We start from the raw sequence: 72,089 nt of genomic DNA, 5'->3' as shown, positions 1-72,089 counted from the left end.
TTGTCTGTAGGCAATTCGATAGAGACTTCCGGCTCCTGGGGCTGGTGCGAATATTGCAATGACCCTATGTGACAAACCGTTGGTTTGTGACACACCCTTACGCGTCCCTCGCTCCCTGTGCTCGCCCGATAACTATAGCCTAACCTAAAACCAATCCCTCTTGCTTTCGCTATCCGATAAGGAGGAGACTAACATCAAATTTGCGAACGTGTCGGATCGGTTGTGAGGTTGCACTAGATTCTTACGAGCGAGGGGAGCGAGCGATCAACGATTACAATTTCCAAGCTATACATATATCTTATATTGTCCTGCATATATTTCCTATTATTACCTCAATTTGTCAGCGATTTCGGACCTCACGTTGCATTGTACTGTGTGAAAATATTACTATTTATGTACAAATATTGATATACTGTAAACTTTTGTCAGTACGCAATTCGATAAAGACTTCCGGCTCCTGGGGCTGGTGCGAATATTTCAAGGACCCTATGTGACAAACCGTTGGTTTGTGACACACCCTTACGCGTCCCTCGCTCCCTGTGCTCGCCCGATAACTATAGCCTAACCTAAAACCAATCCCTCTTGCTTTCGTTATCCGATAAGGAGGCGACTAATTTCAAATTTGCGAACGTGTCGGATCGGTGGTGAGGTTGGGCTAGATTCCTACGAGCGAGCGGAGCGAGCGAGCAACGATTACAATTTCCAAGCTATACATATACCTTATATTGCCTTGCATATATTTCCTGTTATTACCTCAATTTGTCAGCGATTTCGGACCTTACGTTGCACCGTACTATGTGGAAAAATTACTATTTATGTAAAACTATTGATAAACTGTAACCTTTTGTCAGTAGGCAACGCGATAAAGACTTCGGGCTCCTGGGGCTGGTGCGAATATTTCAATGACCCTATGTGACAAACCGTTGGTTTGTGACACACCTTTATGCGTCCCTCGCTCGCTGCGCCCGATCGATAACTATAGCCTAACCTAAAACCAATCCCTCTTGTGTTCGTTATCCGATAAGGAGGCGACTAATTTCAAATTTGCGAACGTGTCGGGTCGGTTGTGAGGTTGGACTATATTCTTACGATCGAGCGGAGCGAGCGAGCAACGATTACAATTTCCAAGCTATACATATACCTTATGGTGCCATGCATATATTTCCTGTTATTACCTTAATTTGTCAGCGATTTCAGACCTCACGTTGCAACTGTACTATGTGGAAATATTAGTATTTATGTAAAACTATTGATAAACTGTAAACTTTTGTCAGTAGGCAACTCGATAAAGACTTCCTACTCCTCGGGCAGGTGCGAATATTTCAATGTCCCTTTGTGCCAATCCGATGATTTGTGACACACCTTTATGCGTCCCTCGCTCGCTGCGCCCGATCGATAACTATAGCCTAACCTAAAACCAATCCCTCTTTTGTTCGTTATCCGATAAGGAGGCGACTAATTTCAAATTTGCGAACGTGTCGGATCGGTTGTGAGGTTGCACTAGATTCTTACGAGCGAGCGGAGCGAGCGAGCAACGATTACAATTTCCAAGCTATACATATACCTTATATTGCCTTGCATATATTTCCTGTTATTACCTCAATTTGTCAGCGATTTCGGACCTTACGTTGCACCGTACTATGTGGAAATATTACTATTTATGTAAAACTATTGATAAACTGTAAACTTTTGTCAGTAGGCAACGCGATAAAGGCTTCCGACTCCTCGGGCTGGTGCGAATATTTCAATGTCCCTAAGTGCCAAACCGTTGGTTTGTGACACACCTTTACGCGACCCTCGCTCGCTGCGCTCGCTTGAAAACTATAGCCTAACCTAAAACCAATACCTCATACGTTCGCCATTCGATAAGGAGGGGACTAATTTCAAATTTGCGAACGTGTCGGATCGGTTGTGAGGTTGGACTAGATTCTTACGAGCGAGCGGAGCGAGCGAGCAACGATTACAATTTCCAAGCTATACATATACCTTATATTGCCTTGCATATATTTCCTGTCATTACCTCAATTTGTCAGCGATTTCGGACCTCACGTTGCACTGTACTGTGTGAAATTATTACTATTTATGTACAAATATTGATATACTGTAAACTTTTGTCTGTAGGCAATTCGATAGAGACTTCCGGCTCCTGGGGCTGGTGCGAATATTGCAATGACCCTATGTGACAAACCGTTGGTTTGTGACACACCCTTACGCGTCCCTCGCTCCCTGTGCTCGTCCTATAACTATAGCCTAACCTAAAACCAATCCCTCTTGCTTTCGTTATCCGATAAGGAGGCGACTAATTTCAAATTTGCGAACGTGTCGGATCGGTGGTGAGGTTGGGCTAGATTCTTACGAGCGAGCGGAGCGAGCGAGCAACGATTACAATTTCCAAGCTATACATATACCTTATATTGCCTTGCATATATTTCCTGTTATTACCTCAATTTGTCAGCGATTTCGGACCTTACGTTGCACCGTACTATGTGGAAAAATTACTATTTATGTAAAACTATTGATAAACTGTAACCTTTTGTCAGTAGGCAACGCGATAAAGACTTCGGGCTCCTGGGGCTGGTGCGAATATTTCAATGACCCTATGTGACAAACCGTTGGTTTGTGACACACCTTTATGCGTCCCTCGCTCGCTGCGCCCGATCGATAACTATAGCCTAACCTAAAACCAATACCTCTTGTGTTCGTTATCCGATAAGGAGGCGACTAATTTCAAATTTGCGAACGTGTCGGGTCGGTTGTGAGGTTGGACTATATTCTTACGATCGAGCGGAGCGAGCGAGCAACGATTACAATTTCCAAGCTATACATATACCTTATGGTGCCGTGAATATATTTCCTGTTATTACCTTAATTTGTCAGCGATTTCGGACCTCACGTTGCAACTGTACTATGTGGAAATATTACTATGTATGTAAAACTATTGATAAACTGTAAACTTTTGTCAGTAGGCAACTCGATAAAGACTTCCTACTCCTCGGGCAGGTGCGAATATTTCAATGTCCCTTTGTGCCAATCCGATGATTTGTGACACACCTTTATGCGTCCCTCGCTCGCTGCGCCCGAGCGATAACTATAGCCTAACCTAAAACCAATCCCTCTTGTGTTCGTTATCCGATAAGGAGGCGACTAATTTCAAATTTGCGAACGTGTCGGATCGGTTGTGAGGTTGCACTAGATTCTTACGAGCGAGGGGAGCGAGCGATCAACGATTACAATTTCCAAGCTATACATATACCTTATATTGCCTTGCATATATTTCCTGTTATTACCTCAATTTGTCAGCGATTTCGGACCTTACGTTGCACCGTACTATGTGGAAATATTACTATTTATGTAAAACTATTGATAAACTGTAAACTTTTGTCAGTAGGCAACGCGATAAAGGCTTCCGACTCCTCGGGCTGGTGCGAATATTTCAATGTCCCTAAGTGCCAAACCGTTGGTTTGTGACACACCTTTACGCGACCCTCGCTCGCTGCGCTCCCTTGAAAACTATAGCCTAACCTAAAACCAATACCTCATACGTTCGGCATTCGATAAGGAGGGGACTAATTTCAAATTTGCGAACGTGTCGGATCGGTTGTGAGGTTGGACTAGATTCTTACGAGCGAGCGGAGCGAGCGAGCAACGATTACAATTTCCAAGCTATACATATACCTTATATTGCCTTGCATATATTTCCTGTCATTACCTCAATTTGTCAGCGATTTCGGACCTCACGTTGCACTGTACTGTGTGAAATTATTACTATTTATGTACAAATATTGATATACTGTAAACTTTTGTCTGTAGGCAATTCGATAGAGACTTCCGGCTCCTGGGGCTGGTGCGAATATTGCAATGACCCTATGTGACAAACCGTTGGTTTGTGACACACCCTTACGCGTCCCTCGCTCCCTGTGCTCGCCCGATAACTATAGCCTAACCTAAAACCAATCCCTCTTGCTTTCGTTATCCGATAAGGAGGGGACTAACTTCAAATTTGCGAACGTGTCGGATCGGTTGTGAGGTTGGACTAGATTCTTACGAACGAGCGGAGCGAGCGAGCAACGATTACAATTTCCAAGCTATACATATACCTTATATTGCCTTGCATATATTTCCTGTTATTACCTCAATTTGACAGCGATTTCGGACCTTACGTTGCACCGTACTATGTGGAAATATTACTATTTATGTAAAACTATTGATAAACTGTAAACTTTTGTCAGTAGGCAACGCGATAAAGACTTCCGACTCCTCGGGCTGGTGCGAATATTTCAATGTCCCTATGTGACAAACCGTTGGTTCGTGACACACCTTTATGCGTCCCTCGCTCGCTCCGCTCGCTCGATAACTATAGCCTAACTTAAAACCAATCCCTCTTGCGTTCGATATCCGATAAGGAGGCGACTAATTTCAAATTTGCGAACGTGTCGGATCGGTTGTGAGGTTGGACTAGATTCTTACGAGCGAGCGGAGCGAGCGAGCAACGATAACAATTTCCAAGCTATACATATACCTTATGGTGCCGTGCATATATTTCCTGTTATTACCTTAATTGGTCAGCGATTTCGGACCTCACGTTGCAACTGTACTATGTGGAAATATTACTATTTATGTACAAATATTGATATACTGTAAACTTTTGTCAGTACGCAATTCGATAAAGACTTCCGGCTCCTGGGGCTGGTGCGAATATTTCAATGACCGTATGTGACAAACCGTTGGTTTGTGACACACCCTTACGCGTCCCTCGCTCCCTGTGCTCGCCCGATAACTATAGCCTAACCTAAAACCAATCCCTCTTGCTTTCGTTATCCGATAAGGAGGAGACTAACTTCAAATTTGCGAACGTGTCGGATCGGTTGTGAGGTTGCACTAGATTCTTACGAGCGAGGGGAGCGAGCGATCAACGATTACAATTTCCAAGCTATACATATATCTTATATTGTCCTGCATATATTTCCTATTATTACCTCAATTTGTCAGCGATTTCGGACCTCACGTTGCATTGTACTGTGTGAAAATATTACTATTTATGTACAAATATTGATATACTGTAAACTTTTGTCAGTACGCAATTCGATAAAGACTTCCGGCTCCTGGGGCTGGTGCGAATATTTCAAGGACCCTATGTGACAAACCGTTGGTTTGTGACACACCCTTACGCGTCCCTCGCTCCCTGTGCTCGCCCGATAACTATAGCCTAACCTAAAACCAATCCCTCTTGCTTTCGTTATCCGATAAGGAGGCGACTGATTTCAAATTTGCGAACGTGTCGGATCGGTGGTGAGGTTGGGCTAGATTCTTACGAGCGAGCGGAGCGAGCGAGCAACGATTACAATTTCCAAGCTATACATATACCTTATATTGCCTTGCATATATTTCCTGTTATTACCTCAATTTGTCAGCGATTTCGGACCTTACGTTGCACCGTACTATGTGGAAAAATTACTATTTATGTAAAACTATTGATAAACTGTAACCTTTTGTCAGTAGGCAACGCGATAAAGACTTCGGGCTCCTGGGGCTGGTGCGAATATTTCAATGACCCTATGTGACAAACCGTTGGTTTGTGACACACCTTTATGCGTCCCTCGCTCGCTGCGCCCGATCGATAACTATAGCCTAACCTAAAACCAATCCCTCTTGTGTTCGTTATCCGATAAGGAGGCGACTAATTTCAAATTTGCGAACGTGTCGGGTCGGTTGTGAGGTTGGACTATATTCTTACGATCGAGCGGAGCGAGCGAGCAACGATTACAATTTCCAAGCTATACATATACCTTATGGTGCCGTGCATATATTTCCTGTTATTACCTTAATTTGTCAGCGATTTCGGACCTCACGTTGCAACTGTACTATGTGGAAATATTACTATTTATGTAAAACTATTGATAAACTGTAAACTTTTGTCAGTAGGCAACTCGATAAAGACTTCCTACTCCTCGGGCAGGTGCGAATATTTCAATGTCCCTTTGTGCCAATCCGATGATTTGTGACACACCTTTATGCGTCCCTCGCTCGCTGCGCCCGATCGATAACTATAGCCTAACCTAAAACCAATCCCTCTTGTGTTCGTTATCCGATAAGGAGGCGACTAATTTCAAATTTGCGAACGTGTCGGATCGGTTGTGAGGTTGCACTAGATTCTTACGAGCGAGGGGAGCGAGCGATCAACGATTACAATTTCCAAGCTATACATATACCTTATATTGCCTTGCATATATTTCCTGTTATTACCTCAATTTGTCAGCGATTTCGGACCTTACGTTGCACCGTACTATGTGGAAATATTACTATTTATGTAAAACTATTGATAAACTGTAAACTTTTGTCAGTAGGCAACGCGATAAAGGCTTCCGACTCCTCGGGCTGGTGCGAATATTTCAATGTCCCTAAGTGCCAAACCGTTGGTTTGTGACACACCTTTACGCGACCCTCGCTCGCTGCGCTCCCTTGAAAACTATAGCCTAACCTAAAACCAATCCCTCATACGTTCGGCATTCGATAAGGAGGGGACTAATTTCAAATTTGCGAACGTGTCGGATCGGTTGTGAGGTTGGACTAGATTCTTACGAGCGAGCGGAGCGAGCGAGCAACGATTACAATTTCCAAGCTATACATATACCTTATATTGCCTTGCATATATTTCCTGTCATTACCTCAATTTGTCAGCGATTTCGGACCTCACGTTGCACTGTACTGTGTGAAATTATTACTATTTATGTACAAATATTGATATACTGTAAACTTTTGTCTGTAGGCAATTCGATAGAGACTTCCGGCTCCTGGGGCTGGTGCGAATATTGCAATGACCCTATGTGACAAACCGTTGGTTTGTGACACACCCTTACGCGTCCCTCGCTCCCTGTGCTCGCCCGATAACTATAGCCTAACCTAAAACCAATCCCTCTTGCTTTCGCTATCCGATAAGGAGGAGACTAACATCAAATTTGCGAACGTGTCGGATCGGTTGTGAGGTTGCACTAGATTCTTACGAGCGAGGGGAGCGAGCGATCAACGATTACAATTTCCAAGCTATACATATATCTTATATTGTCCTGCATATATTTCCTATTATTACCTCAATTTGTCAGCGATTTCGGACCTCACGTTGCATTGTACTGTGTGAAAATATTACTATTTATGTACAAATATTGATATACTGTAAACTTTTGTCAGTACGCAATTCGATAAAGACTTCCGGCTCCTGGGGCTGGTGCGAATATTTCAAGGACCCTATGTGACAAACCGTTGGTTTGTGACACACCCTTACGCGTCCCTCGCTCCCTGTGCTCGCCCGATAACTATAGCCTAACCTAAAACCAATCCCTCTTGCTTTCGTTATCCGATAAGGAGGCGACTAATTTCAAATTTGCGAACGTGTCGGATCGGTGGTGAGGTTGGGCTAGATTCCTACGAGCGAGCGGAGCGAGCGAGCAACGATTACAATTTCCAAGCTATACATATAACTTATATTGCCTTGCATATATTTCCTGTTATTACCTCAATTTGTCAGCGATTTCGGACCTTACGTTGCACCGTACTATGTGGAAAAATTACTATTTATGTAAAACTATTGTTAAACTGTAACCTTTTGTCAGTAGGCAACGCGATAAAGACTTCGGGCTCCTGGGGCTGGTGCGAATATTTCAATGACCCTATGTGACAAACCGTTGGTTTGTGACACACCTTTATGCGTCCCTCGCTCGCTGCGCCCGATCGATAACTATAGCCTAACCTAAAACCAATCCCTCTTGTGTTCGTTATCCGATAAGGAGGCGACTAATTTCAAATTTGCGAACGTGTCGGGTCGGTTGTGAGGTTGGACTATATTCTTACGATCGAGCGGAGCGAGCGAGCAACGATTACAATTTCCAAGCTATACATATACCTTATGGTGCCGTGCATATATTTCCTGTTATTACCTTAATTTGTCAGCGATTTCAGACCTCACGTTGCAACTGTACTATGTGGAAATATTACTATTTATGTAAAACTATTGATAAACTGTAAACTTTTGTCAGTAGGCAACTCGATAAAGACTTCCTACTCCTCGGGCAGGTGCGAATATTTCAATGTCCCTTTGTGCCAATCCGATGATTTGTGACACACCTTTATGCGTCCCTCGCTCGCTGCGCCCGATCGATAACTATAGCCTAACCTAAAACCAATCCCTCTTTTGTTCGTTATCCGATAAGGAGGCGACTAATTTCAAATTTGCGAACGTGTCGGATCGGTTGTGAGGTTGCACTAGATTCTTACGAGCGAGCGGAGCGAGCGAGCAACGATTACAATTTCCAAGCTATACATATACCTTATATTGCCTTGCATATATTTCCTGTTATTACCTCAATTTGTCAGCGATTTCGGACCTTACGTTGCACCGTACTATGTGGAAATATTACTATTTATGTAAAACTATTGATAAACTGTAAACTTTTGTCAGTAGGCAACGCGATAAAGGCTTCCGACTCCTCGGGCTGGTGCGAATATTTCAATGTCCCTAAGTGCCAAACCGTTGGTTTGAGACACACCTTTACGCGACCCTCGCTCGCTGCGCTCGCTTGAAAACTATAGCCTAACCTAAAACCAATACCTCATACGTTCGCCATTCGATAAGGAGGGGACTAATTTCAAATTTGCGAACGTGTCGGATCGGTTGTGAGGTTGGACTAGATTCTTACGAGCGAGCGGAGCGAGCGAGCAACGATTACAATTTCCAAGCTATACATATACCTTATATTGCCTTGCATATATTTCCTGTCATTACCTCAATTTGTCAGCGATTTCGGACCTCACGTTGCACTGTACTGTGTGAAATTATTACTATTTATGTACAAATATTGATATACTGTAAACTTTTGTCTGTAGGCAATTCGATAGAGACTTCCGGCTCCTGGGGCTGGTGCGAATATTGCAATGACCCTATGTGACAAACCGTTGGTTTGTGACACACCCTTACGCGTCCCTCGCTCCCTGTGCTCGTCCTATAACTATAGCCTAACCTAAAACCAATCCCTCTTGCTTTCGTTATCCGATAAGGAGGCGACTAATTTCAAATTTGCGAACGTGTCGGATCGGTGGTGAGGTTGGGCTAGATTCTTACGAGCGAGCGGAGCGAGCGAGCAACGATTACAATTTCCAAGCTATACATATACCTTATATTGCCTTGCATATATTTCCTGTTATTACCTCAATTTGTCAGCGATTTCGGACCTTACGTTGCACCGTACTATGTGGAAAAATTACTATTTATGTAAAACTATTGATAAACTGTAACCTTTTGTCAGTAGGCAACGCGATAAAGACTTCGGGCTCCTGGGGCTGGTGCGAATATTTCAATGACCCTATGTGACAAACCGTTGGTTTGTGACACACCTTTATGCGTCCCTCGCTCGCTGCGCCCGATCGATAACTATAGCCTAACCTAAAACCAATACCTCTTGTGTTCGTTATCCGATAAGGAGGCGACTAATTTCAAATTTGCGAACGTGTCGGGTCGGTTGTGAGGTTGGACTATATTCTTACGATCGAGCGGAGCGAGCGAGCAACGATTACAATTTCCAAGCTATACATATACCTTATGGTGCCGTGAATATATTTCCTGTTATTACCTTAATTTGTCAGCGATTTCGGACCTCACGTTGCAACTGTACTATGTGGAAATATTACTATTTATGTAAAACTATTGATAAACTGTAAACTTTTGTCAGTAGGCAACTCGATAAAGACTTCCTACTCCTCGGGCAGGTGCGAATATTTCAATGTCCCTTTGTGCCAATCCGATGATTTGTGACACACCTTTATGCGTCCCTCGCTCGCTGCGCCCGATCGATAACTATAGCCTAACCTAAAACCAATCCCTCTTGTGTTCGTTATCCGATAAGGAGGCGACTAATTTCAAATTTGCGAACGTGTCGGATCGGTTGTGAGGTTGCACTAGATTCTTACGAGCGAGGGGAGCGAGCGATCAACGATTACAATTTCCAAGCTATACATATACCTTATATTGCCTTGCATATATTTCCTGTTATTACCTCAATTTGTCAGCGATTTCGGACCTTACGTTGCACCGTACTATGTGGAAATATTACTATTTATGTAAAACTATTGATAAACTGTAAACTTTTGTCAGTAGGCAACGCGATAAAGGCTTCCGACTCCTCGGGCTGGTGCGAATATTTCAATGTCCCTAAGTGCCAAACCGTTGGTTTGTGACACACCTTTACGCGACCCTCGCTCGCTGCGCTCCCTTGAAAACTATAGCCTAACCTAAAACCAATACCTCATACGTTCGGCATTCGATAAGGAGGGGACTAATTTCAAATTTGCGAACGTGTCGGATCGGTTGTGAGGTTGGACTAGATTCTTACGAGCGAGCGGAGCGAGCGAGCAACGATTACAATTTCCAAGCTATACATATACCTTATATTGCCTTGCATATATTTCCTGTCATTACCTCAATTTGTCAGCGATTTCGGACCTCACGTTGCACTGTACTGTGTGAAATTATTACTATTTATGTACAAATATTGATATACTGTAAACTTTTGTCTGTAGGCAATTCGATAGAGACTTCCGGCTCCTGGGGCTGGTGCGAATATTGCAATGACCCTATGTGACAAACCGTTGGTTTGTGACACACCCTTACGCGTCCCTCGCTCCCTGTGCTCGCCCGATAACTATAGCCTAACCTAAAACCAATCCCTCTTGCTTTCGTTATCCGATAAGGAGGCGACTAATTTCAAATTTGCGAACGTGTCGGATCGGTGGTGAGGTTGGGCTAGATTCTTACGAGCGAGCGGAGCGAGCGAGCAACGATTACAATTTCCAAGCTATACATATACCTTATATTGCCTTGCATATATTTCCTGTTATTACCTCAATTTGTCAGCGATTTCGGACCTTACGTTGCACCGTACTATGTGGAAAAATTACTATTTATGTAAAACTATTGATAAACTGTAACCTTTTGTCAGTAGGCAACGCGATAAAGACTTCGGGCTCCTGGGGCTGGTGCGAATATTTCAATGACCCTATGTGACAAACCGTTGGTTTGTGACACACCTTTATGCGTCCCTCGCTCGCTGCGCCCGATCGATAACTATAGCCTAACCTAAAACCAATCCCTCTTGTGTTCGTTATCCGATAAGGAGGCGACTAATTTCAAATTTGCGAACGTGTCGGATCGGTTGTGAGGTTGCACTAGATTCTTACGAGCGAGGGGAGCGAGCGATCAACGATTACAATTTCCAAGCTATACATATACCTTATATTGCCTTGCATATATTTCCTGTTATTACCTCAATTTGTCAGCGATTTCGGACCTTACGTTGCACCGTACTATGTGGAAATATTACTATTTATGTAAAACTATTGATAAACTGTAAACTTTTGTCAGTAGGCAACGCGATAAAGGCTTCCGACTCCTCGGGCTGGTGCGAATATTTCAATGTCCCTAAGTGCCAAACCGTTGGTTTGTGACACACCTTTACGCGACCCTCGCTCGCTGCGCTCCCTTGAAAACTATAGCCTAACCTAAAACCAATACCTCATACGTTCGGCATTCGATAAGGAGGGGACTAATTTCAAATTTGCGAACGTGTCGGATCGGTTGTGAGGTTGGACTAGATTCTTACGAGCGAGCGGAGCGAGCGAGCAACGATTACAATTTCCAAGCTATACATATACCTTATATTGCCTTGCATATATTTCCTGTCATTACCTCAATTTGTCAGCGATTTCGGACCTCACGTTGCACTGTACTGTGTGAAATTATTACTATTTATGTACAAATATTGATATACTGTAAACTTTTGTCTGTAGGCAATTCGATAGAGACTTCCGGCTCCTGGGGCTGGTGCGAATATTGCAATGACCCTATGTGACAAACCGTTGGTTTGTGACACACCCTTACGCGTCCCTCGCTCCCTGTGCTCGTCCTATAACTATAGCCTAACCTAAAACCAATCCCTCTTGCTTTCGTTATCCGATAAGGAGGCGACTAATTTCAAATTTGCGAACGTGTCGGATCGGTGGTGAGGTTGGGCTAGATTCTTACGAGCGAGCGGAGCGAGCGAGCAACGATTACAATTTCCAAGCTATACATATACCTTATATTGCCTTGCATATATTTCCTGTTATTACCTCAATTTGTCAGCGATTTCGGACCTTACGTTGCACCGTACTATGTGGAAAAATTACTATTTATGTAAAACTATTGATAAACTGTAACCTTTTGTCAGTAGGCAACGCGATAAAGACTTCGGGCTCCTGGGGCTGGTGCGAATATTTCAATGACCCTATGTGACAAACCGTTGGTTTGTGACACACCTTTATGCGTCCCTCGCTCGCTGCGCCCGATCGATAACTATAGCCTAACCTAAAACCAATACCTCTTGTGTTCGTTATCCGATAAGGAGGCGACTAATTTCAAATTTGCGAACGTGTCGGGTCGGTTGTGAGGTTGGACTATATTCTTACGATCGAGCGGAGCGAGCGAGCAACGATTACAATTTCCAAGCTATACATATACCTTATGGTGCCGTGAATATATTTCCTGTTATTACCTTAATTTGTCAGCGATTTCGGACCTCACGTTGCAACTGTACTATGTGGAAATATTACTATTTATGTAAAACTATTGATAAACTGTAAACTTTTGTCAGTAGGCAACTCGATAAAGACTTCCTACTCCTCGGGCAGGTGCGAATATTTCAATGTCCCTTTGTGCCAATCCGATGATTTGTGACACACCTTTATGCGTCCCTCGCTCGCTGCGCCCGATCGATAACTATAGCCTAACCTAAAACCAATCCCTCTTGTGTTCGTTATCCGATAAGGAGGCGACTAATTTCAAATTTGCGAACGTGTCGGATCGGTTGTGAGGTTGCACTAGATTCTTACGAGCGAGGGGAGCGAGCGATCAACGATTACAATTTCCAAGCTATACATATACCTTATATTGCCTTGCATATATTTCCTGTTATTACCTCAATTTGTCAGCGATTTCGGACCTTACGTTGCACCGTACTATGTGGAAATATTACTATTTATGTAAAACTATTGATAAACTGTAAACTTTTGTCAGTAGGCAACGCGATAAAGGCTTCCGACTCCTCGGGCTGGTGCGAATATTTCAATGTCCCTAAGTGCCAAACCGTTGGTTTGTGACACACCTTTACGCGACCCTCGCTCGCTGCGCTCCCTTGAAAACTATAGCCTAACCTAAAACCAATACCTCATACGTTCGGCATTCGATAAGGAGGGGACTAATTTCAAATTTGCGAACGTGTCGGATCGGTTGTGAGGTTGGACTAGATTCTTACGAGCGAGCGGAGCGAGCGAGCAACGATTACAATTTCCAAGCTATACATATACCTTATATTGCCTTGCATATATTTCCTGTCATTACCTCAATTTGTCAGCGATTTCGGACCTCACGTTGCACTGTACTGTGTGAAATTATTACTATTTATGTACAAATATTGATATACTGTAAACTTTTGTCTGTAGGCAATTCGATAGAGACTTCCGGCTCCTGGGGCTGGTGCGAATATTGCAATGACCCTATGTGACAAACCGTTGGTTTGTGACACACCCTTACGCGTCCCTCGCTCCCTGTGCTCGCCCGATAACTATAGCCTAACCTAAAACCAATCCCTCTTGCTTTCGTTATCCGATAAGGAGGAGACTAACTTCAAATTTGCGAACGTGTCGGATCGGTTGTGAGGTTGCACTAGATTCTTACGAGCGAGGGGAGCGAGCGATCAACGATTACAATTTCCAAGCTATACATATATCTTATATTGTCCTGCATATATTTCCTATTATTACCTCAATTTGTCAGCGATTTCGGACCTCACGTTGCATTGTACTGTGTGAAAATATTACTATTTATGTACAAATATTGATATACTGTAAACTTTTGTCAGTACGCAATTCGATAAAGACTTCCGGCTCCTGGGGCTGGTGCGAATATTTCAAGGACCCTATGTGACAAACCGTTGGTTTGTGACACACCCTTACGCGTCCCTCGCTCCCTGTGCTCGCCCGATAACTATAGCCTAACCTAAAACCAATCCCTCTTGCTTTCGTTATCCGATAAGGAGGCGACTAATTTCAAATTTGCGAACGTGTCGGATCGGTGGTGAGGTTGGGCTAGATTCTTACGAGCGAGCGGAGCGAGCGAGCAACGATTACAATTTCCAAGCTATACATATACCTTATATTGCCTTGCATATATTTCCTGTTATTACCTCAATTTGTCAGCGATTGCGGACCTTACGTTGCACCGTACTATGTGGAAAAATTACTATTTATGTAAAACTATTGATAAACTGTAACCTTTTGTCAGTAGGCAACGCGATAAAGACTTCGGGCTCCTGGGGCTGGTGCGAATATTTCAATGACCCTATGTGACAAACCGTTGGTTTGTGACACACCTTTATGCGTCCCTCGCTCGCTGCGCCCGATCGATAACTATAGCCTAACCTAAAACCAATCCCTCTTGTGTTCGTTATCCGATAAGGAGGCGACTAATTTCAAATTTGCGAACGTGTCGGATCGGTTGTGAGGTTGCACTAGATTCTTACGAGCGAGGGGAGCGAGCGATCAACGATTACAATTTCCAAGCTATACATATACCTTATATTGCCTTGCATATATTTCCTGTTATTACCTCAATTTGTCAGCGATTTCGGACCTTACGTTGCACCGTACTATGTGGAAATATTACTATTTATGTAAAACTATTGATAAACTGTAAACTTTTGTCAGTAGGCAACGCGATAAAGGCTTCCGACTCCTCGGGCTGGTGCGAATATTTCAATGTCCCTAAGTGCCAAACCGTTGGTTTGTGACACACCTTTACGCGACCCTCGCTCGCTGCGCTCCCTTGAAAACTATAGCCTAACCTAAAACCAATACCTCATACGTTCGGCATTCGATAAGGAGGGGACTAATTTCAAATTTGCGAACGTGTCGGATCGGTTGTGAGGTTGGACTAGATTCTTACGAGCGAGCGGAGCGAGCGAGCAACGATTACAATTTCCAAGCTATACATATACCTTATATTGCCTTGCATATATTTCCTGTCATTACCTCAATTTGTCAGCGATTTCGGACCTCACGTTGCACTGTACTGTGTGAAATTATTACTATTTATGTAAAACTATTGATAAACTGTAACCTTTTGTCAGTAGGCAACGCGATAAAGACTTCGGGCTCCTGGGGCTGGTGCGAATATTTCAATGACCCTATGTGACAAACCGTTGGTTTGTGACACACCTTTATGCGTCCCTCGCTCGCTGCGCCCGATCGATAACTATAGCCTAACCTAAAACCAATCCCTCTTGTGTTCGTTATCCGATAAGGAGGCGACTAATTTCAAATTTGCGAACGTGTCGGGTCGGTTGTGAGGTTGGACTATATTCTTACGATCGAGCGGAGCGAGCGAGCAACGATTACAATTTCCAAGCTATACATATACCTTATGGTGCCGTGCATATATTTCCTGTTATTACCTTAATTTGTCAGCGATTTCGGACCTCACGTTGCAACTGTACTATGTGGAAATATTACTATTTATGTAAAACTATTGATAAACTGTAAACTTTTGTCAGTAGGCAACTCGATAAAGACTTCCTACTCCTCGGGCAGGTGCGAATATTTCAATGTCCCTTTGTGCCAATCCGATGATTTGTGACACACCTTTATGCGTCCCTCGCTCGCTGCGCCCGATCGATAACTATAGCCTAACCTAAAACCAATCCCTCTTGTGTTCGTTATCCGATAAGGAGGCGACTAATTTCAAATTTGCGAACGTGTCGGATCGGTTGTGAGGTTGCACTAGATTCTTACGAGCGAGGGGAGCGAGCGATCAACGATTACAATTTCCAAGCTATACATATACCTTATATTGTCCTGCATATATTTCCTGTTATTACCTCAATTTGTCAGCGATTTCGGACCTTACGTTGCACCGTACTATGTGGAAATATTACTATTTATGTAAAACTATTGATAAACTGTAAACTTTTGTCAGTAGGCAACGCGATAAAGGCTTCCGACTCCTCGGGCTGGTGCGAATATTTCAATGTCCCTAAGTGCCAAACCGTTGGTTTGTGACACACCTTTACGCGACCCTCGCTCGCTGCGCTCCCTTGAAAACTATAGCCTAACCTAAAACCAATACCTCATACGTTCGGCATTCGATAAGGAGGGGACTAATTTCAAATTTGCGAACGTGTCGGATCGGTTGTGAGGTTGGACTAGATTCTTACGAGCGAGCGGAGCGAGCGAGCAACGATTACAATTTCCAAGCTATACATATACCTTATATTGCCTTGCATATATTTCCTGTCATTACCTCAATTTGTCAGCGATTTCGGACCTCACGTTGCACTGTACTGTGTGAAATTATTACTATTTATGTACAAATATTGATATACTGTAAACTCTTGTCTGTAGGCAATTCGATAGAGACTTCCGGCTCCTGGGGCTGGTGCGAATATTGCAATGACCCTATGTGACAAACCGTTGGTTTGTGACACACCCTTACGCGACCCTCGCTCCCTGTGCTCGCCCGATAACTATAGCCTAACCTAAAACCAATCCCTCTTGCGTTCGTTATCCGATAAGGAGGCGATTAATTTCCAATTTGCGAACGTGTCGGATCGGTTGTGAGGTTGGACTAGATTCTTACGAGCGAGGGGAGCGAGCGATCAACGATTACAATTTCCAAGCTATACATATACCTTATATTGCCTTGCATATATTTCCTGTTATTACCTCAATTTGTCAGCGATTTCGGACCTTACGTTGCAACTGTATTATGTGGAAATATTACTATTTATGTAAAACTATTGATAAACTGTAAACTTTTGTCAGTAGGCAACTCGATAAAGACTTCCTACTCCTCGGGCAGGTGCGAATATTTCAATGCCCCTGTGTGCCAAACCGATGATTTGTGACTCACCTTTATGCGTACCTCGCTCGCTGCGCTCGATCGATAACTATAGCCTAACCTAAAACCAATCCCTCTTGCTTTCGTTATCCGATAAGGAGGGGACTATCTTCAAACTTGCGAACGTGTCGGATCGGTTGTGAGGTTGGGCTAGATTCTTACGAGCGAGCGGAGCGAGCGAGCAACGATTACAATTTCCAAGCTATACATATATCTTATATTGTCCTGCATATATTTCCTATTATTACCTCAATTTGTCAGCGATTTCGGACCTCACGTTGCATTGTACTGTGTGAAAATATTGCTATTTATGTACAAATATTGATATACTGTAAACTTTTGTCAGTACGCAATTCGATAAAGACTTCCGGCTCCTGGGGCTGGTGCGAATATTTCAATGACCCTATGTGACAAACCGTTGGTTTGTGACACACCCTTACGCGTCCCTCGCTCCCTGTGCTCGCCCGATAACTATAGCCTAACCTAAAACCAATCCCTCTTGCTTTCGTTATCCGATAAGGAGGGGACTAACTTCAAATTTGCGAACGTGTCGGATCGGTTGTGAGGTTGGACTAGATTCTTACGAGCGAGCGGAGCGAGCGAGCAACGATTACAATTTCCAAGCTATACATATACCTTATATTGCCTTGCATATATTTCCTGTTATTACCTCAATTTTTCAGCGATTTCGGATCTCACGTTGCACTGTACTGTGTGAAAATATTACTATTTATGTACAAATATTGATATACTGTAAACTTTTGTCTGTAGGCAATTCGATAAAGACTTCCGGCTCCTGGGGCTGGTGCGAATATTTCAATGACCCTATGTGACAAACCGTTGGTTTGTGACACACCCTTACGCGTCCCTCGCTCCCTGTGCTCGCCCGATAACTATAGCCTAACCTAAAACCAATCCCTCTTGTGTTCGTTATCCGATAAGGAGGCGACTAATTTCAAATTTGCGAACGTGTCGGATCGGTTGTGAGGTTGCACTAGATTCTTACGAGCGAGGGGAGCGAGCGATCAACGATTACAATTTCCAAGCTATACATATACCTTATATTGCCTTGCATATATTTCCTGTTATTACCTCAATTTGTCAGCGATTTCGGACCTTACGTTGCACCGTACTATGTGGAAATATTACTATTTATGTAAAACTATTGATAAACTGTAAACTTTTGTCAGTAGGCAACGCGATAAAGGCTTCCGACTCCTCGGGCTGGTGCGAATATTTCAATGTCCCTAAGTGCCAAACCGTTGGTTTGTGACACACCTTTACGCGACCCTCGCTCGCTGCGCTCCCTTGAAAACTATAGCCTAACCTAAAACCAATACCTCATACGTTCGGCATTCGATAAGGAGGGGACTAATTTCAAATTTGCGAACGTGTCGGATCGGTTGTGAGGTTGGACTAGATTCTTACGAGCGAGCGGAGCGAGCGAGCAACGATTACAATTTCCAAGCTATACATATACCTTATGGTGCCGTGCATATATTTCCTGTTATTACCTTAATTTGTCAGCGATTTCGGACCTCACGTTGCAACTGTACTATGTGGAAATATAACTATTTATGTAAAACTATTGATAAACTGTAAACTTTTGTCAGTAGGCAACTCGATAAAGACTTCCTACTCCTCGGGCAGGTGCGAATATTTCAATGTCCCTATGTGCCAAACCGATGATTTGTGACACACCTTTATGCGTCCCCCGCTCGCTGCGCACGATCGATAACTATAGCCTAACCTAAAACCAATCCCTCTTGTGTTCGTTGTCCGATAAGGAGGCGACTAATTTCAAATTTGCGAACGTGTCGGATCGGTTGTGAGGTTGCACTAGATTCTTACGAGCGAGCGGAGCGAGCGAGCAACGATTACAATTTCCAAGCTATACATATACCTTATATTGCCTTGCATATATTTCCTGTTATTACCTCAATTTGTCAGCGATTTCGGACCTCACGTTGCACTGTACTGTGTGAAAATATTACTATTTATGTACAAATATTGATATACTGTAAACTTTTGTCTGTAGGCAATTCGATAAAGACTTCCGGCTCCTGGGGCTGGTGCGAATATTTCAATGACCCTATGTGACAAACCGTTGGTTTGTGACACACCCTTACGCGTCCCTCGCTCCCTGTGCTCGCCCGATAACTATAGCCTAACCTAAAACCAATCCCTCTTGCGTTCGTTATCCGATAAGGAGGCGACTAATTTCAAATTTTCGAACGTGTCGGATCGGTTGTGAGGTTGGACTAGATTCTTACGAGCGAGCGGAGCGAGCGAGCAACGATTACAATTTCCAAGCTATACATATACCTTATATTGCCTTGCATATATTTCCTGTTATTACCTCAATTTGTCAGCGATTTCGGACCTCACGTTGCATTGTACTGTGTGAAAATATTACTATTTATGTACAAATATTGATATACTGTAAACTTTTGTCTGTAGGCAATTCGATAAAGACTTCCGGCTCCTGGGGCTGGTGCGAATATTTCAATGACACTATGTGACAAACCGTTGGTTTGTGACACACCCTTACGCGTCCCTCGCTCCCTGTGCTCGCCCGATAACTATAGCCTAACCTAAAACCAATCCCTCTTGCGTTCGTTATCCGATAAGGAGGCGACTAATTTCAAATTTGCGAACGTGTCGGATCGGTTGTGAGATTGGACTAGATTCTTACGAGCGAGCGGAGCGAGCGAGCAACGATTACAATATCCAAGCTATACATATACCTTATGGTGCCGTGCATATATTTCCTGTTATTACCTTAATTTGTCAGCGATTTCGGACCTCACGTTGCAACTGTACTATGTGGAAATATAACTATTTATGTAAAACTATTGATAAACTGTAAACTTTTGTCAGTAGGCAACTCGATAAAGGCTTCCGACTCCTCGGGCTGGTGCGAATATTTCAATGTCCCTAAGTGCCAAACCGTTGGTTTGTGACACACCTTTACGCGACCCTCGCTCGCTGCGCACGATCGATAACTATAGCCTAACCTAAAACCAATCCCTCTTGTGTTCGTTGTCCGATAAGGAGGCGACTAATTTCAAATTTGCGAACGTGTCGGATCGGTTGTGAGGTTGCACTAGATTCTTACGAGCGAGGGGAGCGAGCGATCAACGATTACAATTGCCAAGCTATACATATATCTTATATTGTCCTGCATATATTTCCTATTATTACCTCAATTTGTCAGCGATTTCGGACCTCACGTTGCACTGTACTGTGTGAAAATATTACTATTTATGTACAAATATTGATATACTGTAAACTTTTGTATGTAGGCAATTCGATAAAGACTTCCAGCTCCTGGGGCTGGTGCGAATATTTCAATGACCCTATGTGACAAACCGTTGGTTTGTGACACACCCTTACGCGTCCCTCGCTCCCTGTGCTCGCCCGATAACTATAGCCTAACCTAAAACCAATCCCTCTTGCGTTCGTTATCCGACAAGGAGGCGACTAATTTCAAATTTGCGAACGTGTCGGATCGGTTGTGAGGTTGCACTAGATTCTTACGAGCGAGGGGAGCGAGCGATCAACGATTACAATTTCCAAGCTATACATATATCTTATATTGTCCTGCATATATTTCCTATTATTACCTCAATTTGTCAGCGATTTCGGACCTCACGTTGCAACTGTACTATGTGGAAATATTACTATTTATGTAAAACTATTGATAAACTGTAAACTTTTGTCAGTAGGCAACTCGATAAAGACTTCCTACTCCTCGGGCAGGTGCGAATATTTCAATGTCCCTATGTGCCAAACCGATGATTTGTGACACACCTTTACGCGTCCCTCGCTCGCTGCGCTCGATCGATAACTATAGCCTAACCTAAAACCAATCCCTCTTGTGTTCGTTATCCGATAAGGAGGTGACTAATTTCAAATTTGCGAACGTGTCAGATCGGTTGTGAGGTTGCACTAGATTCTTACGAGCGAGGGGAGCGAGCGATCAACGATTACAATTTCCAAGCTATACATATATCTTATATTGTTCTGCATATATTCCCTATTATTACCTCAATTTGTCAGCGATTTCGGACCTCACGTTGCACTGTACTGTGTGAAAATATTACTATTTATGTACAAATATTGATATACTGTAGACTTTTGTCAGTACGCAATTCGATAAAGACTTCCGGCTCCTGGGGCTGGTGCGAATATTTCAATGACCCTATGTGACAAACCGTTGGTTTGTGACACACCCTTACGCGTCCCTCGCTCCCTGTGCTCGCCCGATAACTATAGCCTAACCTAAAACCAATCCCTCTTGCTTTCGTTATCCGATAAGGAGGGGACTAACTTCAAATTTGCGAATGTGTCGGATCGGTTGTGAGGTTGCACTAGATTCTTACGAGCGAGCGGAGCGAGCGAGCAACGATTACAATTTCCAAGCTATACATATACCTTATATTGCCTTGCATATATTTCCTGTTATTACCTCAATTTGTCAGCGATTTCGGACCTTACGTTGCACCGTACTATGTAGAAATATTACTATTTATGTAAAACTATTGATAAACTGTAAACTTTTGTCAGTAGGCAACGCGATAAAGACTTCCGACTCCTCGGGCTGGTGCGAATATTTCAATGTCCCTAAGTGCCAAACCGTTGGTTTGTGACACACCTTTACGCGACCCTCGCTCGCTGCGATCGCTTGAAAACTATAGCCTAACCTAAAACCAATATCTCTTACGTTCGCCATTCGATATGGAGGGGACTAATTTCAAATTTGCGAATGTGTCGGATCGATTGGGAGGTTGGACTAGATTCTTACGAGCGAGCGGAGCGAGCGAGCAACGATTACAATTTCCAAGCTATACATATACCTTATATTGCCTTGCATATATTTCCTGTCATTACCTCAATTTGTCAGCGATTTCGGACCTCACGTTGCACTGTACTGTGTGAAATTATTACTATTTATGTACAAATATTGATATACTGTAAACTCTTGTCTGTAGGCAATTCGATAGAGACTTCCGGCTCCTGGGGCTGGTGCGAATATTGCAATGACCCTATGTGACAAACCGTTGGTTTGTGACACACCCTTACGCGACCCTCGCTCCCTGTGCTCGCCCGATAACTATAGCCTAACCTAAAACCAATCCCTCTTGCGTTCGTTATCCGATAAGGAGGCGATTAATTTCCAATTTGCGAACGTGTCGGATCGGTTGTGAGGTTGGACTAGATTCTTACGAGCGAGCGGAGCGAGCGAGCAACGATTACAATTTCCAAGCTATACATATACCTTTTGGTGCCGTGTATGTATTTCCTGTTATTACCTTAATTTGTCAGCGATTTCGGACTTCACGTTGCAACTGTATTATGTGGAAATATTACTATTTATGTAAAACTATTGATAAACTGTAAACTTTTGTCAGTAGGCAACTCGATAAAGACTTCCTACTCCTCGGGCAGGTGCGAATATTTCAATGCCCCTGTGTGCCAAACCGATGATTTGTGACTCACCTTTATGCGTCCCTCGCTCGCTGCGCTCGATCGATAACTATAGCCTAACCTAAAACCAATCCCTCTTGCTTTCGTTATCCGATAAGGAGGGGACTATCTTCAAACTTGCGAACGTGTCGGATCGGTTGTGAGGTTGGGCTAGATTCTTACGAGCGAGCGGAGCGAGCGAGCAACGATAACAATTTCCAAGCTATACATATATCTTATATTGTCCTGCATATATTTCCTATTATTACCTCAATTTGTCAGCGATTTCGGACCTCACGTTGCATTGTACTGTGTGAAAATATTACTATTTATGTACAAATATTGATATACTGTAAACTTTTGTCAGTACGCAATTCGATAAAGACTTCCGGCTCCTGGGGCTGGTGCGAATATTTCAATGACCCTATGTGACAAACCGTTGGTTTGTGACACACCCTTACGCGTCCCTCGCTCCCTGTGCTCGCCCGATAACTATAGCCTAACCTAAAACCAATCCCTCTTGCTTTCGTTATCCGATAAGGAGGGGAATAACTTCAAATTTGCGAACGTGTCGGATCGGTTGTGAGGTTGGACTAGATTCTTACGAGCGAGCGGAGCGAGCGAGCAACGATTACAATTTCCAAGCTATACATATACCTTATATTACCTTGCATCTATTTCCTGTTATTACCTCAATTTGTCAGCGATTTCGGACCTTACGTTGCACCGTACTATGTGGAAATACTACTATTTATGTAAAACTATTGATAAACTGTAAACTTTTGTCAGTAGGCAACGCGATAAAGACTTCCGACTCCTCGGGCTGGTGCGAATATTTCAATGTCCCTACGTGCCAAACCGTTGGTTTGTGACACACCTTTACGCGACCCTCGCCCGCTGCGCTCGCTTGAAAACTATAGCCTAACCTAAAACCAATATCTCTTACGTTCGCCATTCGATAAGGAGGGGACTAATTTCAAATTTGCGAACGTGTCGGATCGGTTGGGAGGTTGGACTAGATTCTTACGAGCGAGCGGAGCGAGCGAGCAACGATTACAATTTCCAAGCTATACATATACCTTATATTGCCTTGCATATATTTCCTGTTATTACCTCAATTTTTCAGCGATTTCGGACCTCACGTTGCACTGTACTGTGTGAAAATATTACTATTTATGTACAAATATTGATATACTGTAAACTTTTGTCTGTAGGCAATTCGATAAAGACTTCCGGCTCCTGGGGCTGGTGCGAATATTTCAATGACCCTATGTGACAAACCGTTGGTTTGTGACACACCCTTACGCGTCCCTCGCTCCCTGTGCTCGCCCGATAACTATAGCCTAACCTAAAACCAATCCCTCTTGCGTTCGTTATCCGATAAAGAGGCGACTAATTTCAAATTTTCGAACGTGTCGGATCGGTTGTGAGGTTGGACTAGATTCTTACGAGCGAGCGGAGCGAGCGAGCAACGATTACAATTTCCAAGCTATACATATACCTTATATTGCCTTGCATATATTTCCTGTTATTACCTCAATTTGTCAGCGATTTCGGACCTCACGTTGCATTGTACTGTGTGAAAATATTACTATTTATGTACAAATATTGATATACTGTAAACTTTTGTCTGTAGGCAATTCGATAAAGACTTCCGGCTCCTGGGGCTGGTGCGAATATTTCAATGACACTATGTGACAAACCGTTGGTTTGTGACACACCCTTACGCGTCCCTCGCTCCCTGTGCTCGCCCGATAACTATAGCCTAACCTAAAACCAATCCCTCTTGCGTTCGTTATCCGATAAGGAGGCGACTAATTTCAAATTTGCGAACGTGTCGGATCGGTTGTGAGATTGGACTAGATTCTTACGAGCGAGCGGAGCGAGCGAGCAACGATTACAATATCCAAGCTATACATATACCTTATGGTGCCGTGCATATATTTCCTGTTATTACCTTAATTTGTCAGCGATTTCGGACCTCACGTTGCAACTGTACTATGTGGAAATATAACTATTTATGTAAAACTATTGATAAAATGTAAACTTTTGTCAGTAGGCAACTCGATAAAGACTTCCTACTCCTCGGGCAGGTGCGAATATTTCAATGTCCCTATGTGCCAAACCGATGATTTGTGACACACCTTTATGCGTCCCCCGCTCGCTGCGCACGATCGATAACTATAGCCTAACCTAAAACCAATCCCTCTTGTGTTCGTTGTCCGATAAGGAGGCGACTAATTTCAAATTTGCGAACGTGTCGGATCGGTTGTGAGGTTGCACTAGATTCTTACGAGCGAGGGGAGCGAGCGATCAACGATTACAATTTCCAAGCTATACATATATCTTATATTGTCCTGCATATATTTCCTATTATTACCTCAATTTGTCAGCGATTTCGGACCTCACGTTGCACTGTACTGTGTGAAAATATTACTATTTATGTACAAATATTGATATACTGTAAACTTTTGTATGTAGGCAATTCGATAAAGACTTCCAGCTCCTGGGGCTGGTGCGAATATTTCAATGACCCTATGTGACAAACCGTTGGTTTGTGACACACCCTTACGCGTCCCTCGCTCCCTGTGCTCGCCCGATAACTATAGCCTAACCTAAAACCAATCCCTCTTGCGTTCGTTATCCGACAAGGAGGCGACTAATTTCAAATTTGCGAACGTGTCGGATCGGTTGTGAGGTTGCACTAGATTCTTACGAGCGAGCGGAGCGAGCGAGCAACGATTACAATTTCCAAGCTATACATATACCTTATATTGCCTTGCATATATTTCCTGTTATTACCTCAATTTTTCAGCGATTTCGGACCTCACGTTGCACTGTACTGTGTGAAAATATTACTATTTATGTACAAATATTGATATACTGTAAACTTTTGTCTGTAGGCAATTCGATAAAGACTTCCGGCTCCTGGGGCTGGTGAGAATATTTCAATGACCCTATGTGACAAACCGTTGGTTTGTGACACACCCTTACGCGTCCCTCGCTCCCTGTGCTCGCCCGATAACTATAGCCTAACCTAAAACCAATCCCTCTTGCGTTCGTTATCCGATAAAGAGGCGACTAATTTCAAATTTTCGAACGTGTCGGATCGGTTGTGAGGTTGGACTAGATTCTTACGAGCGAGCGGAGCGAGCGAGCAACGATTACAATTTCCAAGCTATACATATACCTTATATTGCCTTGCATATATTTCCTGTTATTACCTCAATTTGTCAGCGATTTCGGACCTCACGTTGCATTGTACTGTGTGAAAATATTACTATTTATGTACAAATATTGATATACTGTAAACTTTTGTCTGTAGGCAATTCGATAAAGACTTCCGGCTCCTGGGGCTGGTGCGAATATTTCAATGACACTATGTGACAAACCGTTGGTTTGTGACACACCCTTACGCGTCCCTCGCTCCCTGTGCTCGCCCGATAACTATAGCCTAACCTAAAACCAATCCCTCTTGCGTTCGTTATCCGATAAGGAGGCGACTAATTTCAAATTTGCGAACGTGTCGGATCGGTTGTGAGATTGGACTAGATTCTTACGAGCGAGCGGAGCGAGCGAGCAACGATTACAATATCCAAGCTATACATATACCTTATGGTGCCGTGCATATATTTCCTGTTATTACCTTAATTTGTCAGCGATTTCGGACCTCACGTTGCAACTGTACTATGTGGAAATATAACTATTTATGTAAAACTATTGATAAACTGTAAACTTTTGTCAGTAGGCAACTCGATAAAGACTTCCTACTCCTCGGGCAGGTGCGAATATTTCAATGTCCCTATGTGCCAAACCGATGATTTGTGACACACCTTTATGCGTCCCCCGCTCGCTGCGCACGATCGATAACTATAGCCTAACCTAAAACCAATCCCTCTTGTGTTCGTTGTCCGATAAGGAGGCGACTAATTTCAAATTTGCGAACGTGTCGGATCGGTTGTGAGGTTGCGCTAGATTCTTACGAGCGAGGGGAGCGAGCGATCAACGATTACAATTTCCAAGCTATACATATATCTTATATTGTCCTGCATATATTTCCTATTATTACCTCAATTTGTCAGCGATTTCGGACCTCACGTTGCACTGTACTGTGTGAAAATATTACTATTTATGTACAAATATTGATATACTGTAAACTTTTGTCTGTAGGCAATTCGATAAAGACTTCCAGCTCCTGGGGCTGGTGCGAATATTTCAATGACCCTATGTGACAAACCGTTGGTTTGTGACACACCCTTACGCGTCCCTCGCTCCCTGTGCTCGCCCGATAACTATAGCCTAACCTAAAACCAATCCCTCTTGCGTTCGTTATCCGACAAGGAGGCGACTAATTTCAAATTTGCGAACGTGTCGGATCGGTTGTGAGGTTGCACTAGATTCTTACGAGCGAGGGGAGCGAGCGATCAACGATTACAATTTCCAAGCTATACATATATCTTATATTGTCCTGCATATATTTCCTATTATTACCTCAATTTGTCAGCGATTTCGGACCTCACGTTGCAACTGTACTATGTGGAAATATTACTATTTATGTAAAACTATTGATAAACTGTAAACTTTTGTCAGTAGGCAACTCGATAAAGACTTCCTACTCCTCGGGCAGGTGCGAATATTTCAATGTCCCTATGTGCCAAACCGATGATTTGTGACACACCTTTATGCGTCCCTCGCTCGCTGCGCTCGATCGATAACTATAGCCTAACCTAAAACCAATCCCTCTTGTGTTCGTTATCCGATAAGGAGGTGACTAATTTCAAATTTGCGAACGTGTCAGATCGGTTGTGAGGTTGCACTAGATTCTTACGAGCGAGGGGAGCGAGCGATCAACGATTACAATTTCCAAGCTATACATATATCTTATATTGTTCTGCATATATTCCCTATTATAACCTCAATTTGTCAGCGATTTCGGACCTCACGTTGCACTGTACTGTGTGAAAATATTACTATTTATGTACAAATATTGATATACTGTAGACTTTTGTCAGTACGCAATTCGATAAAGACTTCCGGCTCCTGGGGCTGGTGCGAATATTTCAATGACCCTATGTGACAAACCGTTGGTTTGTGACACACCCTTACGCGTCCCTCGCTCCCTGTGCTCGCCCGATAACTATAGCCTAACCTAAAACCAATCCCTCTTGCTTTCGTTATCCGATAAGGAGGGGAATAACTTCAAATTTGCGAACGTGTCGGATCGGTTGTGAGGTTGGACTAGATTCTTACGAGCGAGCGGAGCGAGCGAGCAACGATTACAATTTCCAAGCTATACATATACCTTATATTACCTTGCATCTATTTCCTGTTATTACCTCAATTTGTCAGCGATTTCGGACCTTACGTTGCACCGTACTATGTGGAAATACTACTATTTATGTAAAACTATTGATAAACTGTAAACTTTTGTCAGTAGGCAACGCGATAAAGACTTCCGACTCCTCGGGCTGGTGCGAATATTTCAATGTCCCTACGTGCCAAACCGTTGGTTTGTGACACACCTTTACGCGACCCTCGCCCGCTGCGCTCGCTTGAAAACTATAGCCTAACCTAAAACCAATATCTCTTACGTTCGCCATTCGATAAGGAGGGGACTAATTTCAAATTTGCGAACGTGTCGGATCGGTTGGGAGGTTGGACTAGATTCTTACGAGCGAGCGGAGCGAGCGAGCAACGATTACAATTTCCAAGCTATACATATACCTTATATTGCCTTGCATATATTTCCTGTTATTACCTCAATTTTTCAGCGATTTCGGACCTCACGTTGCACTGTACTGTGTGAAAATATTACTATTTATGTACAAATATTGATATACTGTAAACTTTTGTCTGTAGGCAATTCGATAAAGACTTCCGGCTCCTGGGGCTGGTGCGAATATTTCAATGACCCTATGTGACAAACCGTTGGTTTGTGACACACCCTTACGCGTCCCTCGCTCCCTGTGCTCGCCCGATAACTATAGCCTAACCTAAAACCAATCCCTCTTGCGTTCGTTATCCGATAAAGAGGCGACTAATTTCAAATTTTCGAACGTGTCGGATCGGTTGTGAGGTTGGACTAGATTCTTACGAGCGAGCGGAGCGAGCGAGCAACGATTACAATTTCCAAGCTATACATATACCTTATATTGCCTTGCATATATTTCCTGTTATTACCTCAATTTGTCAGCGATTTCGGACCTCACGTTGCATTGTACTGTGTGAAAATATTACTATTTATGTACAAATATTGATATACTGTAAACTTTTGTCTGTAGGCAATTCGATAAAGACTTCCGGCTCCTGGGGCTGGTGCGAATATTTCAATGACACTATGTGACAAACCGTTGGTTTGTGAAACACCCTTACGCGTCCCTCGCTCCCTGTGCTCGCCCGATAACTATAGCCTAACCTAAAACCAATCCCTCTTGCGTTCGTTATCCGATAAGGAGGCGACTAATTTCAAATTTGCGAACGTGTCGGATCGGTTGTGAGATTGGACTAGATTCTTACGAGCGAGCGGAGCGAGCGAGCAACGAATACAATATCCAAGCTATACATATACCTTATGGTGCCGTGCATATATTTCCTGTTATTACCTTAATTTGTCAGCGATTTCGGACCTCACGTTGCAACTGTACTATGTGGAAATATAACTATTTATGTAAAACTATTGATAAACTGTAAACTTTTGTCAGTAGGCAACTCGATAAAGACTTCCTACTCCTCGGGCAGGTGCGAATATTTCAATGTCCCTATGTGCCAAACCGATGATTTGTGACACACCTTTATGCGTCCCCCGCTCGCTGCGCACGATCGATAACTATAGCCTAACCTAAAACCAATCCCTCTTGTGTTCGTTGTCCGATAAGGAGGCGACTAATTTCAAATTTGCGAACGTGTCGGATCGGTTGTGAGGTTGCACTAGATTCTTACGAGCGAGGGGAGCGAGCGATCAACGATTACAATTTCCAAGCTATACATATATCTTATATTGTCCTGCATATATTTCCTATTATTACCTCAATTTGTCAGCGGTTTCGGACCTCACGTTGCACTGTACTGTGTGAAAATATTACTATTTATGTACAAATATTGATATACTGTAAACTTTTGTATGTAGGCAATTCGATAAAGACTTCCAGCTCCTGGGGCTGGTGCGAATATTTCAATGACCCTATGTGACAAACCGTTGGTTTGTGACACACCCTTACGCGTCCCTCGCTCCCTGTGCTCGCCCGATAACTATAGCCTAACCTAAAACCAATCCCTCTTGCGTTCGTTATCCGACAAGGAGGCGACTAATTTCAAATTTGCGAACGTGTCGGATCGGTTGTGAGGTTGCACTAGATTCTTACGAGCGAGCGGAGCGAGCGAGCAACGATTACAATTTCCAAGCTATACATATACCTTATATTGCCTTGCATATATTTCCTGTTATTACCTCAATTTTTCAGCGATTTCGGACCTCACGTTGCACTGTACTGTGTGAAAATATTACTATTTATGTACAAATATTGATATACTGTAAACTTTTGTCTGTAGGCAATTCGATAAAGACTTCCGGCTCCTGGGGCTGGTGCGAATATTTCAATGACCCTATGTGACAAACCGTTGGTTTGTGACACACCCTTACGCGTCCCTCGCTCCCTGTGCTCGCCCGATAACTATAGCCTAACCTAAAACCAATCCCTCTTACGTTCGTTATCCGATAAAGAGGCGACTAATTTCAAATTTTCGAACGTGTCGGATCGGTTGTGAGGTTGGACTAGATTCTTACGAGCGAGCGGAGCGAGCGAGCAACGATTACAATTTCCAAGCTATACATATACCTTATATTGCCTTGCATATATTTCCTGTTATTACCTCAATTTGTCAGCGATTTCGGACCTCACGTTGCATTGTACTGTGTGAAAATATTACTATTTATGTACAAATATTGATATACTGTAAACTTTTGTCTGTAGGCAATTCGATAAAGACTTCCGGCTTCTGGGGCTGGTGCGAATATTTCAATGACACTATGTGACAAACCGTTGGTTTGTGACACACCCTTACGCGTCCCTCGCTCCCTGTGCTCGCCCGATAACTATAGCCTAACCTAAAACCAATCCCTCTTGCGTTCGTTATCCGATAAGGAGGCGACTAATTTCAAATTTGCGAACGTGTCGGATCGGTTGTGAGGTTGGACTAGATTCTTACGAGCGAGCGGAGCGAGCGAGCAACGATTACAATATCCAAGCTATACATATACCTTATGGTGCCGTGCATATATTTCCTGTTATTACCTTAATTTGTCAGCGATTTCGGACCTCACGTTGCAACTGTACTATGTGGAAATATAACTATTTATGTAAAACTATTGATAAACTGTAAACTTTTGTCAGTAGGCAACTCGATAAAGACTTCCTACTCCTCGGGCAGGTGCGAATATTTCAATGTCCCTATGTGCCAAACCGATGATTTGTGACACACCTTTATGCGTCCCCCGCTCGCTGCGCACGATCGATAACTATAGCCTAACCTAAAACCAATCCCTCTTGTGTTCGTTGTCCGATAAGGAGGCGACTAATTTCAAATTTGCGAACGTGTCGGATCGGTTGTGAGGTTGCGCTAGATTCTTACGAGCGAGGGGAGCGAGCGATCAACGATTACAATTTCCAAGCTATACATATATCTTATATTGTCCTGCATATATTTTCTATTATTACCTCAATTTGTCAGCGATTTCGGACCTCACGTTGCACTGTACTGTGTGAAAATATTACTATTTATGTACAAATATTGATATACTGTAAACTTTTGTCTGTAGGCAATTCGATAAAGACTTCCAGCTCCTGGGGCTGGTGCGAATATTTCAATGACCCTATGTGACAAACCGTTGGTTTGTGACACACCCTTACGCGTCCCTCGCTCCCTGTGCTCGCCCGATAACTATAGCCTAACCTAAAACCAATCCCTCTTGCGTTCGTTATCCGACAAGGAGGCGACTAATTTCAAATTTGCGAACGTGTCGGATCGGTTGTGAGGTTGCACTAGATTCTTACGAGCGAGGGGAGCGAGCGATCAACGATTACAATTTCCAAGCTATACATATATCTTATATTGTCCTGCATATATTTCCTATTATTACCTCAATTTGTCAGCGATTTCGGACCTCACGTTGCAACTGTACTATGTGGAAATATTACTATTTATGTAAAACTATTGATAAACTGTAAACTTTTGTCAGTAGGCAACTCGATAAAGACTTCCTACTCCTCGGGCAGGTGCGAATATTTCAATGTCCCTATGTGCCAAACCGATGATTTGTGACACACCTTTATGCGTCCCTCGCTCGCTGCGCTCGATCGATAACTATAGCCTAACCTAAAACCAATCCCTCTTGTGTTCGTTATCCGATAAGGAGGTGACTAATTTCAAATTTGCGAACGTGTCAGATCGGTTGTGAGGTTGCACTAGATTCTTACGAGCGAGGGGAGCGAGCGATCAACGATTACAATTTCCAAGCTATACATATATCTTATATTGTTCTGCATATATTCCCTATTATTACCTCAATTTGTCAGCGATTTCGGACCTCACGTTGCACTGTACTGTGTGAAAATATTACTATTTATGTACAAATATTGATATACTGTAGACTTTTGTCAGTACGCAATTCGATAAAGACTTCCGGCTCCTGGGGCTGGTGCGAATATTTCAATGACCCTATGTGACAAACCGTTGGTTTGTGACACACCCTTACGCGTCCCTCGCTCCCTGTGCTCGCCCGATAACTATAGCCTAACCTAAAACCAATCCCTCTTGCTTTCGTTATCCGATAAGGAGGGGACTAACTTCAAATTCGCGAATGTGTCGGATCGGTTGTGAGGTTGCACTAGATTCTTACGAGCGAGCGGAGCGAGCGAGCAACGATTACAATTTCCAAGCTATACATATACCTTATATTGCCTTGCATATATTTCCTGTTATTACCTCAATTTGTCAGCGATTTCGGACCTTACGTTGCACCGTACTATATAGAAATATTACTATTTATGTAAAACTATTGATAAACTGTAAACTTTTGTCAGTAGGCAACTCGATAAAGACTTCCTACTCCTCGGGCAGGTGCGAATATTTCAATGTCCCTATGTGCCAAACCGATGATTTGTGACACACCTTTATGCGTCCCCCGCTCGCTGCGCACGATCGATAACTATAGCCTAACCTAAAACCAATCCCTCTTGTGTTCGTTGTCCGATAAGGAGGCGACTAATTTCAAATTTGCGAACGTGTCGGATCGGTTGTGAGGTTGCGCTAGATTCTTACGAGCGAGGGGAGCGAGCGATCAACGATTACAATTTCCAAGCTATACATATATCTTATATTGTCCTGCATATATTTCCTATTATTACCTCAATTTGTCAGCGATTTCGGACCTCACGTTGCACTGTACTGTGTGAAAATATTACTATTTATGTACAAATATTGATATACTGTAAACTTTTGTCTGTAGGCAATTCGATAAAGACTTCCAGCTCCTGGGGCTGGTGCGAATATTTCAATGACCCTATGTGACAAACCGTTGGTTTGTGATACACCCTTACGCGTCCCTCGCTCCCTGTGCTCGCCCGATAACTATAGCCTAACCTAAAACCAATCCCTCTTGCGTTCGTTATCCGACAAGGAGGCGACTAATTTCAAATTTGCGAACGTGTCGGATCGGATGTGAGGTTGCACTAGATTCTTACGAGCGAGGGGAGCGAGCGATCAACGATTACAATTTCCAAGCTATACATATATCTTATATTGTCCTGCATATATTTCCTATTATTACCTCAATTTGTCAGCGATTTCGGACCTCACGTTGCAACTGTACTATGTGGAAATATTACTATTTATGTAAAACTATTGATAAACTGTAAACTTTTGTCAGTAGGCAACTCGATAAAGACTTCCTACTCCTCGGGCAGGTGCGAATATTTCAATGTCCCTATGTGCCAAACCGATGATTTGTGACACACCTTTATGCGTCCCTCGCTCGCTGCGCTCGATCGATAACTATAGCCTAACCTAAAACCAATCCCTCTTGTGTTCGTTATCCGATAAGGAGGTGACTAATTTCAAATTTGCGAACGTGTCAGATCGGTTGTGAGGTTGCACTAGATTCTTACGAGCGAGGGGAGCGAGCGATCAACGATTACAATTTCCAAGCTATACATATATCTTATATTGTCCTGCATATATTTCCTGTTATTACCTTAATTTGTCAGCGATTTCGGACCTCACGTTGCAACTGTACTATGTGGAAATATTACTATTTATGTAAAACTACTGATAATCTGTAAACTTTTGTCAGTACGCAATTCGATAAAGACTTCCGGCTCCTGGGGCTGGTGCGAATATTTCAATGACCCTATGTGACAAACCGTTGGTTTGTGACACACCCTTACGCGTCCCTCGCTCCCTGTGCTCGCCCGATAACTATAGCCTAACCTAAAACCAATCCCTCTTGCTTTCGTTATCCGATAAGGAGGCGACTAATTTCAAATTTGCGAATGTGTCGGATCGGTTGTGAGGTTGCACTAGATTCTGACGAGCGAGCGGAGCGAGCGAGCAACGATTACAATTTCCAAGCTATACATATACCTTATATTGCCTTGCATATATTTCCTGTTATTACCTCAATTTGTCAGCGATTTCGGACCTTACGTTGCACCGTACTATGTGGAAATATTACTATTTATGTAAAACTATTGATAAACTGTAAACTTCTGTCAGTAGGCAACGCGATAAAGACTTCCGACTCCTCGGGCTGGTGCGAATAATTCAATGTCCCTAAGTGCCAAACCGTTGGTTTGTGACACACCTTTATGCGTCCCTCGCTCGCTGCGCTCGATCGATAACTATAGCCTAACCTAAAACCAATCCCTCTTGTGTTCGTTATCCGATAAGGAGGTGACTAATTTCAAATTTGCGAACGTGTCGGATCGGTTGTGAGGTTGCACTAGATTCTAACGAGCGAGCGGAGCGAGCGAGCAACGATTACAATTTCCAAGCTATACATATACCTTATATTGCCTTGCATATATTCCCTATTATTACCTCAATTTGTCAGCGATTTCGGACCTCACGTTGCACTGTACTGTGTGAAAATATTACTATTTATGTACAAATATTGATATACTGTAAACTTTTGTCAGTACGCAATTCGATAAAGACTTCCGGCTCCTGGGGCTGGTGCGAATATTTCAATGACCCTATGTGACAAACCGTTGGTTTGTGACACACCCTTACGCGTCCCTCGCTCCCTGTGCTCGCCCGATAACTATAGCCTAACCTAAAACCAATCCCTCTTGCTTTCGTTATCCGATAAGGAGGCGACTAATTTCAAATTTGCGAATGTGTCGGATCGGTTGTGAGGTTGCACTAGATTCTGACGAGCGAGCGGAGCGAGCGAGCAACGATTACAATTTCCAAGCTATACATATACCTTATATTGCCTTGCATATATTTCCTGTTATTACCTCAATTTGTCAGCGATTTCGGACCTTACGTTGCACCGTACTATGTGGAAATATTACTATTTATGTAAAACTATTGATAAACTGTAAACTTCTGTCAGTAGGCAACGCGATAAAGACTTCCGACTCCTCGGGCTGGTGCGAATAATTCAATGTCCCTAAGTGCCAAACCGTTGGTTTGTGACACACCTTTACGCGACCCTCGCTCGCTGCGCTCGCTTGAAAACTATAGCCTAACCTAAAACCAATATCTCTTACGTTCGCCATTCGATATGGAGGGGACTAATTTCAAATTTGCGAATGTGTCGGATCGGTTGGGAGGTTGGACTAGATTCTTACGAGCGAGCGGAGCGAGCGAGCAACGATTACAATTTCCAAGCTATACATATACCTTATATTGCCTTGCATATATTTCCTGTTATTACCTTAATTTGTCAGCGATTTCGGACCTCACGTTGCAACTGTACTATGTGGAAATATTACTATTTATGTAAAACTATTGATAAACTGTAAAATTTTGTCAGTAGGCAACGCGATAAAGACTTCCGACTCCTCGGGCTGGTGCGAATATTTCAATGTCCCTAAGTGCCAAACCGTTGGTTTGTGACACACCTTTACGCGACCCTCGCTCGCTGCGCTCGCTTGAAAACTATAGCCTAACCTAAAACCAATCCCTCTTGCGTTCGTTATCCGATAAGGAGGCGACTAATTTCAAATTTGCGAACGTGTCGGATCGGTTGTGAGGTTGGACTAGATTCTTACGAGCGAGCGGAGCGAGCGAGCAACGATTACAATTTCCAAGCTATACATATACCTTTTGGTGCCGTGCATGTATTTCCTGTTATTACCTTAATTTGTCAGCGATTTCGGACCTCACGTTGCAACTGTACTATGTGAAAATATTACTATTTATGTACAAATATTGATATACTGTAAACTTTTGTCAGAACGCAATTCGATAAAGACTTCCGGCTCCTGGGGCTGGTGCGAATATTTCAATGACCCTATGTGACAAACCGTTGGTTTGTGACACACCCTTACGCGTCCCTCGCTCCCTGTGCTCGCCCGATAACTATAGCCTAACCTAAAACCAATCCCTCTTGCTTTCGTTATCCGATAAGGAGGGGACTAACTTCAAATTTGCGAACGTGTCGGATCGGTTGTGAGGTTGGACTAGATTCTTACGAGCGAGCGGAGCGAGCGAGCAACGATTACAATTTCCAAGCTATACATATACCTTATATTGCCTTGCATATATTTCCTGTTATTACCTCAATTTGTCAGCGATTTCGGACCTTACGTTGCACCGTACTATGTGGAAATATTACTATTTATGTAAAACTATTGTTAAACTGTAAACTTTTGTCAGAACGCAATTCGATAAAGACTTCCGGCTCCTGGGGCTGGTGCGAATATTTCAATGACCCTATGTGACAAACCGTTGGTTTGTGACACACCCTTACGCGTCCCTCGCTCCCTGTGCTCGCCCGATAACTATAGCCTAACCTAAAACCAATCCCTCTTGCTTTCGTTATCCGATAAGGAGGTGACTAATTTCAAATTTGCGAACGTGTCGGATCGGTTGTGAGGTTGCACTAGATTCTAACGAGCGAGCGGAGCGAGCGAGCAACGATTACAATTTCCAAGCTATACATATACCTTATATTGCCTTGCATATATTCCCTATTATTACCTCAATTTGTCAGCGATTTCGGACCTCACGTTACACTGTACTGTGTGAAAATATTACTATTTATGTACAAATATTGATATACTGTAAACTTTTGTCTGTACGCAATTCGATAAAGACTTCCGGCTCCTGGGGCTGGTGCGAATATTTCAATGACCCTATGTGACAAACCGTTGGTTTGTGACACACCCTTACGCGTCCCTCGCTCCCTGTGCTCGCCCGATAACTATAGCCTAACCTAAAACCAATCCCTCTTGCTTTCGTTATCCGATAAGGAGGCGACTAATTTCAAATTTGCGAACGTGTCGGATCGGTTGTGAGGTTGCACTAGATTCTGACGAGCGATCGGAGCGAGCGAGCAACGATTACAATTTCCAAGCTATACATATACCTTATATTGCCTTGCATATATTTCCTGTTATTACCTCAATTTGTCAGCGATTTCGGACCTTACGTTGCACCGTACTATGTGGAAATATTACTATTTATGTAAAACTATTGATAAACTGTAAACTTTTGTCAGTAGGCAACGCGATAGACTTCCGACTCCTCGGGCTGGTGCGAATATTTCAATGTCCCTAAGTGCCAAACCGTTGGTTTGTGACACACCTTTACGCGACCCTCGCTCGCTGCGCTCGCTTGAAAACTATAGCCTAACCTAAAACCAATATCTCTTACGTTCGCCATTCGATATGGAGGGGACTAATTACAAATTTGCGAATGTGTCGGATCGGTTGGGAGGTTGGACTAGATTCTTACGAGCGAGCGGTGCGAGCGAGCAACGATTACAATTTCCAAGCTATACATATACCTTATATTGCCTTGCATATATTTCCTGTTATTACCTCAATTTGTCAGCGATTTCGGACCTCACGTTGCACTGTACTGTGTGAAAATATTACTATTTATGTACAAATATTGATATACTGTAAACTTTTGTCTGTAGGCAATTCGATAAAGACTTCCGGCTCCTGGGGCTGGTGCGAATATTTCAATGACCCTATGTGACAAACCGTTGGTTTGTGACACACCCTTACGCGTCCCTCGCTCCCTGTGCTCGCCCGATAACTATAGCCTAACCTAAAACCAATCCCTCTTGCGTTCGTTATCCGATAAGGAGGCGACTAATTTCAAATTTGCGAACGTGTCGGATCGGTTGTGAGGTTGGACTAGATTCTTACGAGCGAGCGGAGCGAGCGAGCAACGATTACAATTTCCAAGCTATACATATACCTTATGGTGCCGGGCATATATTTCCTGTTATTACCTTAATTTGTCAGCGATTTCGGACCTCACGTTGCAACTGTACTATGTGGAAATATTACTATTTATGTAAAACTATTGATAAACTGTAAAATTTTGTCAGTAGGCAACGCGATAAAGACTTCCGACTCCTCGGGCTGGTGCGAATATTTCAATGTCCCCAAGTGCCAAACCGTTGGTTTGTGACACACCTTTACGCGACCCTCGCTCGCTGCGCTCGCTTGAAAACTATAGCCTAACCTAAAACCAATCCCTCTTGCGTTCGTTATCCGATAAGGAGGCGACTAATTTCAAATTTGCGAACGTGTCGGATCGGTTGTGAGGTTGGACTAGATTCTTACGAGCGAGCGGAGCGAGCGAGCAACGATTACAATTTTCAAGCTATACATATACCTTATATTGCCTTGCATATATTTCCTGTTATTACCTCAATTTGTCAGCGATTTCGGACCTCACGTTGCTTTGTACTGTGTGAAAATATTACTATTTATGTACAAATATTGATATACTGTAAACTTTTGTCAGTACGCAATTCGATAAAGACTTCCGGCTCCTGGGGCTGGTGCGAATATTTCAATGACCCTATGTGACAAACCGTTCGTTTGTGACACACCCTTACGCGTCTCTCGCTCCCTGTGCTCGCCCGATAACTATAGCCTAACCTAAAACCAACCCCTCTTGCTTCCGTTATCCGATAAGGAGGGGACTAACATGAAATTTGCGAACGTGTCGGATCGGTTGTGAGGTTGGACTAGATTCTTACGAGCGAGCGGAGCGAGCGAGCAACGATTACAATTTCCAAGCTATACATATACCTTATATTGCCTTGCATATATTTCCTGTTATTACCTCAATTTGTCAGCGATTTCGGACCTTACGTTGCACCGTGCTATGTGGAAATATTACTATTTATGTAAAACTACTGATAAACTGTTAACTTTTGTCAGTAGGCAACGCGATAAAGACTTCCGACTCCTCGGGCTGGTGCGAATATTTCAATGTCCCTAAGTGCCAAACCGTTGGTTTGTGACACACCTTTACGCGACCCTCGCTCGCTGCGCTCGCTTGAAAACTATAGCCTAACCTAAAACCAATATCTCTTACGTTCGCCATTCGATAAGGAGGGGACTAATTTCAAATTTGCGAACGTGTCGGATCGGTTGGGAGGGTGGACTAGATTCTTACGAGCGAGCGGAGCGAGCGAGCAACGATTACAATTTCCAAGCTATACATATACCTTATATTGCCTTGCATATATTTCCTGTTATTACCTCAATTTGTCAGCGATTTCGGACCTCACGTTGCACTGTACTGTGTGAAGATATTACTATTTATGTACAAATATTGATATACTGTAAACTTTTGTCTGTAGGCAATTCGATAAAGACTTCCGTCTCCTGGGGCTGGTGCGAATATTTCAATGACCCTATGTGACAAACCGTTGGTTTGTGACACACCCTTACGCGTCCCTCGCTCACTGTGCTCGCCCGATAACTATAGCCTAACCTAAAACCAACCCCTCTTGCTTTCGTTATCCGATAAGGAGGGGACTATCTTGAAATTTGCGAACGTGTCGGATCGGTTGTGAGGTTGGACTAGATTCTAACGAGCGAGCGGAGCGAGCGAGCAACGATTACAATTTCCAAGCTATACATATACCTTATGGTGCCGTGCATATATTTCCTGTTATTACCTTAATTTGTCAGCGATTTCGGACCTCACGTTGCAACTGTACTATGTGGAAATATTACTATTTATGTAAAACTATTGATAAACTGTAAAATTTTGTCAGTAGGCAACGCGATAAAGACTTCCGACTCCTCGGGCTGGTGCGAATATTTCAATGTCCCCAAGTGCCAAACCGTTGGTTTGTGACACACCTTTACGCGACCCTCGCTCGCTGCGCTCGCTTGAAAACTATAGCCTAACCTAAAACCAATCCCTCTTGCGTTCGTTATACGATAAGGAGGCGACTAATTTCAAATTTGCGAACGTGTCGGATCGGTTGTGAGGTTGGACTAGATTCTTACGAGCGAGCGGAGCGAGCGAGCAACGATTACAATTTTCAAGCTATACATATACCTTATATTGCCTTGCATATATTTCCTGTTATTACCTCAATTTGTCAGCGATTTCGGACCTCACGTTGCACTGTACTGTGTGAAGATATTACTATTTATGTACAAATATTGATATACTGTAAACTTTTGTCTGTAGGCAATTCGATAAAGACTTCCGGCTCCTGGGGCTGGTGCGAATATTTCAATGACCCTATGTGACAAACCGTTGGTTTGTGACACACCCTTACGCGTCCCTCGCTCACTGTGCTCGCCCGATAACTATAGCCTAACCTAAAACCAACCCCTCTTGCTTTCGTTATCCGATAAGGAGGGGACTAACTTGAAATTTGCGAACGTGTCGGATCGGTTGTGAGGTTGGACTAGATTCTTACGAGCGAGCTGAGCGAGCGAGCAACGATTACAATTTCCAAGCTATACATATACCTTATGGTGCCGTGCATATATTTCCTGTTATTACCTTAACTTGTCAGCGATTTCGGACCTCACGTTGCAACTGTACTATGTGGAAATATTACTATTTATGTAAAACTATTGATAAACTGTAAAATTTTGTCAGTAGGCAACGCGATAAAGACTTCCGACTCCTCGGGCTGGTGCGAATATTTCAATGTCCCCAAGTGCCAAACCGTTGGTTTGTGACACACCTTTACGCGACCCTCGCTCGCTGCGCTCGCTTGAAAACTATAGCCTAACCTAAAACCAATCCCTCTTGCGTTCGTTATCCGATAAGGAGGCGACTAATTTCAAATTTGCGAACGTGTCGGATCGGTTGTGAGGTTGGACTAGATTCTTACGAGCGAGCGGAGCGAGCGAGCAACGATTACAATTTTCAAGCTATACATATACCTTATATTGCCTTGCAAATATTTCCTGTTATTACCTCAATTTGTCAGCGATTTCGGACCTCACGTTGCATTGTACTGTGTGAAAATATTACTATTTATGTACAAATATTGATATACTGTAAACTTTTGTCAGTACGCAATTCGATAAAGACTTCCGGCTCCTGGGGCTGGTGCGAATATTTCAATGACCCTATGTGACAAACCGTTGGTTTGTGACACACCCTTACGCGTCTCTCGCTCCCTGTGCTCGCCCGATAACTATAGCCTAACCTAAAACCAACCCCTCTTGCTTCCGTTATCCGATAAGAAGGGGACTAATTTCAAATTTGCGAACGTGTCGGATCGGTTGGGAGGTTGGACTAGATTTTTACGAGCGAGCGGAGCGAGCGAGCAACGATTACAATTTCCAAGCTATGCATATACCTTATATTGCCTTGCATATATTTCCTGTTATTACCTCAATTTGTCAGCGATTTCGGACCTTACGTTGCACCGTGCTATGTGGAAATATTACTATTTATGTAAAACTACTGATAAACTGTAAACTTTTGTCAGTAGGCAACGCGATAAAGACTTCCGACTCCTCGGGCTGGTGCGAATATTTCAATGTCCCTAAGTGCCAAACCGTTGGTTTGTGACACACCTTTACGCGACCCTCGCTCGCTGCGCTCGCTTGAAAACTATAGCCTAACCTAAAACCAATATCTCTTACGTTCGCCATTCGATAAGGAGGGGACTAATTTCAAATTTGCGAACGTGTCGGATCGGTTGGGAGGTTGGACTAGATTCTTACGAACGAGCGGAGCGAGCGAGCAACGATTACAATTTCCAAGCTATACATATACCTTATATTGCCTTGCATATATTTCCTGTTATTACCTCAATTTGTCAGCGATTTCGGACCTCACGTTCAACTGTACTGTGTGAAAATATTACTATTTATGTACAAATATTGATATACTGTAAACTTTTGTCTGTAGGCAATTCGATAAAGACTTCCGGCTCCTGGGGCTGGTGCGAATATTTCAATGACCCTATCTGACAAACCGTTGGTTTGTGACGCACCCTTACGCGTCCCTCGCTCACTGTGCTCGCCCGATAACTATAGCCTAACCTAAAACCAATCCCTCTTGCGTTCGTTATCCGATAAGGGGGCGACTAATTTCAAATTTGCGAACGTGTCGGATCGGTTGGGAGGTTGGACTAGATTCTTACGAGCGAGCGGAGCGAGCGAGTAACGATTACAATTTCCAAGCTATACATATACCTTATGGTGCCGAGCATATATTTCCTGTTATTACCTTTATTTGTCAGCGATTTCGGACCTCACGTTGCAACTGTACTATGTGGAAATATTACTATTTATGTAAAACTATTAACAAACAGTAAACTTTTGTCAGTAGGCAACTCGATAAAGACTTCCTACTCCTCGGGCTGGTGCGAATATTTCAATGTCCCTATGTGCCAAACCGATGATTTGTGACACACCTCTATGCGTCCCTCGCTCGCTGCGCTCAATCGATAACTATAGCCTAACCTAAAACCAATCCCTCTTGTGTTCGTTATCCGATAAGGAGGCGACTAATTTCAAATTTGCGAACGTGTCGGATCGGTTGTGAGGTTGCACTAGATTCTTACGAGCGAGGGGAGCGAGCGATCAACGATTACAATTTCCAAGCTATACATATATCTTATATTGTCCTGCATATATTTCCTATTATTACCTCAATTTGTCAGCGATTTCGGACCTCACGTTGCATTGTACTGTGTGAAAATATTACTATTTATGTACAAATATTGATATACTGTAAACTTTTGTCAGTACGCAATTCGATAAAGACTTCCGGCTCCTGGGGCTGGTGCGAATATTTCAATGACCCTATGTGACTAACCGTTGGTTTGTGACACACCCTTACGCGTCCCTCGCTCCCTGTGCTCGCCCGATAACTATAGCCTAACCTAAAACCAATCCCTCTTGCTTTCGTTATCCGATAAGGAGGGGACTAATTTCAAATTTGCGAACGTGTCGGATCGGTTGTGAGGTTGGACTAGATTTTTACCGGCGAGCGGAGCGAGCGAGCAACGATTACAATTTCCAAGCTATGCATATACCTTATATTGCCTTGCATATATTTCCGGGTATTACCTAATTTTGTGAGCGATTTCGGACCTCACGTTGCACTGTACAGTGTGAAAATATTACTATTTATGTACAAATATTGATATACTGTAAACTTTTGTCAGTAGGCAATTCGATAAAGACTTCCGGCTCCTGGGGCTGGTGCGAATATTTCAATGACCCTATGTGACAAACCGTTGGTTTGTGACACACCCTTATGCGTCCCTCGCTCCCTGTGCTCGCCCGATAACTATAGCCTAACCTAAGACCAATCCCTCTTCCGTTCGTTATCCGATAAGGAGGCGACTAATTTCAAATTTGCGAACGTGTCGGATCGGTTGTGAGGTTGGACTAGATTCTTACGAGCGAGCGGAGCGATCGAGCAACGATAACAATTTCCAAGCTATACATATACCTTATGGTGCCGTGCATATATTTCCTGTTATTACCTTAATTTGTCAGCGATTTCGGACCTCACGTTGCAACTGTACTATGTGGAAATATTACTATTTATGTAAAACTATTTATAAACTGTAAACTTTTGTCAGTAGGCAACTCGATAAAGACTTCCTACTCCTCGGGCAGGTGCGAATATTTCAATGTCCCTATGTGCCAAACCGATGATTTGTGACACACCTTTATGCGTCCCTCGCTCGCTGCGCTCGATCGATAACTATAGCCTAACCTAAAACCTATCCCTCTTGTGTTCGTTATCCGATTAGGAGGGGACTAATTTCAAATTTGCGAACGTGTCGGATCGGTTGGGAGGTTGGACTAGATTCTTACGAGCGAGCGGAGCGAGCGAGCAACGATTACAATTTCCAAGCTATACATATGCCTTATATTGCCTTGCATATATTTCCTGTTATTACCTCAATTTGTCAGCGATTTCGGACCTCACGTTGCACCGTACTGTGTGAAAATATTACTATTTATGTACAAATATTGATATACTGTAAACTTTTGTCTGTAGGCAATTCGATAAAGACTTCCGGCTCCTGGGGCTGGTGCGAATATTTCAATGACCCTATGTGACAAACCGTTGGTTTGTGACACACCCTTACGCGTCCCTCGCTCCCTGTGCTCGCCCGATAACTATAGCCTAACCTAAAACCAATCCCTCTTGCGTTCGTTATCCGATAAGGAGGCGACTAATTTCAAATTTGCGAACGTGTCGGATCGGTTGTGAGGTTGGACTAGATTCTTACGAGCGAGCGGAGCGAGCGAGCAACGATTACAATTTCCAAGCTATACATATACCTTATGGTGCCGTGCATATATTTGCTGTTATTACCTTAATTTGTCAGCGATTTCGGACCTCACGTTGCAACTGTACTATGTGGAAATATTACTATTTATGTAAAACTATTAACAAACTGTAAACTTTTGTCAGTAGGCAACTCGATAAAGACTTCCTACTTCTCGGGCAGGTGCGAATATTTCAATGTCCCTATGTGCCAAACCGATGATTTGTGACACACCTTTATGCGTCCCTCGCTCGCTGCGCTCGATCGATAACTATAGCCTAACCTAAAACCAATCCCTCTTGTGTTCGTTATCCGATAAGGAGGCGACTAATTTCAAATTTGCGAACGTGTCGGATCGGTTGTGAGGTTACACTAGATTCTTACGAGCGAGGGGAGCGAGCGATCAACGATTACAGTTTCTAAGCTATACATATATCTTATATTGTCCTGCATATATTTCCTATTATTACCTCAATTTGTCAGCGATTTCGGACCTCACGTTGCATTGTACTGTGTGAAAATATTACTATTTATGTACAAATATTGATATACTGTAAACTTTTGTCAGTACGCAATTCGATAAAGACTTCCGGCTCCTGGGGCTGGTGCGAATATTTCAATGACCCTATGTGACAAACCGTTGGTTTGTGACACACCCTTACGCGTCTCCCGCTCCCTGTGCTCGCCCGATAACTATAGCCTAACCTAAAACCAATCCCTCTTGCTTTCGTTATCCGATAAGGAGGGGACTAACTTCAAATTTGCGAACGTGTCGGATCGGTTGTGAGGTTGGACTAGATTCTTACGAGCGAGCGGAGCGAGCGAGCAACGATTACAATTTTCAAGCTATACATATACCTTCTGGTGCCGAGCATATATTTCCTGTTATTACCTTTATTTGTCAGCGATTTCGGACCTCACGTTGCAACTGTACTATGTGCAAATATTACTATTTATGTAAAACTATTGATAAACTGTAAACTTTTGTCAGTAGGCAACTCGATAAAGACTTCCTACTCCTCGGGCAGGTGCGAATATTTCAATGTCCCTATGTGCCAAACCGATGATTTGTGACACACCTTTATGCGTCCCTCGCTCGCTGCGCTCGATCGATAACTATAGCCTAACCTAAAACCAATCCCTCTTTTGTTCGTTATCCGATAAGGAGGCGACTAATTTCAAATTTGCGAACGTGTCGGATCAGTTGTGAGGTTGCACTAGATTCTTACGAGCGAGGGGAGCGAGCGATCAACGATTACAATTTCCAAGCTATACATATATCTTATATTGTCCTGCATATATTTCCTATTATTACCTCAATTTGTCAGCGATTTCGGACCTCACGTTGCATTGTACTGTGTGAAAATATTACTATTTATGTACAAATATTGATATACTGTAAACTTTTGTCAGTACGCAATTCGATAAAGACTTCCGGCTCCTGGGGCTGGTGCGAATATTTCAATGACCCTATGTGACAAACCGTTGGTTTGTGACACACCCTTACGCGTCCCTCGCTCCCTGTGCTCGCCCGATAACTATAGCCTAACCTAAAACCAATCCCTCTTGCTTTCGTTATCCGATAAGAAGGGGACTAATTTCAAATTTGCGAACGTGTCGGATCGGTTGGGAGGTTGGACTAGATTTTTACGAGCGAGCGGAGCGAGCGAGCAACGATTACAATTTCCAAGCTATGCATATACCTTATATTGCCTTGCATATATTTCCTGTTATTACCTCAATTTGTCAGCGATTTCGGACCTTACGTTGCACCGTGCTATGTGGAAATATTACTATTTATGTAAAACTACTGATAAACTGTAAACTTTTGTCAGTAGGCAACGCGATAAAGACTTCCGACTCCTCGGGCTGGTGCGAATATTTCAATGTCCCTAAGTGCCAAACCGTTGGTTTGTGACACACCTTTACGCGACCCTCGCTCGCTGCGCTCGCTTGAAAACTATAGCCTAACCTAAAACCAATATCTCTTACGTTCGCCATTCGATAAGGAGGGGACTAATTTCAAATTTGCGAACGTGTCGGATCGGTTGGGAGGTTGGACTAGATTCTTACGAACGAGCGGAGCGAGCGAGCAACGATTACAATTTCCAAGCTATACATATACCTTATATTGCCTTGCATATATTTCCTGTTATTACCTCAATTTGTCAGCGATTTCGGACCTCACGTTCCACTGTACTGTGTGAAAATATTACTATTTATGTACAAATATTGATATACTGTAAACTTTTGTCTGTAGGCAATTCGATAAAGACTTCCGGCTCCTGGGGCTGGTGCGAATATTTCAATGACCCTATCTGACAAACCGTTGGTTTGTGACGCACCCTTACGCGTCCCTCGCTCACTGTGCTCGCCCGATAACTATAGCCTAACCTAAAACCAATCCCTCTTGCGTTCGTTATCCGATAAGGGGGCGACTAATTTCAAATTTGCGAACGTGTCGGATCGGTTGGGAGGTTGGACTAGATTCTTACGAGCGAGCGGAGCGAGCGAGTAACGATTACAATTTCCAAGCTATACATATACCTTATGGTGCCGAGCATATATTTCCTGTTATTACCTTTATTTGTCAGCGATTTCGGACCTCACGTTGCAACTGTACTATGTGGAAATATTACTATTTATGTAAAACTATTAACAAACAGTAAACTTTTGTCAGTAGGCAACTCGATAAAGACTTCCTACTCCTCGGGCTGGTGCGAATATTTCAATGTCCCTATGTGCCAAACCGATGATTTGTGACACACCTTTATGCGTCCCTCGCTCGCTGCGCTCGATCGATAACTATAGCCTAACCTAAAACCAATCCCTCTTGTGTTCGTTATCCGATAAGGAGGCGACTAATTTCAAATTTGCGAACGTGTCGGATCGGTTGTGAGGTTGCACTAGATTCTTACGAGCGAGGGGAGCGAGCGATCAACGATTACAATTTCCAAGCTATACATATATCTTATATTGTCCTGCATATATTTCCTATTATTACCTCAATTTGTCAGCGATTTCGGACCTCACGTTGCATTGTACTGTGTGAAAATATTACTATTTATGTACAAATATTGATATACTGTAAACTTTTGTCAGTACGCAATTCGATAAAGACTTCCGGCTCCTGGGGCTGGTGCGAATATTTCAATGACCCTATGTGACTAACCGTTGGTTTGTGACACACCCTTACGCGTCCCTCGCTCCCTGTGCTCGCCCGATAACTATAGCCTAACCTAAAACCAATCCCTCTTGCTTTCGTTATCCGATAAGAAGGGGACTAATTTCAAATTTGCGAACGTGTCGGATCGGTTGTGAGGTTGGACTAGATTTTTACCGGCGAGCGGAGCGAGCGAGCAACGATTACAATTTCCAAGCTATGCATATACCTTATATTGCCTTGCATATATTTCCGGGTATTACCTCAATTTGTCAGCGATTTCGGACCTCACGTTGCACTGTACAGTGTGAAAATATTACTATTTATGTACAAATATTGATATACTGTAAACTTTTGTCTGTAGGCAATTCGATAAAGACTTCCGGCTCCTGGGGCTGGTGCGAATATTTCAATGACCCTATGTGACAAACCGTTGGTTTGTGACACACCCTTATGCGTCCCTCGCTCCCTGTGCTCGCCCGATAACTATAGCCTAACCTAAGACCAATCCCTCTTCCGTTCGTTATCCGATAAGGAGGCGACTAATTTCAAATTTGCGAACGTGTCGGATCGGTTGTGAGGTTGGACTAGATTCTTACGAGCGAGCGGAGCGATCGAGCAACGATAACAATTTCCAAGCTATACATATACCTTATGGTGCCGTGCATATATTTCCTGTTATTACCTTAATTTGTCAGCGATTTCGGACCTCACGTTGCAACTGTACTATGTGGAAATATTACTATTTATGTAAAACTATTTATAAACTGTAAACTTTTGTCAGTAGGCAACTCGATAAAGACTTCCTACTCCTCGGGCAGGTGCGAATATTTCAATGTCCCTATGTGCCAAACCGATGATTTGTGACACACCTTTATGCGTCCCTCGCTCGCTGCGCTCGATCGATAACTATAGCCTAACCTAAAACCTATCCCTCTTGTGTTCGTTATCCGATTAGGAGGGGACTAATTTCAAATTTGCGAACGTGTCGGATCGGTTGGGAGGTTGGACTAGATTCTTACGAGCGAGCGGAGCGAGCGAGCAACGATTACAATTTCCAAGCTATACATATGCCTCATATTGTCCTGCATATATTTCCTGTTATTACCTCAATTTGTCAGCGATTTCGGACCTTACGTTGCACCGTACTATGTGGAAATATTACTATTTATGTAAAACTATTGATAAACTGTAAACTTTTGTCGGTAGGCAACGCGATAAAGACTTCCGACTCCTCGGGCTGGTGCGAATATTTCAATGACCGTATGTGACAAACCGTTGGTTTGTGGCACACCCTTACGCGTCCCTCGCTCGCTGCGCTCGCTTGAAAACTATAGCCTAACCTAAAACCAATATCTCTTACGTTCGCCATTCGATAAGGAGGCGACTAATTTCAAATTTGCGAACGCGTCGGATCGGTTGGGAGGTTGGAATAGATTCTTACGAGCGAGCGGAGCGAGCGAGCAACGATTACAATTTCCAAGCTATACATATACCTTATGGTGCCGTGCATATATTTGCTGTTATTACCTTAATTTGTCAGCGATTTCGGACCTCACGTTGCAACTGTACTATGTGGAAATATTACTATTTATGTAAAACTATTAACAAACTGTAAACTTTTGTCAGTAGGCAACTCGATAAAGACTTCCTACTTCTCGGGCAGGTGCGAATATTTCAATGTCCCTATGTGCCAAACCGATGATTTGTGACACACCTTTATGCGTCCCTCGCTCGCTGCGCTCGATCGATAACTATAGCCTAACCTAAAACCAATCCCTCTTGTGTTCGTTATCCGATAAGGAGGCGACTAATTTCAAATTTGCGAACGTGTCGGATCGGTTGTGAGGTTACACTAGATTCTTACGAGCGAGGGGAGCGAGCGATCAACGATTACAGTTTCTAAGCTATACATATATCTTATATTGTCCTGCATATATTTCCTATTATTACCTCAATTTGTCAGCGATTTCGGACCTCACGTTGCATTGTACTGTGTGAAAATATTACTATTTATGTACAAATATTGATATACTGTAAACTTTTGTCAGTACGCAATTCGATAAAGACTTCCGGCTCCTGGGGCTGGTGCGAATATTTCAATGACCCTATGTGACAAACCGTTGGTTTGTGACACACCCTTACGCGTCTCCCGCTCCCTGTGCTCGCCCGATAACTATAGCCTAACCTAAAACCAATCCCTCTTGCTTTCGTTATCCGATAAGGAGGGGACTAACTTCAAATTTGCGAACGTGTCGGATCGGTTGTGAGGTTGGACTAGATTCTTACGAGCGAGCGGAGCGAGCGAGCAACGATTACAATTTTCAAGCTATACATATACCTTCTGGTGCCGAGCATATATTTCCTGTTATTACCTTTATTTGTCAGCGATTTCGGACCTCACGTTGCAACTGTACTATGTGCAAATATTACTATTTATGTAAAACTATTGATAAACTGTAAACTTTTGTCAGTAGGCAACTCGATAAAGACTTCCTACTCCTCGGGCAGGTGCGAATATTTCAATGTCCCTATGTGCCAAACCGATGATTTGTGACACACCTTTATGCGTCCCTCGCTCGCTGCGCTCGATCGATAACTATAGCCTAACCTAAAACCAATCCCTCTTGTGTTCGTTATCCGATAAGGAGGCGACTAATTTCAAATTTGCGAACGTGTCGGATCAGTTGTGAGGTTGCACTAGATTCTTACGAGCGAGGGGAGCGAGCGATCAACGATTACAATTTCCAAGCTATACATATATCTTATATTGTCCTGCATATATTTCCTATTATTACCTCAATTTGTCAGCGATTTCGGACCTCACGTTGCATTGTACTGTGTGAAAATATTACTATTTATGTACAAATATTGATATACTGTAAACTTTTGTCAGTACGCAATTCGATAAATACTTCCGGCTCCTGGGGCTGGTGCGAATATTTCAATGACCCTATGTGACAAACCGTTGGTTTGTGACACACCCTTACGCGTCCCTCGCTCCCTGTGCTCGCCCGATAACTATAGCCTAACCTAAAACCAATCCCTCTTGCTTTCGTTATCCGATAAGAAGGGGACTAATTTCAAATTTGCGAACGTGTCGGATCGGTTGGGAGGTTGGACTAGATTTTTACGAGCGAGCGGAGCGAGCGAGCAACGATTACAATTTCCAAGCTATGCATATACCTTATATTGCCTTGCATATATTTCCTGTTATTACCTCAATTTGTCAGCGATTTCGGACCTCACGTTGCACTGTACAGTGTGAAAATATTACTATTTATGTACAAATATTGATATACTGTAAACTTTTGTCTGTAGGCAATTCGATAAAGACTTCCGGCTCCTGGGGCTGGTGCGAATATTTCAATGACCCTATGTGACAAACCGTTGGTTTGTGACACACCCTTACGCGTCACTCGCTCCCTGTGCTCGCCCGATAACTATAGCCTAACCTAAGACCAATCCCTCTTCCGTTCGTTATCCGATAAGGAGGCGACTAATTTCAAATTTGCGAACGTGTCGGATCGGTTGTGAGGTTGGACTAGATTCATACGAGCGAGCGGAGCGAGCGAGCAACGATTACAATTTCCAAGCTATACATATACCTTATGGTGCCGAGCATATATTTCCTGTTATTACCTTTATTTGTCAGCGATTTCGGACCTCACGTTGCAACTGTACTATGTGGAAATATTACTATTTATGTAAAACTATTGATAAACTGTAAACTATTGTCAGTAGGCAACTCGATAAAGACTTCCTACTCCTCGGGCAGGTGCGAATATTTCAATGTCCCTATGTGCCAAACCGATGATTTGTGACACACCTTTATGCGTCCCTCGCTCCCTGTGCTCGCCCGATAACTATAGCCTAACCTAAAACCAATCCCTCTTGTGTTCGTTATCCGATAAGGAGGCGACTAATTTCAAATTTGCGAACGTGTCGGATCGGTTGTGAGGTTGCACTAGATTATTACGAGCGGCGGGAGCGAGCGATCAACGATTACAATTTCCAAGCTATACATATATCTTATATTGTCCTGCATATATTTCCTATTATTACCTCAATTTGTCAGCGATTTCGGACCTCACGTTGCATTGTACTGTGCGAAAATATTACTATTTATGTACAAATATTAATATACTGTAAACTTTTGTCAGTACGCAATTCGATAAAGACTTCCGGCTCCTGGGGCTGGTGCGAATATTTCAATGACCCTATGTGACAAACCGTTGGTTTGTGACACACCCTTACGCGTCCCTCGCTCCCTGTGCTCGCCCGATAACTATAGCCTAACCTAAAACCAATCCCTCTTGCTTTCGTTATGCGATAAGGAGGGGACTAACTTCAAATTTGCGAACGTGTCGGATCGGTTGTGAGGTTGGACTAGATTCTTACGAGCGAGCGGAGCGAGCGAGCAACGATTACAATTTCCAAGCTATACATATACCTTATATTGCCTTGCATATATTTCCTGTTATTACCTCAATTTGTCAGCGATTTCGGACCTCACGTTGCACCGTACTATGTGGAAATGTTACTATTTATGTAAAACTATTGATAAACTGTAAACTTTTGTCAGTAGGCAACGCGATAAGGACTTCCGACTCCTCGGGCTGGTGCGAATATTTCAATGTCCCTAAGTGCCAAACCGTTGGTTTGTGACACACCTTTACGCGACCCTTGCTCGCTGCGCTCGCTTGAAAACTATAGCCTAACCTAAAACCAATATCTCTTACGTTCGCCATTCGATAAGGAGGGGACTAATTTCAAATTTGCGAACGTGTCGGATCGGTTGGGAGGTTGGACTAGATTCTTACGAACGAGCGGAGCGAGCGAGCAACGATTACAATTTCCAAGCTATACATATACCTTATATTGCCATGCATATATTTCCTGTTATTACCTCAATTTGTCAGCGATTTCGGACCTCACGTTCCACTGTACTGTGTGAAAATATTACCATTTATGTACAAATATTGATATACTGTAAACTTTTGTCTGTAGGCAATTCGATAAAGACTTCCGGCTCCTGGGGCTGGTGCGAATATTTCAATGACCCTATCTGACAAACCGTTGGTTTGTGACACACCCTTACGCGTCCCTCGCTCACTGTGCTCGCCCGATAACTATAGCCTAACCTAAAACCAATCCCTCTTGCGTTCGTTATCCGATAAGGAGGCGACTAATTTCAAATTTGCGAACGTGTCGGATCGGTTGTGAGGTTGGACTAGATTCTTACGAGCGAGCGCAGCGAGCGAGCAACGATTACAATTTCCAAGCTATACATATACCTTATATTGCCTTGCATATATTTCCTGTTATTACCTCAATTTGTCAGCGATTTCGGACCTCACGTTGCACCGTACTATGTGGAAATGTTACTATTTATGTAAAACTATTGATAAACTGTAAACTTTTGTCAGTAGGCAACGCGATAAGGACTTCCGACTCCTCGGGCTGGTGCGAATATTTCAATGCCCCTAAGTGCCAAACCGTTGGTTTGTGACACACCTTTACGCGACCCTTGCTCGCTGCGCTCGCTTGAAAACTATAGCCTAACCTAAAACCAATATCTCTTACGTTCGCCATTCGATAAGGAGGGGACTAATTTCAAATTTGCGAACGTGTCGGATCGGTTGGGAGGTTGGACTAGATTCTTACGAGCGAGCGGATCGAGCGAGTAACGATTACAATTTCCAAGCTATACATATATCTTATATTGTCCTGCATATATTTCCTATCATTACCTCAATTTGTCAGCGATTTCGGACCTCACGTTGCACTGTACTGTGTGAAAATATTACTATTTATGTACAAATATTGATATACTGTAAACTTTTGTCAGTACGCAATTCGATAAAGACTTCCGGCTCCTGGGGCTGGTGCGAATATTTCAATGACCGTATGTGACAAACCGTTGGTTTGTGACACACCCTTACGCGTCCCTCGCTCGCTGCGCTCGCTTGAAAACTATAGCCTAACCTAAAGCCAATATCTCTTACGTTCGCCATTCGATAAGGAGGCGACTAATTTCAAATTTGGGAACGTGTCGGATCGGTTGGGAGGTTGGAATAGATTCTTACGAGCGAGCGGAGCGAGCGAGCAACGATTACAATTTCCAAGCTATACATATACCTTATGGTGCCGTGCATATATTTGCTGTTATTACCTTAATTTGTCAGCGATTTCGGACCTCACGTTGCAACTGTACTATGTGGAAATATTACTATTTATGTAAAACTATTAACAAACTGTAAACTTTAGTCAGTAGGCAACTCGATAAAGACTTCCTACTTCTCGGGCAGGTGCGAATATTTCAATGTCCCTATGTGCCAAACCGATGATTTGTGACACACCTTTATGCGTCCCTCGCTCGCTGCGCTCGATCGATAACTATAGCCTAACCTAAAACCAATCCCTCTTGTGTTCGTTATCCGCTAAGGAGGCGACTAATTTCAAACTTGCGAACGTGTCGGATCGGTTGTGAGGTTGCACTAGATTCTTACGAGCGAGGGGAGCGAGCGATCAACGATTACAATTTCCAAGCTATACATATATCTTATATTGTCCTGCATATATTTCCTATTATTACCTCAATTTGTCAGCGATTTCGGACCTCACGTTGCACTGTACAGTGTGAAAATATTACTATTTATGTACAAATATTGATATACTGTAAACATTTGTCTGTAGGCAATTCGATAAAGACTTCCGGCTCCTGGGGCTGGTGCGAATATTTCAATGACCCTATGTGACAAACCGTTGGTTTGTGACACACCCTTACGTGTCCCTCGCTCCCTGTGCTCGGCCTATAACTATAGCCTAACCTAAGACCAATCCCTCTTCCGTTCGTTATCCGATAAGGAGGCGACTAATTTCAAATTTGCGAACGTGTCGGATCGGTTGTGAGGTTGCACTAGATTATTACGAGCGGCGGGAGCGAGCGATCAACGATTACAATTTCCAAGCTATACATATATCTTATATTGTCCTGCATATATTTCCTATTATTACCTCAATTTGTCAGCGATTTCGGACCTCACGTTGCATTGTACTGTGTGAAAATATTACTATTTATGTACAAATATTGATATACTGTAAACTTTTGACAGTACGCAATTCGATAAAGACTTCCGGCTCCTGGGGCTGGTGCGAATATTTCAATGACCCTATGTGACAAACCGTTGGTTTGTGACACACCCTTACGCGTCCCTCGCTCCCTGTGCTCGCCCGATAACTATAGCCTAACCTAAAACCAATCCCTCTTGCTTTCGTTATCCGATAAGGAGGGGACTAACTTCAAATTTGCGAACGTGTCGGATCGGTTGTGAGGTTGGACTAGATTCTTACGAGCGAGCGGAGCGAGCGAGCAACGATTACAATTTCCAAGCTATACATATACCTTATGGTGCCGAGCATATATTTCCTGTTATTACCTTTATTTGTCAGCGATTTCGGACCTCACGTTGCAACTGTACTATGTGGAAATATTACTATTTATGTAAAACTATTGATAAACTGTAAACTTTTGTCAGTAGGCAACTCGATAAAGACTTCCTACTCCTCGGGCAGGTGCGAATATTTCAATGTCCCTATGTGCCAAACCGATGATTTGTGACACACCTTTTTGCGTCCCTCGCTCGCTGCGCTCGATCGATAACTATAGCCTAACCTAAAACCTATCCCTCTTGTGTTCGTTATCCGATTAGGAGGGGACTAATTTCAAATTTGCGAACGTGTCGGATCGGTTGGGAGGTTGGACTAGATTCTTACGAGCGAGCGGAGCGAGCGAGCAACGATTACAATTTCCAAGCTATACATATACCTCATATTGTCCTGCATATATTTCCTGTTATTACCTCAATTTGTCAGCGATTTCGGACCTTACGTTGCACCGTACTATGTGGAAATATTACTATTTATGTAAAACTATTGATAAACTGTAAACTTTTGACGGTAGGCAACGCGATAAAGACTTCCGACTCCTCGGGCTGGTGCGAATATTTCAATGACCCTATGTGACAAACCGTTGGTTTGTGACACACCCTTACGCGTCCCTCGCTCCCTGTGCTCGCCCGATAACTATAGCCTAACCTAAAACCAATCCCTCTTGCGTTCGTTATCCGATAAGGAGGCGACTAATTTCAAATTTGCGAACGTGTCGGATCGGTTGTGAGGTTGGACTAGATTCTTACGAGCGAGCGGAGCGAGCGAGCAACGATTACAATTTCCAAGCTATACATATACCTTATGGTGCCGAGCATATATTTCCTGTTATTACCTTTATTTGTCAGCGATTTCGGACCTCACGTTGCAACTGTACTATGTGGAAATATTACTATTTATGTAAAACTATTGATAAACTGTAAACTATTGTCAGTAGGCAACTCGACAAAGACTTCCTACTCCTCGGGCAGGTGCGAATATTTCAATGTCCCTATGTGCCAAACCGATGATTTGTGACACACCTTTATGCGTCCCTCGCTCCCTGTGCTCGCCCGATAACTATAGCCTAACCTAAAACCAATCCCTCTTGTGTTCGTTATCCGATAAGGAGGCGACTAATTTCAAATTTGCGAACGTGTCGGATCGGTTGTGAGGTTGCACTAGATTATTACGAGCGGCGGGAGCGAGCGATCAACGATTACAATTTCCAAGCTATACATATATCTTATATTGTCCTGCATATATTTCCTATTATTACCTCAATTTGTCAGCGATTTCGGACCTCACGCTGCATTGTACTGTGCGAAAATATTACTATTTATGTACAAATATTAATATACTGTAAACTTTTGTCAGTACGCAATTCGATAAAGACTTCCGGCTCCTGGGGCTGGTGCGAATATTTCAATGACCCTATGTGACAAACCGTTGGTTTGTGACACACCCTTACGCGTCCCTCGCTCCCTGTGCTCGCCCGATAACTATAGCCTAACCTAAAACCAATCCCTCTTGCTTTCGTTATGCGATAAGGAGGGGACTAACTTCAAATTTGCGAACGTGTCGGATCGGTTGTGAGGTTGGACTAGATATTACGAGCGAGCGGAGCGAGCGAGCAACGATTACAATTTCCAAGCTATACATATACCTTATATTGCCTTGCATATATTTCCTGTTATTACCTCAATTTGTCAGCGATTTCGGACCTCACGTTGCACCGTACTATGTAGAAATGTTACTATTTATGTAAAACTATTGATAAACTGTAAACTTTTGTCAGTACGCAACGCGATAAAGACTTCCGACTCCTCGGGCTGGTGCGAATATTTCAATGTCCCTAAGTGCCAAACCGTTGGTTTGTGACACACCTTTATGCGTCCCTCGCTTGCTGCGCTCGCTTGAAAACTACAGCCTACCCTAAAACCAATATCTCTTACGTTCGCCATTCGATAAGGAGGGGACTAATTTCAAATTTGCGAACGTGTCGGATCGGTTGGGAGGTTGGACTAGATTCTTACGAGCGAGCGGAGCGAGCGAGCAACGATTACAATTTCCAAGCTATACATATACCTTATATTGCCTTGCATATATTTCCTGTTATTACCTCAATTTGTCAGCGATTTCGGACCTCACGTTGCACTGTACTGTGTGAAAATATTACTATTTATGTACAAATATTGATATACTGTAAACTTTTGTCTGTAGGCAATTCGATAAAGACTTCCGGCTCCTGGGGCTGGTGCGAATATTTCAATGACCCTATGTGACAAACCGTTGGTTTGTGACACACCCTTACGCGTCCCTCGCTCCCTGTGCTCGCCCGATAACTATAGCCTAACCTAAAACCAATCCCTCTTGCTTTCGTTATCCGATAAGGAGGGGACTAACTTCAGATTTGCGAACGTGTCGGATCGGTTGTGAGGTTGGACTAGATTCTTACGAGCGAGCGGAGCGAGCGAGTAACGATTACAATTTTCAAGCTATACATATACCTTATATTGCCTTGCATATATTTCCTGTTATTACCTCAATTTGTCAGCGATTTCGGACCTCACGTTGCACCGTACTATGTGGAAATGTTACTATTTATGTAAAACTATTGATAAACTGTAAACTTTTGTCAGTAGGCAACGCGATAAAGACTTCCGACTCCTCGGGCTGGTGCGAATATTTCAATGTCCCTAAGTGCCAAACCGTTGGTTTGTGACACACCTTTATGCGTCCCTCGCTTGCTGCGCTCGCTTGAAAACTACAGCCTACCCTAAAACCAATATCTCTTACGTTCGCCATTCGATAAGGAGGGGACTAATTTCAAATTTGCGAACGTGTCGGATCGGTTGTGAGGTTGGACTAGATTCTTACGAGCGAGCGGAGCGATCGAGCAACGATAACAATTTCCAAGCTATACATATACCTTATGGTGCCGTGCATATATTTCCTGTTATTACCTTAATTTGTCAGCGATTTCGGACCTCACGTTGCAACTGTACTATGTGGAAATATTACTATTTATGTAAAACTATTGATAAACTGTAAACTTTTGTCGGTAGGCAACGCGATAAAGACTTCCGACTCCTCGGGCTGGTGCGAATATTTCAATGACCCTATGTGACAAACCGTTGGTTTGTGACACACCCTTACGCGTCCCTCGCTCCCTGTGCTCGCCCGATAACTATAGCCTAACCTAAAACCAATCCCTCTTGCGTTCGTTATCCGATAAGGAGGCGACTAATTTCAAATTTGCGAACGTGTCGGATCGGTTGTGAGGTTGGACTAGATTCTTACGAGCGAGCGGAGCGAGCGAGCAACGATTACAATTTCCAAGCTATACATATACCTTATATTGCCTTGCATATATTTCCTGTTATTACCTCAATTTGTCAGCGATTTCGGACCTCACGTTGCACCGTACTATGTAGAAATGTTACTATTTATGTAAAACTATTGATAAACTGTAAACTTTTGTCAGTGGGCAACGCGATAAAGACTTCCGACTCCTCGGGCTGGTGCGAATATTTCAATGTCCCTAAGTGCCAAACCGTTGGTTTGTGACACACCTTTATGCGTCCCTCGCTTGCTGCGCTCGCTTGAAAACTACAGCCTACCCTAAAATCAATATCTCTTACGTTCGCCATTCGATAAGGAGGGGACTAATTTCAAATTTGCGAACGTGTCGGATCGGTTGGGAGGTTGGACTAGATTCTTACGAGCGAGCGGAGCGAGCGAGCAACGATTACAATTTCCAAGCTATACATATACCTTATATTGCCTTGCATATATTTCCTGTTATTACCTCAATTTGTCAGCGATTTCGGACCTCACGTTGCACTGTACTGTGTGAAAATATTACTATTTATGTACAAATATTGATATACTGTAAACTTTTGTCTGTAGGCAATTCGATAAAGACTTCCGGCTCCGGGGCTGGTGCGAATATTTCAATGACCCTATGTGACAAACCGTTGGTTTGTGACACACCCTTACGCGTCCCTCGCTCCCTGTGCTCGCCCGATAACTATAGCCTAACCTAAAACCAATCCCTCTTGCTTTCGTTATCCGATAAGGAGGGGACTAACTTCAGATTTGCGAACGTGTCGGATCGGTTGTGAGGTTGGACTAGATTCTTACGAGCGAGCGGAGCGAGCGAGTAACGATTACAATTTCCAAGCTATACATATACCTTATATTGCCTTGCATATATTTCCTGTTATTACCTCAATTTGTCAGCGATTTCGGACCTCACGTTGCACCGTACTATGTGGAAATGTTACTATTTATGTAAAACTATTGATAAACTGTAAACTTTTGTCAGTAGGCAACGCGATAAAGACTTCCGACTCCTCGGGCTGGTGCGAATATTTCAATGTCCCTAAGTGCCAAACCGTTGGTTTGTGACACACCTTTATGCGTCCCTCGCTTGCTGCGCTCGCTTGAAAACTACAGCCTACCCTAAAACCAATATCTCTTACGTTCGCCATTCGATAAGGAGGGGACTAATTTCAAATTTGCGAACGTGTCGGATCGTTTGGGAGGTTGGACTAGATTTTTACGAGCGAGCGGAGCGAGCGAGCAACGATTACAATTTCCAAGCTATACATATACCTTATATTGCCTTGCATATATTTCCTGTTATTACCACAATTTGTCAGCGATTTCGGACCTCACGTTGCACTGTACTGTGTGAAAATATTACTATTTATGTACAAATATTGATATACTGTAAACTTTTGTCTGTAGGCAATTCGATAAAGACTTCCGGCTCCTGGGGCTGGTGCGAATATTTCAATGACCCTATGTGACAAACCGTTGGTTTGTGACACACCCTTACGCGACCCTCGCTCCCTGTGCTCGCCCGATAACTATAGCCTAACCTAAGACCAATCCCTCTTCCGTTCGTTATCCGATACGGAGGCGACTAATTTCAAATTTGCGAACGTGTCGGATCGGTTGTGAGGTTGGACTAGATTCTTACGAGCGAGCGGAGCGATCGAGCAACGATAACAATTTCCAAGCTATACATATACCTTATGGTGCCGTGCATATATTTCCTGTTATTACCTTAATTTGTCAGCGATTTCGGACCTCACGTTGCAACTGTACTATGTGGAAATATTACTATTTATGTAAAACTATTTATAAACTGTAAACTTTTGTCAGTAGGCAACTCGATAAAGACTTCCTACTCCTCGGGCAGGTGCGAATATTTCAATGTCCCTATGTGCCAAACCGATGATTTGTGACACACCTTTATGCGTCCCTCGCTCGCTGCGCTCGATCGATAACTATAGCCTAACCTAAAACCTATCCCTCTTGTGTTCGTTATCCGATTAGGAGGGGACTAATTTCAAATTTGCGAACGTGTCGGATCGGTTGGGAGGTTGGACTAGATTCTTACGAGCGAGCGGAGCGAGCGAGCAACGATTACAATTTCCAAGCTATACATATACCTTACATTGTCCTGCATATATTTCCTGTTATTACCTCAATTTGTCAGCGATTTCGGACCTTACGTTGCACCGTACTATGTGGAAATATTACTATTTATGTAAAACTATTGATAAACTGTAAACTTTTGTCGGTAGGCAACGCGATAAAGACTTCCGACTCCTCGGGCTGGTGCGAATATTTCAATGACCCTATGTGACAAACCGTTGGTTTGTGACACACCCTTACGCGTCCCTCGCTCCCTGTGCTCGCCCGATAACTATAGCCTAACCTAAAACCAATCCCTCTTGCGTTCGTTATCCGATAAGGAGGCGACTAATTTCAAATTTGCGAACGTGTCGGATCGGTTGTGAGGTTGGACTAGATTCTTACGAGCGAGCGGAGCGAGCGAGCAACGATTACAATTTCCAAGCTATACATATACCTTATGGTGCCGAGCATATATTTCCTGTTATTACCTTTATTTGTCAGCGATTTCGGACCTCACGTTGCAACTGTACTATGTGGAAATATTACTATTTATGTAAAACTATTGATAAACTGTAAACTATTGTCAGTAGGCAACTCGACAAAGACTTCCTACTCCTCGGGCAGGTGCGAATATTTCAATGTCCCTATGTGCCAAACCGATGATTTGTGACACACCTTTATGCGTCCCTCGCTCCCTGTGCTCGCCCGATAACTATAGCCTAACCTAAAACCAATCCCTCTTGCGTTCGTTATCCGATAAGGAGGCGACTAATTTCAAATTTGCGAACGTGTCGGATCGGTTGTGAGGTTGCACTAGATTATTACGAGCGGCGGGAGCGAGCGATCAACGATTACAATTTCCAAGCTATACATATATCTTATATTGTCCTGCATATATTTCCTATTATTACCTCAATTTGTCAGCGATTTCGGACCTCACGTTGCATTGTACTGTGCGAAAATATTACTATTTATGTACAAATATTAATATACTGTAAACTTTTGTCAGTACGCAATTCGATAAAGACTTCCGGCTCCTGGGGCTGGTGCGAATATTTCAATGACCCTATGTGACAAACCGTTGGTTTGTGACACACCCTTACGCGTCCCTCGCTCCCTGTGCTCGCCCGATAACTATAGCCTAACCTAAAACCAATCCCTCTTGCTTTCGTTATGCGATAAGGAGGGGACTAACTTCAAATTTGCGAACGTGTCGGATCGGTTGTGAGGTTGGACTAGATATTACGAGCGAGCGGAGCGAGCGAGCAACGATTACAATTTCCAAGCTATACATATACCTTATATTGCCTTGCATATATTTCCTGTTATTACCTCAATTTGTCAGCGATTTCGGACCTCACGTTGCACCGTACTATGTAGAAATGTTACTATTTATGTAAAACTATTGATAAACTGTAAACTTTTGTCAGTACGCAACGCGATAAAGACTTCCGACTCCTCGGGCTGGTGCGAATATTTCAATGTCCCTAAGTGCCAAACCGTTGGTTTGTGACACACCTTTATGCGTCCCTCGCTTGCTGCGCTCGCTTGAAAACTACAGCCTACCCTAAAACCAATATCTCTTACGTTCGCCATTCGATAAGGAGGGGACTAATTTCAAATTTGCGAACGTGTCGGATCGGTTGGGAGGTTGGACTAGATTCTTACGAGCGAGCGGAGCGAGCGAGCAACGATTACAATTTCCAAGCTATACATATACCTTATATTGCCTTGCATATATTTCCTGTTATTACCTCAATTTGTCAGCGATTTCGGACCTCACGTTGCACTGTACTGTGTGAAAATATTACTATTTATGTACAAATATTGATATACTGTAAACTTTTGTCTGTAGGCAATTCGATAAAGACTTCCGGCTCCTGGGGCTGGTGCGAATATTTCAATGACCCTATGTGACAAACCGTTGGTTTGTGACACACCCTTACGCGTCCCTCGCTCCCTGTGCTCGCCCGATAACTATAGCCTAACCTAAAACCAATCCCTCTTGCTTTCGTTATCCGATAAGGAGGGGACTAACTTCAGATTTGCGAACGTGTCGGATCGGTTGTGAGGTTGGACTAGATTCTTACGAGCGAGCGGAGCGAGCGAGCAACGATTACAATTTCCAAGCTATACATATACCTTATATTGCCTTGCATATATTTCCTGTTATTACCTCAATTTGTCAGCGATTTCGGACCTCACGTTGCACCGTACTATGTAGAAATGTTACTATTTATGTAAAACTATTGATAAACTGTAAACTTGTGTCAGTGGGCAACGCGATAAAGACTTCCGACTCCTCGGGCTGGTGCGAATATTTCAATGTCCCTAAGTGCCAAACCGTTGGTTTGTGACACACCTTTATGCGTCCCTCGCTTGCTGCGCTCGCTTGAAAACTACAGCCTACCCTAAAACCAATATCTCTTACGTTCGCCATTCGATAAGGAGGGGACTAATTTCAAATTTGCGAACGTGTCGGATCGGTTGGGAGGTTGGACTAGATTCTTACGAGCGAGCGGAGCGAGCGAGCAACGATTACAATTTCCAAGCTATACATATACCTTATATTGCCTTGCATATATTTCCTGTTATTACCTCAATTTGTCAGCGATTTCGGACCTCACGTTGCACTGTACTGTGTGAAAATATTACTATTTATGTACAAATATTGATATACTGTAAACTTTTGTCTGTAGGCAATTCGATAAAGACTTCCGGCTCCTGGGGCTGGTGCGAATATTTCAATGACCCTATGTGACAAACCGTTGGTTTGTGACACACCCTTACGCGTCCCTCGCTCCCTGTGCTCGCCCGATAACTATAGCCTAACCTAAAACCAATCCCTCTTGCTTTCGTTATCCGATAAGGAGGGGACTAACTTCAGATTTGCGAACGTGTCGGATCGGTTGTGAGGTTGGACTAGATTCTTACGAGCGAGCGGAGCGAGCGAGTAACGATTACAATTTCCAAGCTATACATATACCTTATATTGCCTTGCATATATTTCCTGTTATTACCTCAATTTGTCAGCGATTTCGGACCTCACGTTGCACCGTACTATGTGGAAATGTTACTATTTATGTAAAACTATTGATAAACTGTAAACTTTTGTCAGTAGGCAACGCGATAAAGACTTCCGACTCCTCGGGCTGGTGCGAATATTTCAATGTCCCTAAGTGCCAAACCGTTGGTTTGTGACACACCTTTATGCGTCCCTCGCTTGCTGCGCTCGCTTGAAAACTACAGCCTACCCTAAAACCAATATCTCTTACGTTCGCCATTCGATAAGGAGGGGACTAATTTCAAATTTGCGAACGTGTCGGATCGTTTGGGAGGTTGGACTAGATTTTTACGAGCGAGCGGAGCGAGCGAGCAACGATTACAATTTCCAAGCTATACATGTACCTTATATTGCCTTGCATATATTTCCTGTCATTACCTCAATTTGTCAGCGATTTCGGACCTCACGTTGCACTGTACTGTGTGAAAATATTACTATTTATGTACAAATATTGATATACTGTAAACTTTTGTCTGTAGGCAATTCGATAAAGACTTCCGGCTCCTGGGGCTGGTGCGAATATTTCAATGACCCTATGTGACAAACCGTTGGTTTGTGACACACCCTTACGCGACCCTCGCTCCCTGTGCTCGCCCGATAACTATAGCCTAACCTAAGACCAATCCCTCTTCCGTTCGTTATCCGATACGGAGGCGACTAATTTCAAATTTGCGAACGTGTCGGATCGGTTGTGAGGTTGGACTAGATTCTTACGAGCGAGCGGAGCGATCGAGCAACGATAACAATTTCCAAGCTATACATATACCTTATGGTGCCGTGCATATATTTCCTGTTATTACCTTAATTTGTCAGCGATTTCGGACCTCACGTTGCAACTGTACTATGTGGAAATATTACTATTTATGTAAAACTATTTATAAACTGTAAACTTTTGTCAGTAGGCAACTCGATAAAGACTTCCTACTCCTCGGGCAGGTGCGAATATTTCAATGTCCCTATGTGCCAAACCGATGATTTGTGACACACCTTTATGCGTCCCTCGCTCGCTGCGCTCGCTCGATAACTATAGCCTAACCTAAAACCTATCCCTCTTGTGTTCGTTATCCGATTAGGAGGGGACTAATTTCAAATTTGCGAACGTGTCGGATCGGTTGGGAGGTTGGACTAGATTCTTACGAGCGAGCGGAGCGAGCGAGCAACGATTACAATTTCCAAGCTATACATATACCTTACATTGTCCTGCATATATTTCCTGTTATTACCTCAATTTGTCAGCGATTTCGGACCTTACGTTGCACCGTACTATGTGGAAATATTACTATTAATGTAAAACTATTGATAAACTGTAAACTTTTGTCGGTAGGCAACGCGATAAAGACTTCCGACTCCTCGGGCTGGTGCGAATATTTCAATGACCCTATGTGACAAACCGTTGGTTTGTGACACACCCTTACGCGTCCCTCGCTCCCTGTGCTCGCCCGATAACTATAGCCTAACCTAAAACCAATCCCTCTTGCGTTCGTTATCCGATAAGGAGGCGACTAATTTCAAATTTGCGAACGTGTCGGATCGGTTGTGAGGTTGGACTAGATTCTTACGAGCGAGCGGAGCGAGCGAGCAACGATTACAATTTCCAAGCTATACATACACCTTATGGTGCCGAGCATATATTTCCTGTTATTACCTTTATTTGTCAGCGATTTCGGACCTCACGTTGCAACTGTACTATGTGGAAATATTACTATTTATGTAAAACTATTTATAAACTGTAAACTTTTGTCAGTAGGCAACTCGATAAAGACTTCCTACTCCTCGGGCAGGTGCGAATATTTCAATGTCCCTATGTTCCAAACCGATGATTTGTGACACACCTTTATGCGTCCCTCGCTCGCTGCGCTCGATCGATAACTATAGCCTAACCTAAAACCTATCCCTCTTGTGTTCGTTATCCGATTAGGAGGGGACTAATTTCAAATTTGCGAACGTGTCGGATCGGTTGGGAGGTTGGACTAGATTCTTACGAGCGAGCGGAGCGAGCGAGCAACGATTACAATTTCCAAGCTATACATATACCTCATATTGTCCTGCATATATTTCCTGTTATTACCTCAATTTGTCAGCGATTTCGGACCTTACGTTGCACCGTACTATGTGGAAATATTACTATTTATGTAAAACTATTGATAAACTGTAAACTTTTGTCGGTAGGCAACGCGATAAAGACTTCCGACTCCTCGGGCTGGTGCGAATATTTCAATGACCCTATGTGACAAACCGTTGGTTTGTGACACACCCTTACGCGTCCCTCGCTCCCTGTGCTCGCCCGATAACTATAGCCTAACCTAATACCAATCCCTCTTGCGTTCGTTATCCGATAAGGAGGCGACTAATTTCAAATATGCGAACGTGTCGGATCGGTTGTGAGGTTGGACTAGATTCTTACGAGCGAGCGGAGCGAGCGAGCAACGATTACAATTTCCAAGCTATACATATACCTTATGGTGCCGAGCATATATTTCCTGTTATTACCTTTATTTGTCAGCGATTTCGGACCTGACGTTGCAACTGTACTATGTAGAAATGTTACTATTTATGTAAAACTATTGATAAACTGTAAACTTTTGTCAGTAGGCAACGCGATAAAGACTTCCGACTCCTCGGGCTGGTGCGAATATTTCAATGTCCCTAAGTGCCAAACCGTTGGTTTGTGACACACCTTTATGCGTCCCTCGCTTGCTGCGCTCGCTTGAAAACTACAGCCTAACCTAAAACCTATCCCTCTTGTGTTCGTTATCCGATTAGGAGGGGACTAATTTCAAATTTGCGAACGTGTCGGATCGGTTGGGAGGTTGGACTAGATTCTTACGAGCGAGCGGAGCGAGCGAGCAACGATTACAATTTCCAAGCTATACATATACCTCATATTGTCCTGCATATATTTCCTGTTATTACCTCAATTTGTCAGCGATTTCGGACCTTACGTTGCACCGTACTATGTGGAAATATTACTATTTATGTAAAACTATTGATAAACTGTAAACTTTTGTCGGTAGGCAACGCGATAAAGACTTCCGACTCCTCGGGCTGGTGCGAATATTTCAATGACCCTATGTGACAAACCGTTGGTTTGTGACACACCCTTACGCGTCCCTCGCTCCCTGTGCTCGCCCGATAACTATAGCCTAACCTAAAACCAATCCCTCTTGCGTTCGTTATCCGATAAGGAGGCGACTAATTTCAAATTTGCGAACGTGTCGGATCGGTTGTGAGGTTGGACTAGATTCTTACGAGCGAGCGGAGCGAGCGAGCAACGATTACAATTTCCAAGCTATACATATACCTTATGGTGCCGAGCATATATTTCCTGTTATTACCTTTATTTGTCAGCGATTTCGGACCTCACGTTGCAACTGTACTATGTGGAAATATTACTATTTATGTAAAACTATTGATAAACTGTAAACTATTGTCAGTAGGCAACTCGATAAAGACTTCCTACTCCTCGGGCAGGTGCGAATATTTCACTGTCCCTATGTGCCAAACCGATGATTTGTGACACACCTTTATGCGTCCCTCGCTCCCTGTGCTCGCCCGATAACTATAGCCTAACCTAAAACCAATCCCTCTTGTGTTCGTTATCCGATATGGAGGCGATTAATTTCAAATTTGCGAACGTGTCGGATCGGTTGTGTGGTTGGACTAGCTCTTACGCGCGAGCGGAGCGAGCGTGCAACGATTACAATTTCCAAGCTATACATATACCTTATATTGCCTTGCATATACTTCGTATTACTACCTCATTTTGTCAGCGATTTCGGACCTCACGTTGCACTGTACTATGTGGAAATATTACTATTTATGTAAAACTATTGATAAACTGTAAACTTTTGTCAGTAGGCAACGCGATAAAGACTTCCGACTCCTCGGGCTGGTGCGAATATTTCAATGTCCCTAAGTGCCAAACCGTTGGTTTGTGACACACCTTTATGCGTCCCTCGCTTGCTGCGCTCGCTTGAAAACTACAGCCTAACCTAAAACCAATATCTACTCCGTTCGCCATTCGATAAGGAGGGGACTAATTTCAAATTTGCGAACGTGTCGGATCGGTTGGGAGGTTGGACTAGATTCTTACGAGCGAGCGGAGCGAGCGAGCAACGATTACAATTTCCAAGCTATACATATACCTTATATTGCCTTGCATATATTTCCTGTTATTACCTCAATTTGTCAGCGATTTCGGACCTCACGTTGCACTGTACTGTGTGAAAATATTACTATTTATGTACAAATATTGATATACTGTAAACTTTTGTCTGTAGGCAATTCGATAAAGACTTCCGGCTCCTGGGGCTGGTGCGAATATTTCAATGACCCTATGTGACAAACCGTTGGTTTGTGACACACCCTTACGCGTCCCTCGCTCCCTGTGCTCGCCCGATAACTATAGCCTAACCTAAAACCTATGCCTCTTGTGTTCGTTATCCGATTAGGAGGGGACTAATTTCAAATTTGCGAACGTGTCGGATCGGTTGGGAGGTTGGACTAGATTCTTACGAGCGAGCGGAGCGAGCGAGCAACGATTACAATTTCCAAGCTATACATATACCTCATATTGTCCTGCATATATTTCCTGTTATTACCTCAATTTGTCAGCGATTTCGGACCTTACGTTGCACCGTACTATGTGGAAATATTACTATTTATGTAAAACTATTGATAAACTGTAAACTTTTGTCGGTAGGCAACGCGATAAAGACTTCCGACTCCTCGGGCTGGTGCGAATATTTCAATGACCCTATGTGACAAACCGTTGGTTTGTGACACACCCTTACGCGTCCCTCGCTCCCTGTGCTCGCCCGATAACTATAGCCTAACCTAAAACCAATCCCTCTTGCGTTCGTTATCCGATAAGGAGGCGACTAATTTCAAATTTGCGAACGTGTCGGATCGGTTGTGAGGTTGGACTAGATTCTTACGAGCGAGCGGAGCGAGCGAGCAACGATTACAATTTCCAAGCTATACATATACCTTATGGTGCCGAGCATATATTTCCTGTTATTACCTTTATTTGTCAGCGATTTCGGACCTCACGTTGCAACTGTACTATGTGGAAATATTACTATTTATGTAAAACTATTTATAAACTGTAAACTTTTGTCAGTAGGCAACTCGATAAAGACTTCCTACTCCTCGGGCAGGTGCGAATATTTCAATGTCCCTATGTGCCAAACCGATGATTTGTGACACACCTTTATGCGTCCCTCGCTCGCTGCGCTCGATCGATAACTATAGCCTAACCTAAAACCTATCCATCTTGTGTTCGTTATCCGATTAGGAGGGGACTAATTTCAAATTTGCGAACGTGTCGGATCGGTTGGGAGGTTGGACTAGATTCTTACGAGCGAGCGGAGCGAGCGAGCAACGATTACAATTTCCAAGCTATACATATACCTCATATTGTCCTGCATATATTTCCTGTTATTACCTCAATTTGTCAGCGATTTCGGACCTTACGTTGCACCGTACTATGTGGAAATATTACTATTTATGTAAAACTATTGATAAACTGTAAACTTTTGTCGGTAGGCAACGCGATAAAGACTTCCGACTCCTCGGGCTGGTGCGAATATTTCAATGACCCTATGTGACAAACCGTTGGTTTGTGACACACCCTTACGCGTCCCTCGCTCCCTGTGCTCGCCCGATAACTATAGCCTAACCTAAAACCAATCCCTCTTGCGTTCGTTATCCGATAAGGAGGCGACTAATTTCAAATTTGCGAACGTGTCGGATCGGTTGTGAGGTTGGACTAGATTCTTACGAGCGAGCGGAGCGAGCGAGCAACGATTACAATTTCCAAGCTATACATATACCTTATATTGCCTTGCATATATTTCCTGTTATTACCTCAATTTGTCAGCGATTTCGGACCTTACGTTGCACCGTACTATGTGGAAATATTACTATTTATGTAAAACTATTGATAAACTGTAAACTTTTGTCGGTAGGCAACGCGATAAAGACTTCCGACTCCTCGGGCTGGTGCGAATATTTCAATGTCCCTAAGTGCCAAACCGTTGGTTTGTGACACACCTTTATGAATCCCTCGCTTGCTGCGCTCGCTTGAAAACTACAGCCTAACCTAAAACCAATATCTACTCCGTTCGCCATTCGATAAGGAAGGGACTAATTTCAAATTTGCGAACGTGTCGGATCGGTTGTGAGGTTGGACTAGATTCATACGAGCGAGCGGAGCGAGCGAGCAACGATTACAATTTCCAAGCTATACATATACCTTATGGTGCCGAGCATATATTTCCTGTTATTACCTTTATTTGTCAGCGATTTCGGACCTCACGTTGCAACTGTACTATGTGGAAATATTACTATTTATGTAAAACTATTGATAAACTGTAAACTATTGTCAGTAGGCAACTCGATAAAGACTTCCTACTCCTCGGGCAGGTGCGAATATTTCAATGTCCCTATGTGCCAAACCGATGATTTGTGACACACCTTTATGCGTCCCTCGCTCCCTGTGCTCGCCCGATAACTATAGCCTAACCTAAAACCAATCCCTCTTGTGTTCGTTATCCGATAAGGAGGCGACTAATTTCAAATTTGCGAACGTGTCGGATCGGTTGTGAGGTTGCACTAGATTATTACGAGCGGCGGGAGCGAGCGATCAACGATTACAATTTCCAAGCTATACATATATCTTATATTGTCCTGCATATATTTCCTATTATTACCGCAATTTGTCAGCGATTTCGGACCTCACGTTGCATTGTACTGTGCGAAAATATTACTATTTATGTACAAATATTAATATACTGTAAACTTTTGTCAGTACGCAATTCGATAAAGACTTCCGGCTCCTCGGGCAGGTGCGAATATTTCAATGTCCCTATGTGCCAAACCGATGATTTGTGACACACCTTTATGCGTCCCTCGCTCCCTGTGCTCGCCCGATAACTATAGCCTAACCTAAAACCAATCCCTCTTGTGTTCGTTATCCGATAAGGAGGGGACTAACTTCAGATTTGCGAACGTGTCGGATCGGTTGTGAGGTTGGACTAGATTCTTACGAGCGAGCGGAGCGAGCGAGCAACGATTACAATTTCCAAGCTATACATATACCTTATATTGCCTTGCATATATTTCCTGTTATTACCTCAATTTGTCAGCGATTTCGGACCTCACGTTGCACCGTACTATGTAGAAATGTTACTATTTATGTAAAACTATTGATAAACTGTAAACTTTTGTCAGTGGGCAACGCGATAAAGACTTCCGACTCCTCGGGCTGGTGCGAATATTTCAATGTCCCTAAGTGCCAAACCGTTGGTTTGTGACACACCTTTATGCGTCCCTCGCTTGCTGCGCTCGCTTGAAAACTACAGCCTACCCTAAAACCAATATCTCTTACGTTCGCCATTCGATAAGGAGGGGACTAATTTCAAATTTGCGAACGTGTCGGATCGGTTGGGAGGTTGGACTAGATTCTTACGAGCGAGCGGAGCGAGCGAGCAACGATTACAATTTCCAAGCTATACATATACCTTATATTGCCTTGCATATATTTCCTGTTATTACCTCAATTTGTCAGCGATTTCGGACCTCACGTTGCACTGTACTGTGTGAAAATATTACTATTTATGTACAAATATTGATATACTGTAAACTTTTGTCTGTAGGCAATTCGATAAAGACTTCCGGCTCCTGGGGCTGGTGCGAATATTTCAATGACCCTATGTGACAAACCGTTGGTTTGTGACACACCCTTACGCGTCCCTCGCTCCCTGTGCTCGCCCGATAACTATAGCCTAACCTAAAACCAATCCCTCTTGCTTTCGTTATCCGATAAGGAGGGGACTAACTTGAGATTTGCGAACGTGTCGGATCGGTTGTGAGGTTGGACTAGATTCTTACGAGCGAGCGGAGCGAGCGAGTAACGATTACAATTTCCAAGCTATACATATACCTTATATTGCCTTGCATATATTTCCTGTTATTACCTCAATTTGTCAGCGATTTCGGACCTCACGTTGCACCGTACTATGTGGAAATGTTACTATTTATGTAAAACTATTGATAAACTGTAAACTTTTGTCAGTAGGCAACGCGATAAAGACTTCCGACTCCTCGGGCTGGTGCGAATATTTCAATGTCCCTAAGTGCCAAACCGTTGGTTTGTGACACACCTTTATGCGTCCCTCGCTTGCTGCGCTCGCTTGAAAACTACAGCCTACCCTAAAACCAATATCTCTTACGTTCGCCATTCGATAAGGAGGGGACTAATTTCAAATTTGCGAACGTGTCGGATCGTTTGGGAGGTTGGACTAGATTTTTACGAGCGAGCGGAGCGAGCGAGCAACGATTACAATTTCCAAGCTATACATGTACCTTATATTGCCTTGCATATATTTCCTGTTATTACCTCAATTTGTCAGCGATTTCGGACCTCACGTTGCACTGTACTGTGTGAAAATATTACTATTTATGTACAAATATTGATATACTGTAAACTTTTGTCTGTAGGCAATTCGATAAAGACTTCCGGCTCCTGGGGCTGGTGCGAATATTTCAATGACCCTATGTGACAAACCGTTGGTTTGTGACACACCCTTACGCGACCCTCGCTCCCTGTGCTCGCCCGATAACTATAGCCTAACCTAAGACCAATCCCTCTTCCGTTCGTTATCCGATACGGAGGCGACTAATTTCAAATTTGCGAACGTGTCGGATCGGTTGTGAGGTTGGACTAGATTCTTACGAGCGAGCGGAGCGATCGAGCAACGATAACAATTTCCAAGCTATACATATACCTTATGGTGCC

Source organism: Bombus terrestris, unplaced genomic scaffold (genome assembly GCF_910591885.1).
Source record: "Bombus terrestris unplaced genomic scaffold, iyBomTerr1.2, whole genome shotgun sequence".
Lineage (NCBI taxonomy): Eukaryota > Metazoa > Arthropoda > Insecta > Hymenoptera > Apidae > Bombus > Bombus terrestris.
The sequence above is the reverse complement of the archived record's forward strand: the minus strand, read 5'-3'. Positions refer to the sequence as shown.